This window comes from Salvelinus namaycush, chromosome 15 (assembly GCF_016432855.1).
Source record: "Salvelinus namaycush isolate Seneca chromosome 15, SaNama_1.0, whole genome shotgun sequence".
In the NCBI taxonomy this organism is placed as follows: domain Eukaryota; kingdom Metazoa; phylum Chordata; class Actinopteri; order Salmoniformes; family Salmonidae; genus Salvelinus; species Salvelinus namaycush.
This window is the reverse complement of record NC_052321.1, coordinates 41,448,132-41,520,220: the sequence shown is the minus strand read 5'-3', so window position 1 is coordinate 41,520,220 and position 72,089 is coordinate 41,448,132. Positions and strand designations below refer to the sequence as shown.

Sequence of the window (72,089 nt, the reverse complement as noted above, 5' to 3'; positions counted from 1 at the left end):
CGCATTAGCCTACGTTAGCTCAACCAAGCCTACGTTCCCCCCGAACCTGAAGAAGTTGACACGACACCGGCTCAGATCTGTTACTTTGTTTAGGTATTTTCTTAAAACTGCATTGTTGGTTAAGGGCTTGTAAGTAAGCATGTGCCAAATACAATTTGATTTGATTATTTAGCAGTGGTCATTCAACAGTGTTTTTATTTGGTTTGCGTTTGGAAAAAGCCCTCCCAGAAAAGCAAAGACGTAAAGGAGTCTGATAGAACCATGGAAACTAAAAATGCCTCTTTTTTAAAGCTCTTACCAGGTACAGGGACACACTTTTTGTGTCTGTTTGCTCTTCTGACGGTATGCTGTCTTTCTCTCTCAGTGGTTCTTCCTTTAAAAGTTTTGAGCTTATGTCACAACCATTAGTGGTAGATGGTGGCATTCTGTCATTGCACCACACTATCACAAGGGGGAGTTAGAACGCTGATCTATCGGTAGTCTAAACTGTGGCACAAATTGACTATCTTTTTATAAATTAATGGAGGCGTTTTCAGTCTGAGAGTCTCTCTTCTCTGCCACTAGAATCCTGCATCAGGCAACAAAAAAAAAAAAATATCAGTGGTCCTGGAGTTAAGAGAGAACTTGGGTAAATACAATGGGGAATTACACTTGACATGTGGACTGACAATTTTCGAAAAACAGCCACGGTGGGCTTTTGGTTTCTCTCCCTCTAAAAACAGAAATAAATCATTCTAAATAACAAACTGGTTTTATTTACCACAGTGTGAAAGAGTGATAGCCCCTATATAAAGTGAGTTTCTGAAACACAGAGTCCTTCTTTGCTGATGTGAAGAAGATATCATTATTTTTTTTAAACTAGCCATAGAAAGTTGGTTGCAAATTCAGCTTAATCCACCAGAAAAGACAGAACAAATAATACAACAAATATTGTGGTAAAACTCAAATATACTAATTGATTAAAAAAAACGTTATATATTGGAACCTTTATCAAGTGGAACAGGGAAAAAGTAAGGAACTTGTCCGTTGGCCCTGCAACCTCTCTGGGATATGTGGGACGCTAGCGTCCCACCCCGCCAACAGCCAGTGAAAGTGCAGGGCGCCAAATTCAAAACAACAAAAATCTCATAATTAAAATTCCTCAAGCATACAAGGATTTTACACCATTTTAAAGATACAATTCTCGTTAATCCAGCCACAGTGTCTGATTTCAAAAAGGCTTTACAGCGAAAGCACCACAAACGATTATGTTAGGTCACCACCAAGTCACAGAAAAACACAGCCATTTTTCCAGCCAAAGAGAGGAGTCACAAAAAGCAGAAATATATATAAAATTAATCACTAACCTTTGATGATCTTCATCAGATGACACTCATAGGACTTCATGTTACACAATACATGTATGTTTTGTTCGATAAAGTGCATATTTATATCCAAAAATCTCATTTTACATTGGCGTGTTATGTTCAGTAGTTCCAAAACATGCAGTGATTTTGCAGAAAGCCACATCAATTCACAGAAATACTCATAATAAACATTGATAAAATATACAACTATTATACATGGAACTTTAGATAAACTTCTCCTTAATGCAACGCTGTGTCAGATTTCCAAAAAACTTTACGGAAAAAGCACACCATGCAATAATCTGACTACGGCACTCAAAAACCAAAACAGCCAAAGAGATATCCGCCATGTTGTGTAGTCAACATTAGTCAGAAATAGCATTATAAATACTCACTTACCTATGATGATCTACATCAGAATGCACTCCCAGGAATCCCAGATCCACAATAAAAGTTTGATTTGTTCGATAAAGTTCATAATTTATGTCCAAATACCTTCCTTTGTTAGGGCGTTTGGTAAACAAATCCAAACGCGCGTGCAAGTCCAGCAGAAAGGTCGGACGAAAAGTCCAAAAAGTTCGGTTACAGTCCGTAGAAACATGTCAAACTAAGTATAGAATCAATCTTTAGGATGTTTTTAACATAAATCTTCAATAATGTTCCAACCGGGGAATTCCTTTGTCTGTAGAAAAGCAATGCAACGCGAGCTAACTCTCACATGACCGCGCGTGGTCAGCTCAAAGCATTCTGCCAGACCTCTGACTCATTCCCCTCTCATTCGCCCCCACTTCTCAGTAGAAGCCTCAATCAAAGTTCTAAAGACTGTTGACATCTAGTGGAAGCCTTAGGAAGTGCAACATGACCAATATCCAACTGTATCTTCAACAGGGGCTGAGTTGAAAATCGTCCAACCTCAGATTTTCCACTTCCTGGTTGGATTTTTTCTCATGTTTTCGCCTGCCATATGGGTTCTGTTATACTCACATACATCATTCAAAGTTTTAGAAACTTCAGAGTGTTTTCTATCCAAATCTACTAATAATATATATATATTAGCAACTGGGACTGAGTAGCAGGCAATTTACTCTGGGCACCTTATTCATCCAAGCTACTCAATACTGACCCCCTGTCACCAAGATTAAAGACCAAAATTGGTTAAAGAAAATTGTGATAAATATAAATATATACCAGTTTAATTTAAGAAACAAATAATGGACAGCTGTGCCATATAGATTGCAAAATAGTTGGGAAGAGATTTTCGATGTACCGAATCCATGGCACATGGTTTATGAATTGACACGCAATTTTTCGTTCCTCCTGAAAGCCCTAATCTGCTCGCCTTAAATGAATAGAGATCCCGGTCATGGTGCTACAGTATGTTGTTACAGCATAATCAAAGTGAGGACAATCGGCGATCTGCTGTATACTTATGGCCTATTGTAACCTGGAGTCACACCTTTCCAGTACTCCTCACCCCACCCCAAACTCCACCCTTAACACAGTTACAATGAAACAATGAGCTCTTTACCTAAAAAAATGACATTGCAACCTAAGAGAACAGACGAAATTGACATAGTTTTCATCAAGCCAGCTTCTTTCTATGGTGCTACCCTTTCCAGGGATAGGACTGTAACCACCAGAAGACTTGAAAATGAGATTATGAACTTTGAGAATGAGAACGGTAAATGGCTGTAAGTAATACATTCATTCAATACATTGGAATACAAAAGAAGCCATCCACCCATGATGGGCTATTAGCAGGACAATAGACTCTTGCTAAGGAGGGTAGGAAAGGAGGGTAAGGGGAGCATTGTAATTATATAAAAGCACCTTAGATATTCTCTGTAAGGTTTTACATTTCTAAATCAATATCACAGACAAGATTTGACCTAATGAAAAATGCCCCTTAGATATTAATTTACAAAAGAATAGTCTAATAGCTCGGCTGTGACAAAAAAATCCCCCCAATTTGCAATGTATTAGGTACTCTAAAGTTTTACATTTCTAACTCCAAATCAAATGCAACCGCAAAATGTCGGATCAAGCATATACTGTACAGTATTTGTTCATCAACATGTTTATGCTTTTGTCAATAAAATAGTGATAAAAATACTAAACAGCAAAAAAAGAAACAGTTCTTGCTGTGAGATGTTACCCCACTCTTCCACCAAGGCCCCTGCAAGTTCCCGGACATTTCTGGGGGGAATGGCCCTTCACCCTCCGATCCAACAGGTCCCAGACCTGCTCAATGGGATTGAGATCTGGGATCTTCGCTGGCCATGGCAGAACACTGACATTCCTGTCTTGCAGGAAATCACGCACTGAATGAGCAGTATGGCTGGTGCCATTGTCATGCTGGAGGGTCATGTCAGGATGAGCCTGCAGGAAGGGTACCACATGAGGGAGGAGGATTTCTTCCCTGTAACGCACAGCGTTGAGATTGCCTGCAATGACAACAAGCTCAGTCCGATGATGATGTGACACACCGCCCCAGACCATGTCGGACCCTCCACCTCCAAATCGATCCCGCTCCAGAGTACAGGCCTCGGTGTAACGCTCATTCCTTCAACGATAAACGCGCATCCGACCATCACCCCTGGTGAGACAAAACCGCGACTCGTCAGTGAAGAGCACGTTTTGCCAGTCCTGTCTGGTCCAGCAACGGTGAGTTTGTGCCCATAGGCAACTTTGTTGCCGGTGATGTCTGGTGAGGACCTGCCTTACAACAGGCCTACAAGCCCTCAGTCCAGCCTCTGTCAGCCTATTGCAGACAGTCTGAGCACTGATGGAGGGATTGTGCATTCCTGGTGTAACTCGGGCAGTTGTTGTTGCCATCCTGTACCTGTCCCGCAGGTGTGATGTTCGGATGTACCGATCCTGTGCAGGTGTTATTACACGCGGTCTGCCACTGTGAGGACGATCAGCTGTCCATCCTGTCTCCCTGTAGCGCTGTCTTAGGCGTCTCACAGTACGGACATTGCAATTTATTGCCCTGGCTACATCTGCAGTCCTCATGCCTCCTTGCAGCATGCCTAAGGCACGTTCACGCAGATGAGCAGGGTCCCTGGGCATCTTTCTTTTGGTGTTTTTATCAGTGTCAGCAGAAAGGCCTCTTTAGTGTCCTAAGTTTTCATAACTGTGACCTTAATGCCTACCGTCTGTAAGCTGTTAGTGTCTTAACGACCATTCCACAGGTGCATGTTAGTGAAATGACATGGAGCTGTAGGCCTAAGTCAAAGGGAGCCTTGAATAGAACAGACTATATGGAATAGATTTTTTAGAAATGAAGGTTAATTATTTTGCTGACTATTATGGTTTTTCTATTCCAAGAAAAAACTAAAATGCATTTCTTACTGTAGACAATGTACTGTAGGCCTAAGGGTTTCTGTTAGGAAAATATGTAACTGTACAACGTGTTTCTATTCCAAGAAAATTCAAATGCATTTGTTACTGAAGCTGTTTTACCGTAACTTACTTACTGGGATAAAGACCTCATTGAACAAGCATGGGAAACAGTGTTTAAACCCTTTACAATGAAGATCTGTGAAGTTATTTGGATTTTTACGAATTATCTTTGAAAGACAGGGTCCTGAAAAAGGGACGTTTCTTTTTTTGCTGAGTTTATTTCAAAATGCAGATGTTTATTTCAACTATCAGCAGAACAATAGGGAATACATATCACTGAATGACAGAGCATGGGGACTGGTCTTTATAAATCAATCACATTTTTATGTGGAAATGTAAGGATTATTTTGCTCTTCACTCTCAGTCACTTAGTGGCCTAGGTCTTCTCCCGACTGGTCACGTTGTACAGAGCCATATTTTTCGAACTGAAACCCTTAATTAAATCGCTTTAGCCGTGATTGTAAAATTAATCAAGGCTCATTTTGTTATTTAGTTTTATAACTAAAATACTTGACTGTATTTAAAGACATAGATGACTTGTATGCTGTGTGATGACATGCACAAATTAATGAGTGATTGATTGATGTAATGTATATTTAAGTAGGTCTTTGTGCCAATAAGTAAGTTACGGTAAACCAGCTTCAGTAACAAATGCATTTTCATTTTCTTGGAATAGAAACACGTTATACAGTGACATATATTCCTTACGGAAACCCTTAGGCCTACAGTACATTGTCTACAGTAAGAAATGCATTTTAGTTTTTCTTGGAATAGAAAAAACATAATAGTCATCAAAATAATAAAGCTACATTTCTAAAAAATCTATCCCATATAGTCTGTTCTATTCAAGGCTCCCTTTGACTTAGGCCTACAGCTCCATGTCATTTCACTAATTTAGCTTCTCAAAGAGGCCCTCTGGTGGGCAAACTAGCACTAACTACCGTTAATGGCAACAATGGCTGACACTTAAATAACGTGCCATAGAATTTTGCAGCAGCACCCAAGCTGTGCTGCAGTACAACACACATTTTAAAGGAAGAACCAATGTATGTGCACTTATGTCCACATTTCTGTTAATGTGTGCATGGTATTTCGTTCCTGGTCTGAAGGTGTTTCTGCTGCCATCTCTCTTTAGACCCTAAAGAAGGAGACGAGGGAGAGGCAGCGGCAAAGCACAGTTCTAAGAAGCTCTTAAAAAGAGGGACCCCAGCAGAGTAAGAGTTTAGAGCTCAGTGCCCCCCTCTCTCTCTCGCTCTCACTCACACTCAGACTATGCACAATGCACACTAGCCAATAACAAGCCAAAACTTGGAGAATATTCTAATTCTATGTTACTGTTACTCAAGTATGCTGGCTTTCTACACAATTCCCCCTAAATCCATTTCACTGTTAGATCAACATGAGGTATACAAAGAAACTGGGCTGATACTGCAATACACTTGGGCAGAATTAATTTACTAAGTAACAGTGTTGCAATATACAGACTAAGCTACTCTGTGATTTCTATTGTACCATGTTGACATTCACACTCTTAGTCTCTGTATTATATTCAGTATATATTCAAATTGCTACCTGAATTGTACCATGCGTAAAGAGTGCTACTTTGTAGTGTTGTTGCATTTTCTGACACTCGTTAGAGAAATGCTGTTTCATGTTGTGTCATGTGCTTTTGTCTTCCAGCCGCCCTATCAGAACAGTACCCTGAGGATGGCCCTGACTATTGTGTCTGGGTGCCACTAATCATCTTATTCATATTCACTTGTTTATTCTTCTGTTAATTCTTAGTTTATAGTTATTTCATCTTGTGAGTTCAATTACAGACCATCTGGCCCCTTGACTTAGTGCGGCCATGTCGTGAGGTGAACTCTACTGTAGGTAGGGGTCAAAGACAACTCAATTTGGCTCGGCTTTGTCTAATAAGCAAGGACCTTATCCTTCTCAACTGTAGTTCATCCATTTAACAGAAATGTAATTTCTGTCAAGTTTTTGATGTTGCTGAAGAACCTTCCCCAAGACATAAGACCTTTTTGTCTAAGCAATCTCACAGGTTTGTAAGTTGGCAGCTAGGTGACATTTACTGTAGAATTACAGCAAGAGTTTCTCTCACACAATACAAGGCTAAGGAAATGTACAGTACAAAGCAAGATTATTGTCAACCTAGTGTTGTTCACTGCACCGTGTTCCTCATCAGAGACTTTATTGTGTGCTCTGACGCTCCTAAATTAGAGAAATAAGACTGTCCCTGACCCCCTGGGATGACTGGGCGAGGGAGATAGAGAAAAGGGAAGTAAAACGGGCTTTATGGCCAATTTGTGAAAAGAGAGAGTTTAGACCGCATTTTCATTGGATGGCCAAGGAATGTAGATCAAAGCCACTCTGTTACCATAAGATAAGGTTTTAATGTTTTTTTTTTTTGGGGGGGGGGGGTTGTTTCTCTGCAAATGAGCTATAAACACTGGCATGATTCATTGCCAAAACTCATTGTATGTAGCAACTAGCAAGAAACCCACCATTTGTTTCTTGGACGATTAGAGGGATAAATTTGCATCCAAGTGCCTACAGAGAAACGTATGTCATTGGCAGACACTGTGACATGAGAAAGGTTGGCATGGTCAGATGGAATAATTTATTTTTCCCCATAGCTTTTACACACGTGATTACATAGGGTTTTGTTCATGGAGCAGATGGCCAGAAACTTCATATAGCAACATGCCAAAACAGGCCAACATACTAAATGTGTGATCTTGCGAGGCCACTAAGTATTCAAGCAGGAACTTCAGATTCTTTGGTCACCGCCCTGTCACTTCTTTCTTATTGTACATGTTCGTGTTCAGACTAATATGCCTAAAATGTTGTCCTTCAAGTGTACAGGTCAGTCTGGGGATGGCCATACCCACCTCAACGGCTTCTGAACACAAGGCATAAATGTTTGACCCTTCTGTCGACTCCACCCACCTGCAAACTTAGCAGCAACACACACACCGGTAACTGTCGCCTCAGTGTTTACCCCCTCTCCAGATTGCATACAACTTGTGTTTTACCATATCTTAATTAACTTTTTGGAGTAAATGGCAACATTATAGAGGCTGAAACAGACTGAAACTGGTAAAACATGCCATGTTTTCCTCATTGTGAAAATTATGAGATTTGGATGTTTATGTGGTAGCCGGTTTGCAGTTGACTCGTGGTAACCATTGCCTCCTTTTTTCACGATAATCATGAAATTGATACAACTTGGTGAATGTTTTGCATTACTTATCCTTGAACAGTGTGAATAAGGACAGGTCCCATTATGGTTTAGATATCAGTCCTCAGATTCTGGTAAGGCTCACCCTCTTGTACATAACAAAGATAGCCTGCACTTAAACCTAGTCTCTCACTGAAATTTGATTTGGCCCTATCGTATGTCTGATGACTGTACATAATACAGCGAAATATTTAGCTTTAGCGCAGATATTCACTCATCTGAGGTCAGCTTTGTTACTTTGGCTGCTCTCTTGCAGCTAAGCCCACCTGACGTCCGAACAGTATGGGTTCCCTGCTGGGTTTCACTCTGTCGATTGCTGGCGTAACCCTCTTTCAAAGGAGAGTGAGCGGGGCGGAGAGGGAGGGAGAGCATTGAAGCAGCTTTGCAGGCCATCTGGACACTTGTGTGGCATTACCAGATAAAACGCAAGCTGATAATGAGTCGTCAACAGTAGTTTGTGTGTGTGTGTGTGTGTGTGTGTGTGTGTGTGTGTGTCCTCCCCTCCAAAGTCTCTTTTTAACCAGATCTTCATTACGAGTGAGTGATTCAGCGTTTGGCAGGCTGGTTTGTGTGTGAAATAGGGTTTTGTGTGTGTGTGGCAAGCTGCCTAGAGTAGGATTATTCTGCCTCAGAAATACCACACGGCATTTCTTCCTGTGCTCTTCATTCTCTCCCTCTTTCTCCTCCTCACCTCACTACTATTCTATCCTATCCCCTCCTTCAACTCAGACTTAAACCTGGAAGGTTAAAAGTATTACCCTTTCCAAAAGTCACATATTTTGCTACTTTATATTTGTACAATAAAGTTGACCACACAGTACTTAGCCCACGGATTGTTAAGATTTCATCTTTGAAGGTTTGCAGTGAATATTAATTTCACCCCAGAAATAGCTACATGTTTGTAGCCATTCGTGCCGTCTCATCTCCAGCTCAACCACTCCATCCATATCTACCACTCAATTTTCACACTCCCTCTCTTCCAAAGCTTCCACCCTCCCCATCTGCCTCACTACAGGCCCTTTTCTCACAGCCAACCCAGTAGAGTGGTGCTGACGTCAGTGGCTCTCAAACACACACACACTGACGGTAAAAAGCTTGCAGGATTGGCTTGCACCATTTGGTGAGATGTTCTATTGTGACCCAGTGAGGAGGGTTGTAAACCTTGCAGTCTTGGCAGGCTTTGATGTGATACAACAGAAGTCCTGCCTCGGTCTACTATGCCACCACTCAACCTCTGCACATACAGAGACACATACTGCTGTTAAATAGTCATATACTGTATGTTAATCTTGATTCTTAATATTAATATATATCTGCAGATGCCTTAGCTGCATATAACCCACATACCAGGTGCACAAGCTGCACACACACTCTGCAAATACACACAGTTGCATAAACAAACACTGTATGCAAGCACATACTGTAATCACATACATTCAAATCCCACTTCCCCACCCACTCCTAAGGTGTATTGGGAAGTGTCCTGCTAGACCTCCAGACAGGTTTGGCCCTGGGCTCTAGCTCCAGGTGGGCAGATTGGAACCAAAAATTGCTCCTGGCATTTCTAACACACCACCCCATTTTATTCCTTGAGGCCCACATTATTAGTCAGAAAATTCAAATTTAGTGTAAAAAAACAAACAAAATTAAATAGGCCCACTAGGCTAAAAATGGACCAGTCTGCCCCTGGTTCCAGATCCACCTCTGTTTTATTTTAATTTGTGATACAGCCTGGAATCAAACCAGGGTCTGTAGTGACACCTCTAGCACTGAGATGCAGTGCCTTAGACCACCGCGCCACTCCGGAGCTCTAAGCTCCTGGCCCAGCACAGTTGAACCATGCTGCCTGACCTATATTAGGATTCCTCAACTGGCATTCCGTGGGCCGAATTTGGCCCCCGGGTGGTTTTATTTGGCCCCCCAAGTTTTCAGAACATTTTTTTTTATCTCCAAGTAATTTTAATTTTGGAAATCTGTTCTATTCCCACAAATAATAGAGATACGTGATCGTACACAAATGTAAGCAAGATTTGAAATGATTGTTTTAATCAAATATCTGTTTGGGCTACATGCAGTCCATTTGAGTGACCCAGGATTCAACTCCCAGAGCTCCACCAGTACTGGGGCTAGAGATGAAGTAGGCCAGGGGCTGAGTGGGCCAGGGCAACAAGGACGGCCACACAGAGTATAGAGACACGGAAGAGATAGCATGGGAGAATATCCTCATTGAAAATAAATAATTAAGTTGTTTTTGGATTCACCTCCTGCATTGAAATGGAATTGACACCAACCCTGGTACACAGCTACAGTAATACAAAATGGTTATCTGTGTCAATGCATGTAGAATTAGTCCCTGTAATGTGCTCTGCTCTAAAATGGAAATTGCGAGGACAATTATTTGATGACAGCACTGTACAGTGCATTTGGAAAGTATTCACACTAAGTTGTTAGAGATGTTTGCAAATGTATTAAAAATAAAAAACTGAAATATAGCATTTACATAAGTATTCAGACCCTTTACTCAGTACTTTTTTGAAGCACATTTGGCAGCGATTACAACCTCGAGTCTTCTTGGGTATGACGCTACAAGCTTGGCACACCTGTATTTGGGGAGTTTCTCCCATTCTTCTGCAGATCCTCTCAAGCTGTCAGGTTGGACGGGAGTGTCCCTGCACAGCTATTTTCAGGTCTCTCCAGAGTCTTGGCTGTGTGCTTAGAGTCATTGTCTCTTTTGGAAGGTGAACCTTTGCCCCAAGTCTGAGATCCTGAGCAGGTTTTCATCAAGAGTCTCTCTGTACATTGCTCCGTTCATCTTTCCCTCATTCCTGACTAGTCTCCCCACAGCATGATGCTGCCACCATGCTTCACCATAGGGATAAAAATGGACCAGTCCATAAAGGCCTGATTGGTGAGGTGTTGCAGAGATGGGAGAACCTTCCAGAAGGACAACCATCTACACAGAGGAGCACTGTCAGCGACCATCGGGTTATTTTTGCTTTGTCATTATGGTGTATTGTGTGTAGATGAGGGAACATGTTGAATGCATTTTAAAATACGGCTGTAACAATGTGGAACATGGGAGTCTAAATAATTTCCGAATGCACTGTATATTGACGCAAATGTAGAAATGTAAAAGTAAAAATCACTCCTAAGAATCAAGAGGCCACAGGGCGTTTATTTGTTCAGAAGTTATGCGAGGGACACAGAAACATCACAGCAATCACAGCAGTAGAAGAGCTTGGTTACGGTGACGACACTGTTTTGATCTCAACATGTCCATCAAGGTATACATTCATATGCATAAAATAGGTTGTCATGTCACTTGAGAAAAGGTTTTTCATATCTGTCCTCTGATTACCCTAGCATATCGACTCTACAGTTAAGACTACTTTCAGTTTTACATTCAATGCATCAGGAATGTCATTCAGAAGCATAATGTTGGTTGTCTCATACAAGAAAAGAAGGTACGGGTTCGAAATTTCATGTCATGTCAGTGGATTTCATATACTTCCCTTAAATGCTCACATACTGTTCTTTTCTACAACTCAGCACAGTGAAATGCATGCAGGAAAAGAGGACAATGGTTTGCCTCTACAGTGAAAATTAAACTCAGACAGGTTGAGGCAAAAAAAAAATTTTTTTAAGGTTATCGCGAACTATGATCATACATGCCGTAGTAGCTTATTACCTGGACAATTCAAATAACATCCACAAATTGTAAAGCAGACAGACAACATCTACTTTACTTTCAAATGACTGCATGTGTCAGGCGTGTCCTCTGTCACCACAACCTATTCATGTGTATTAGGACAGATTGTCAGGCAAGTTTCCCTCTAACTGGTTGATACATACAAAGAAATAGACTCTACATATATTGTGCAGTGTACAGCTTGCAATGTATCAAGAAACCCTCTGTTAATGAGTGGTCCTAATGAGCTTTTTCCAGTCGAGACAATGAACCTGTCTTGAGTTTGATTGACCCTTGATTGTCATCAAGATTCATTTCTCTTGTGAATCCTATTCTCGCTATACACCAAGTCACTTGGCTCTGTCATATCCTCACATGGTCTCTCCTATCATTGCTATGCAGACGACACACAATTAATCTTCTCCTTTCCCCCCTCTGATAACCAGGTGGTGAATCGCATCTCTGCATGTCTGGCAGACATATCAGTGTGGATGACGGATCACCACCTCAAGCTGAACCTCGGCAAGACGGAGCTGCTCTTCCTCCCGGGGAAGGACTGCCCGTTCCATGATCTCGCCATCACGGTTGACAACTCCATTGTGTCCTCCTCCCAGAGTGCTAAGAACCTTGGCGTGATCCTGGACAACACCCTGTCGTTCTCAACTAACATCAAGGCGGTGACCCGTTCCTGTAGGTTCATGCTCTACAACATTCGCAGAGTACGACCCTGCCTCACGCAGGAAGCGGCGCAGGTCCTAATCCAGGCACTTGTCATCTCCCGTCTGGATTACTGCAACTCGCTGTTGGCTGGGCTCCCTGCCTGTGCCATTAAACCCCTACAACTCATCCAGAACGCCGCAGCCCGTCTGGTGTTCAACTTTCCCAAGTTCTCTCACGTCACCCCGCTCCTCCGCTCTCTCCACTGGCTTTCAGTTGAAGCTCGCATCCGCTACAAGACCATGGTGCTTGCCTACGGAGCTGTGAGGGGAACGGCACCTCCGTACCTTCAGGCTCTGATCAGGCCCTACACCCAAACAAGGGCACTGCGTTCATCCACCTCTGGCCTGCTCGCCTCCCTACCTCTGAGGAAGTACAGTTCCCGCTCAGCCCAGTCAAAACTGTTCGCTGCTCTGGCACCCCAATGGTGGAACAAACTCCCTCACGACGCCAGGTCAGCGGAGTCAATCACCACCTTCCGGAGACACCTGAAACCCCACCTCTTTAAGGAATACCTAGGATAGGATAAAGTAATCCTTCTAACCCCCCCCCCCCCTTAAAAGAGTTAGATGCACTATTGTAAAGTGGTTGTTCCACTGGATATCATAAGGTGAATGCACCAATTTGTAAGTCGCTCTGGATAAGAGCGTCTGCTAAATGACTTAAATGTAAATGTAAATGTAAATATCAAATGCATCGGAGTAGTCTTTGAACGCTTTTCAATGCTTGTGTTGTCCTTTGAAAATATATTTGATAGTGAAGTCCATTTTCTGAACAGACATCCAAAAGACAGCTGTTAATGTATGAAATATCTGAAGTGTCCTTAGAACTAAGAGCTTAAGTGAAGCGGTGTATTTTCAAAGAGACTTCTATTGCAGCCTTGTCATTCCCCAGTACATACAATCTGCATGTCTCACATCATTCAATATCAGGGTTAAGATCACACCATTCTTGGTGTGTCTTAGATGCTTCTGTCCGTTGAGCAGTTGTCCGAGCAAGAGCATGACTTGACAGAGTGGGATTACCTGAGAGTACAATATTAACCTTTCAAACATTGGCTTTGTCAAATTGTCCTATCGGTCATTATTACTCATTATTTAGCACAGTCTCATCTTCAAAGCTGAGACAAGTTATAGTCTGGGGGTCTCCTATAGAGTCAATAAGTGTGTGGGGGGGGGGTCTGTTGGTGTTATCCCCTCACATACATGGGCGGTCTTCGGACGGAGTCAGTGGACTGCAAGGAGGGACCGTGCTGAGGGACCGGAAGGCAAAAATGGAGGGATCGTAGGCATACCTGGGTAGAGGGCGAGTGCCAGTCAAGTTCTGTGGACAGAAAAAGAGAGAGTATGGTTAACCAAAGGAAGGAATAGTTAGTGTTTTGGCTAATCTGTTTTTTTCTATCCTCTATGAATCTGGGTAGATGGAAAGAGCAGGGCTTACCTTGCTTCTCTAGGCATTAGTTAGTGGTAATATACTGGTCAGCCACCCAGCTAGGTCAGAGTTCGAGGCTAATGTGATACTAGCTGGTGCCCTCTTACAGAGCCAAGATTCACAGTAGGCAGAAGAGAACTATTTATGGGATGGAGCCCTTTCATTCAACTAGGCTGGATGGAGTAGAAACTAAGGCAACAATTTACACCGAGTTGTCCCTATGCCACGGAGTTACCCCAGAATGACTTTGGTAATCATTCCATTGCAACCAGAATAACTGCAGATAGGGTACATAAAGCAATAATTGAAACTCAATTTCTCACTAAATTCTGCTTCAACTGAGCTTAGAACAATTACTTTAGTGACTTTGAATAGTGACGCCAAGAACTGAAACATTCCTGTTAAGTATATCTGATATTTCTGCAAGTGAATGACAAATGTAACCAAAACCACAGACATGCAGGAAGAGAACTGAATGGAAGAGTATGATATTTCATTTCTACATTTTCAATGAGACTTTATATTCATAACAGGGCTAGTGAGATAACACTGTTCCACTGCATACTGTACAGAGCCCTGGGCAGGACTCTCACTCTTCTCTGTTGTGAAGGACTGCAGGGTATGTCTAAAATTAGCCCCAGTCGTTTTCCCCTCGACAGGAAATGGCTTTGTGTCATTTGGCAGTGAGGCAGCACTTTCTCCGGCCTACTCAGGGGGGTAGTGGAAGTTCTAGGGTGAAAGATTGACCTACAGTATCACAAGGCCCCACACACTGTAATCAGGAACTGGCCTCCGTGGATAGAGGGCAAACAGAGGAGAGTGAGAAAGTCTGGGGTTTGTGCGATTCATTCTATCATCCTCCTTCCTCTCTTTTAATCTCTCCCTCAACCTGAACCTGTTTCTCCACCCCACATCCCTTCAGTATCATATTTCTCTGCCTTCTCCATCACCTCAATATACTGTGCATGCTGTTACTGTAATGTGCTGACTTCCACATCAAGTGTAAAGTGCATTAAAAGTTAAATAAAGCTCTGCAATACCTTGGGGTAAGTTTTTCTGACCAGCAGCTCTAATAAGATGTCATTTATGTCTCCTCTTCACTCCCGTATCCTGACCTGAGGCTGGATCAAAGCACACTAATATTGCCAGCTAGCACGATAACGCTAACTTTTAATGGACACATTGAGGTGATGCCAGTCTCACGCCTCTTAACAGGAGTCTTTCATCCAGCTCTGCATCCCTCTGTCTCGAACTTGCTCTTCCACTCACAATCCCCCCCTCTCTCTTCCACCTCCTCTTCAGGGGTTGAAACCAGATACTGCTCTTGGCGGCTACATTGTCACCAAAGCCCCTTACACTACCCACCACTGCGACCTGTACACTCTCGTTGGCTGGCCCTCGCTTCATACTCGTCGCCAAACCCACTGGCTCCAGGTCATCTACAAGACCCTGCTAGGTAAAGTCCCCCCTTATCTCAGCTCGCTGGTCACCATAGCAGCACCTACCTGTAGCACGCGCTCCAGCAGGTATATCTCTCTGGTCACCCCCAAAACCAATTCTTCCTTTGGCCGCCTCTCCTTCCAGTTCTCTGCTGCCAATGACTGGAACGAACTACAAAAATCTCTGAAATTGGAAACACTTATCTCCCTCACTAGCTTTAACCTCTACTCAATAGGGGGAGCTGTTAGCACTTTTCTTTTTTTGACGTTGCCAAATTAAACTGCCTAGTACTCAATTCTTGCTCGTACAATATGCATATTATTGTTATTATTGGATAGAAAACACTCTCTAGTTTCTATAACCGTTGGAATTATGTCTCTGAGTGAAACAGAACTCATTCTACAGCACTTTTCCTGACAGGGAGTGAGATTTCAGAAATCTTGGCCCCTGTTCCCAGGTCAGTTTTAAGGTCCCTGTGAATGCTATGGGGATACAAACACTGCCTACGCCTTCCTCTAGATGTCAGTAAGTGGTGACAATTTGAATGGAGTCGATTGCGCAATCTGGGACTGTATAAAAGACCAAAGGGCGGAAGTACATTTATTTTCCTCCCTGCGCCTGACGCACGATGGACGTCGGACTGGCCTCCTTCCAAGCTTTGGTTTAGGCACTTCTATATCCCCGGTCATATTTTTATTCGTTATAGGTGTTAAAGACATCATAAGGTAGTTAATTTAAACCGTTTTATAGCAATTTATATAAAAATGTTAAACGCATATATCGCCATTTTTTTTTGTGTAGCTTCGCTTTGGCGCACCCTGTATTGCACAGTAAGGATAATTTTAGAAATGTAATTCAGCGATTGCATTAAGAACTAATTTGTCTTTCAATTGCTGTCCAACTTGTATTTTTTTAGTCAAGTTTATGAATAGTTTTCGATAAAAATAGGTGTCTTTCCAAGATGGCGCCGGGCAGATTGCTTGAGTAGTTGGACAGTATTTCCATTGTGTAAGCACGATTTGTGCCGCTAAATATGCACATTTTCGATCAAACTCTATAGGGATTGTGTAATATGATGTTACAGGAGTGTCATCGGAAGAATTCTGAGAAGGTTAGTGAAAAAATTAATATATTTTGGTGATGATAACGCTATCGCTCTTTTTGCCTTGAATCAATGCTCGGGTAACGTTTGCACATGTGGTATGCTAATATAACGATTTATTGTGTTTTCGCTGTAAAACACTTAGAACATCTGAAATATTGTCTGAATTCACAAGATCTGTGTCTTTCCATTGCTGTGCGCTGTGTATTTTTAAGAAATGTTTTATGATGAGTAAATTGGTAATACACGTTGCTCTCTGTAGTAATTCTAGTCGCTTTGGGGAGATTTGTGACGGTGGCTGCAATGGCAAACTATGATTTATACCTGAAATATGCACATTTTTCTAACAAAACCTATGCTATACAATAAATATGTTATCAGACTGTCATCTGATGAAGTTTTTTCTTGGTTAGTGGCTATTTATATCTTTATTTGGTCGAATTGGTGATAGCTGGTGATGGAGTGAAAAAATAGTGGAGTAAGAAAAATTGTGTCTTTTGCTAACATGGTTAGCTAATAGATTTACATAGTGTCTTCCCTGTAAAACATTTTAAAAATCAGAAATGATTGCTGGATTCACAAGAAGTGTATCTTTCATCTGGTGTCTTGGACTTGTGATTTAATGATATTTAGATGCTAGTATTTACTTGTGACGCTATGCTAGCTATGCTAGTCAGCTTCTTTACTGGTGGGGGTGGTGGGGGGTGCTCCCGGACCCGGGTTTCTGAGGCGGTAGAAGTTAAGCACCAGCTGTCAGAGCAGCTCATAGATTACTGCACCTGTACATAGCCCATCTATAATTTAGCCCAAACAACTACCTCTTTACCTACTGTATTCATTTATTTATTTTTGCTCCTTTGCACCCCATTATTTCTCTCTACTTTGCACTTTCTTCCACTGCAAACCAACCATTCCAGTGTTTTTTTTTTTTTTTTTTTTTACTTGCTATATTGTATTTACTTCGCCACCATGGCCTTTTTATATTTTTATTTATTTTTATATATATTTTGTTTGCCTTCACCTCCCTTATCTCACCTCACTTGCTCACATTGTATATAGACTTATTTTTTCACTGTATTATTGACTGTATGTTTGTTCTACTCCATGTGTAACTATGTGTTGTTGTATGTATCGAACTGCTTTGCTTTATCTTGGCCAGGTCGCAATTGTAAATGAGAACGTGTTCTCAATTTGCCTACCTGGTTAAATAAAGGTGAAATAAAATAAATAAATAAATCCCTGGGAAAGAGCTCTCTCCACCTCCCACCTCCTCCTACTCTCTCCCACCCCCAGAGTTGAAGTTTCAGGAGTAGGGGAGAGTGGGGTAAGTTGGGGTAACTTGTTACTAGGAAAGCATAAACAAAATGGAGTCTGTGAAGGAAGAAACCACATGGAAAAAGTGGTAAGCAAGTTGTCCAAAAAACAGACTTTCACAAAGTCAAAAGTCTAAACCAAAGTAGATCGTTGTAAGATTGTTTTGTTCATTAGTTGGTCTCTCGACAAGCTTCAAAATGTCCTAAACCTAGCATGAAAGTGCATCCTTGTAGTTGTGCTCTCCTTGAGGTTCTTGAGAGAGTCCATTTGAGCAGCAGCAAGGGATGAAAAAAAAAGACTGAATGATACTGATGAGGTACATTGACAAAAAAGAAAATGAACATGTACAGTGCATTCGGAAAGTATTCAGACCCCTTGACTTTTTCCACATTTTGTTATCTTGCAGCCTCATTCTAAAATGGATAAAAACAATCTACACACAATACCCCATAATGACAACGCAAAAACAGGTTTTTAGACCCTTTAATTCAGCACAGCCAGCAGCATACCACCCTGCATACCACTGCTGGCTTGCTTCTGAAGCTAAGCAGGGTTGGCCCTGGTCAGTCCCTGGATGGGAGACCAGATGCTGCTGGAAGTGGTGTTGGAGGGCCAGTAGGAGGCACTCTTTCCTCTGGTCTAAACATTTTTTTTATCCCGTCTTTCGGATGGGATGTTAAACGGGTGTCCTGACTCTGAGGTCCCAGAGCACTTATCATAAGAGTAGGGGTGTTAAACCCGGTGTCCTGGCTAAATTCCCAATCTGGCCCTCAAACCATCACGGTCACCTAATAATCCCCAGTTTACAATTTGCTTATTCATCCCCCTCCTCTCCCCTGTAACTATTCCCCAGGTCGTTGCTGTAAATGAGAACGTTTTCTCAGTCAACTTACCTGGTAAAATAACGGATAAAAACTGTGCCTTTGGCAGCGACTACAGCCTTGAGTCTTGGGTATGACGCTAGCTTGGCACACCTGTATTTTGGGGAGTTTCTCCCATTCTTCTCTGCAGATCCTCTCAAGCTCTCAGGTTGGATGAGCAATGTTGCTGCACAGCTATTTTCAGGTTTCTCCAGAGAAGGTGAACCATCGCCCCAGTCTGAGGTCCTGAGCAGATTTTCATCAAGGATCTCTCATTCATCTTTCCCTCGATCCTGACTAGTCTCCCAGTCCCTGCAGCTGAAAAACATCCCACAGCATGATGCTGCCAACACCATGCTTCACCGTAGGGATGGTGCCAGGTTTCCTCCAGACGTGACGTTTGGCATTTAGGCCAAAGAGATCAATCTTGGTTTCATCAGACCAGATAATCTTGTTTCTCATGGACTGAGTCCTTTAGTTGCCTTTTGGCAAACTCCAAGCGGGCTGTCATGTGCCTTTTACTGAGGAGTGGCTTCCGTCTGGCCACTACCATAAAGGCTTGATTGGTGGAGTGCTGCAGAGATGGTTGTCCTTCTGGAAGGTTCTCCCATCTCCACCGAGGAACTCTGGCTCGGTCAGAGTGACCATCAGGTTCTTGGTCACCTCACTAGCCAAGGGCCTTCCTCCCCCGATTGCTCAGTTTGGCCAGGCTGCCAGCTCTAGGAAGAGTCTTGGTGGTTCTAAACTTCTTTGGAGGCCACTATGTTCTTGGGGACCTTCAATGCTGCAGAATGTTTTTGGTACCCTTCCCCAGATCTGTGAATGGACACAATCCTGTCACTGAGTTCTACAGACAATTCCTTCGACCTCATGTCTTGGTTTTTGCTCTGACTTGAACGGTCAACTGTGGGACCTTATATAGACAGGTGTGCCTTTCAAATCATGGCAATCAATTGAATTTACCACAGGTGGACTCCAATCAAGTTGCAGAAACATCAAGAACAATCAATCGAAACAGGATGCACCGGAGCTTAATTTCGAATCTCATAGCAAAGGGTCTGAATACCTTTTTTTAATTTATTTTTTATAGTAAATAAGGTATGTTTATTTTTGATACATTTGCAAAAAAAATCTAAACCCATTTTCACTTTATGGGGTATTGTGTGTAGATTGGATGAAATAGTTTTTTCCTCATTTTAGAATAAGGCTGTAACGTAACAAAATGTGGAAAAAGTCAAGGGGTCTGAATACTTTCCGAATGCACTGTACCTGTGTGAAAGAGAGGCTCTGATGACATGGAGTCTGAGCTTGCTAAACATATTAAGAATCACGCAAACCAGTTTCATGGACTTAGGCAACTTCTCTGCATTTGAGGCTGCTATGAATTGGCATATCATCCCTGTCCCAGACAACTGGTCAAGAAATGAAGGGTACGTGATTTTCAACAGAGATCTACATCTGCATGAAGGAATACATTTAAGATATACAATATACCACACCCCTGTCATGACGTTGCCTGTTTAGGTACATAAAGCCCATCCCCCTCTCCCTGCCTCCCCCTTCAACCCATGCTGTGGTCACAGAGAGACGTCGTAAATTCCTGAGAATCTCCTCATGGCCAAACAGTATTAGAGAGAGGGTAAACTTTCAGGACAAAGGAAGTTTCTTCCACCTCACAGAACTTGAGGTACGAACAGATTTCATGTTCCGGAAAAAGTATAAAAGATCGGTGAAGAGTCCAGCTATTAACATGTCCGTTTGTCCCAATGTGGGAAACTCATGGGAGACGGTGTGGCTACATTACCATACCGCTGTTTATATAATAACCTCAGATATGAGGTTTACATCTGTTTGTTGTATAAAATGAATGAGTGAGTATGATACTGTTTGTATAATTGTGTAATATGATTTTGGACTGTTTAATGAAGAAAAATACAAATCCCTTTGATTTGAACTAAATCCAAGGACCGCCCCTGAGCCCAGTTAGGGTCAGACATCCTGGGACAACCCCTTTCTGCTATCCGAATAAAAGCCCAACTCTGAGAAATTATCAACAGACCATGTTTTTCTCCATAGGAGAACGAAGGTTAAGTACCATTGCTGAATCTTTAACCATACCACGTGGTTAAACTCTTAGACGAATAAGAACAAGTCTTTGATATTGACTACTAGTCTGCAGCTAGGAATTCGGTATCATTGAACGCGAAGAAAGACAACCGCCGAAACATCCATTCTATAACGAATGTCACTCTGAACTATCCACAATAACCAGGACAGAGACAGAAGGAACTCCAACAGAAACTAACTTTTCTCCAGCAGTGAAGACGACACACCGAGCGTAAATATATATATATTGATTGCAATTGTTCCCGAATGAGTGAGCGTTCATGTGTAAGGATTAGCATGTCAATTGTTATAATTATGGACTCTGTAGTGACTTCTTAGTCGAACGCAATTTTCCCTTTGTCTAACAAGCCGCCATGCCGGTTCAGCCCACTAAGGCATATTTCTCCCATCATTTCGTGTAACCATTTTAAGTTTGTTTGTTTGTTTGTGCATTTCTGTGAATTACTTAGTTAGTAATAAATAAATGATTTAAGACAATTGATGTATGGATGACTCATAGTGAAGACTGGGTTCGTGCAGATAACTAACAATTTACGACGTTTGGAATGAGACTAACGTGAGGTAAAAATAAATAAATCATTAATCAGAAGACTATTGATCAGATATGAAAATATCTGAAAGGTTATATTGGGAAATTATAACTTTGTAATCTGACTACTTTCCCTGGTGCCCTCGAATTCATAGTTAATTAGTTACGTTATTAATCAGTTGATTGCGTAATAACTAATTACAGGAATCTTTGATGTAAACTATAAGTCTTCAATTTAATGATAGCAAAGACACGACACCCCCATTCCATGAATCAGAGGAGGCTGGTGGGAGGAGCTATAGGACGGGCTCATTGTAATGTCTCCTCCCACCAGCCTCCTCTGCCACAAACAAAAACTTTTACCTACCATCACCCATGGTCACAATCACCCAGTTATCTCAAGGCTGCTCAACTTACCCCGTCCCTATACTGACCCCATACCCGGGGTAAGTTGCCAAGAGACCACTTTTTTGGGACAAGCTATGTTTTCAAAACTGTTATGTTTACATGAATTCTTATTATTTCCAGGGATACACAGCATCCTGAAATCTAGTGTCTCTCCTAGTCACATGCCAGGAAAAAGAGAGAGAATTAGGTTAATGGAGAAAAAGGGAGAGGGCGAAAGAGCAAGAGAGAAAGGGAAAAGAGACGTGTAGGGGGAGTTAAAGGGGAGAGTAACAAGGAGAGCAAGCATGGGGAGGAGGGAGGGTGAGAGGGAGTGGTGAAGAGGAAGAACAGAAGTAACAAGAGATGGAGAGAGAAAGAAAGCATCGTGCATCCCCAAAATCGCTCCAAAGAGCTACTGTACTAGAAAATGCTGTGTCTGCAAAATAACCATTACCAAGAGTCATCATTAACAACAAAAACAACAATGAGGAGGAGGAGATCATGAACATCATCTCTGTAGCAGAGGAACACAACACAGAGCAGCCGTCGGGCTAAAGATGGAAAGTGACTTCATCCCTGGTGATACACCACAGGGCAACCACAGACACTCCTCCATCTCTCCTCTTCTTCTACCACTTTGAAACATGAGCCTCAATTATTTATTTCAGTCAGCGCTTAGACACAGCGAAAGTAGCGTTCAACCACATAGAAAGGGTTAGCCTATGAGTGCAAAATTGTAACCCGAGTGTGTCTGTGCTGACACCAATGGTGTGTCATAAACGTGTGTTTGCAACCCACACAGAGAATCCGGTCACTTTCCCGCCACACTCTATGCATCCTTCTGGACTGTGCTGGTTTGTGCCAAAATGCCCAGGTGCCATTGACTCAACTCGAGCTGCCTAGCCTGCCTCCCCCCACAACTTACACAACCCATGGCCCACACACACTTACCCTGCTGGTGACACATGGCGCTCCAAAAACACCCTAGAGTGGTCTCAGCACCGAGAATTTTTAGAGCTAGTGTATATAGCTTGCATCTTCGCTGAGCCATTGCAATAAAATATCCTTTAACTAGTGTCACTTGCCTTAAATAAACCCTTGGTTCAGAAATAAACTGAATGCCCAGCGATGACAGTATATAGTAATTTTGGACCTAAAGGAAAGTAAATTGTAAGTTCTAAGCTGTGATGAAAGGATAATTGCTTGCTGTTTAATATAGAGTTTCTGCTTTCTTGTTAGAGTAGACATAGTGGCTGTAGCAGAGGGTCATAGAAACCAGTGCCGGTTAACATGTAAAAAAGCTCACAGCGTGAAATAGCTCACAATCAATGATTATGATTGACTGTGATCTTTTTCACACTTATAACAAAATTACCCGACAAGCTAGTGTCGGGTAACTTTAGCAACTGGGTGGAATGGCGAGATTTAGCCATTTGTGTGTTAGCATTGCGATTGCTGCAAGCCTGTTAGCTAGTTGTGAACACTCCTGTGTAGATGGCAGCGCTCGTTTGGATGTCTCGTCTCACCCGCCCTCACCCACCCTTGAATTAGCTAGCTAGCATAATAAGCTGTCAGCTGGTCGAGGTGGCTTGTTCTCAGGTGTGCAGTTGTATCTTGCTTGTATAGCTAAATGAACAAATGTAAAGCTTGTTTTCAGACAAAGTATAAACAACTTTCACCTAGCTTGCTAGCTGGTAATGCTTATTTCATTAATGCAATGTGATTAATGCAATAATGATCCTAGCTAGCCATAGTTGTCAGTGGGAGATTTCCTAATATGGAGACCCTTTTTAGGCTTATAGTCAGCTAATAGCTATACACCTCCAGAAACCCTACACAAGGCAGGATTGCTGGTCAGCTAAATATCATCTTTGCATCTACCAACTGGCAGCTAGGTACTGTGTCAATTTAAAGCCAGTCCTAAATCACTCTCTCCCCCTTGGTCCTATCCCCTCGATGTTTGCAGATCTGTAGGGTCTTGGCAGGTAGGCTATAAGCAGTGCAATTATGGATCTCACACCTAACAGAAACAAATGGTTAGGGCCAAGGGGAGTGGTAGGGAGCGATTTGGGACCGGACGCAAGTGTTGAGACTTTACCAATCACACTAAGTTACACTGAGTTACCCTTATTGTCTCTCTCCGTCCTCTCCCTCCAGACGAAAAGACACCCAACTTTGCATGTCTAGCAGATTGGATGTTAGCCTACCACGTCAAGCTCAACATTGACAAGAGAAGCTGCTCTTCCTGCCTGGAAAGGCCTGCCTGCTCCAAGACTCTGTCACAGATAACAACAACCCCTACCAAACTGTGTAAAACTCCCTTCACTGGCTCCCATCAGCAGTGTGCATGAAATTCAAATCCCTGTTCCTTGCTTACAGGGTAGCAAGGGGAATCGCTTCGCCCCAATCTTTGTCAGCACTGCCAAACTTATTGTTCTTCATATTGCCATTATACATGTAGCATGTCTCATGAAAAAGTTGCATGTCTTAAACTCTACCCATTTTTTTGTCTATCGTGTAGCTGACATAAGAGCACTGTTGGAGGTGCGACAGGCAGAGATACCCAGAAGGTAAACACCCATCTTTAGAACTTGTCAAGAATATTTTGATCAATGTTTCTTAACCCTGTTCCTGGGGATCCAAATGGGTGCACATTTGTTTTTAATTTAGCGCTGCACACCTATTCGAAATCAAAGCTTGATAATGGGAAAGGGGGATACCTAGTCAGCTCTGGGATTCGATCCAGCAACCTTTCGGTTACTGGCCCAACGTTCTAACCATAATAAGTTGATAATTTGTGTCAGCTTTGTAGTGCCAGGCCAAAAACTAAAATGTCCCCAGGGCCAGTTTTTTATTAGTTTTTGACATACACCAGATACAGTGAAATGTGATGTTTTACAGGGTCAGTCATAGTAGTATGGCACCCCTGGAGCAAATTAAGGTTAAGTGCCTTGCTCAAGGGCACAGACAGATATTTATTTTACCTTGTCGTGTATTCGAACCAGCGACCTTTCAGTTACTGGCCCAACGCTCTAACCGCTAGGCTACATAAGAAACACTGGTTTAGATAAGTGTCAAATATATGCCTCACATTCTTCCTCCAAAGGACCTTTCTATGGAAAGACCAAGGTAGCCATTAGCACTTGCCTTCAAACCTCATTCTTACCTTCAAAAGGACCCAGTTTGGAACCCACAGAGAATCCGGTCACTTTCCCGCCACACTCTATGCATCTATACATATACTCAGTACCTGCACTGTTCTGTACGTTTCATCTGAGATGTCACTGAATATACCTCAGTTGTACTTCTGGTGGAATTGTACAAAAATCGAAAATGACTGGGGTCCCAAGGAACGTATTAAATTCTATACTGTTCCCCTGTTCACTCCTAGTAAACAGTAAATCAGCTTGGTCCATAATGGGACTCATTACCATGGGTTTTTAAATCACTGGGTATTCATGCATTCTTTTCCATACCCATTTCTAGGTTTGTCTCTTGTGGATCCCCTCATCACCATGACTTCAAGGAGGAAGTCATGGAAGTCAATTGGAAGTCAATTGTATTATTCATGTCTTTTGGCTTTGTCGTTATTGTTTTGTCTTAAATTGGGGAATGTATTCTCTTCCTCCCCCACCACCCTTGAAATAAAAACCGGTCACATCTTTCGGTGTTGTTGTTTGCTGTCATTAACCTAACATTAAGTTGGTCCAGTGGGTAAGTGTAACAGTAAGAGCATGACACATTGTATTGGGTTGGGCTGTTGTTGTAGCTAGACAGTTTTTTGCCTAGGCAGCAAGAATAAACTTCATCTTTGACTTATCTAGTGTCATCAATAACAGCAGATCAATATGAGACATGGGAATTGTTCATGTACATTTTTGCTTTTGGTCTGATACCTGCCAGGATGAATAGTTTTCTTCCAGATAGCCTGTAATGTGTACCTCATAACCTGAAATAAAATCAACCTACTAATTAAGCATATGGCCATGGACTAACAAAGGACACCAAGGAAGGTCTTGTTTTCTCCATGGCATTATCGAGACAAACCTGGAAGAAACAACAAAGTTGAGTCTTCAGTTCCACATTACGCCAGTAGAGGTCATTCGTAACAGAAAGGAGAGGAATTTAACTTCTCTGGGATAGGTGGCAGTATTTTCACGTCCAGATGAAAAGCGTGTCCAAAGTAAGTGCCTGCTACTCCGGCCCAGAAGCTAAGATATGCATATTATTAGTAGATTTGGATAGAAAACACTCTGAAGTTTCTAAAACTGTTTGAATCATGTCTGCGAGTATAACAGAACTTATTTGGCAGGCAAAACCCAGAGGACAAACCATTCATAATTTTTTGTTTGTTTTTGAGGTCACTCTTTTCAATGGGAATCCAGATTTCTAAGGGACCTTCTTGCAGTTCCTATCGCTTCCACTGGATGTCAACAGTCTTTAGAAATTGGTTGAGGTTTTTCCTTTGAGAAATGAAGGCAGGCTGTTCAGAATGAGGGTAGAGGGAAGTGTACTCTTTGTTAGAGGCGCGTGACCTGAAAGCTAGCTACACTTAGTTTTCCTCCGGTATTGAACACAGATCATCCCGTCTTAAATTGTATTGATTATTTCCATAAAAAAATACCTAAAGTTGTATAACAAAAGTAGTTTGAAATGTTTTGGCAAAGCTTACAGGTAACTTATGAGATATTTTGGAGTCACATTGCGCAAGTTGGAACCAGTGTTTTTCTGGATCAAACGCGACAAATAAATGGACATTTTGGATACATGGAATTAATCGAACAAAAGGACCATTTGTGATGTTTATGGAACATATTGGAGTGCCAACAGAAGAAGCTCGTCAAAGGTAAGGCATGAATTATATCTTTACTTCTGCGTTTTGTGTCACGCCTGGAGGGTTGAAATAGGATAGTTGAAATTGTTTGCTTTTGTCGAAAAGCCTTTTTGAAATCTGACACATTGGCTGGATTCACAACAAGTGTAGCTTTAATTTGGTATCTTGCATGTGTGATTTCATGAAAGTTACATTTTTATAGTAATTTATTTGAATAAGGCGCTCTGCATTGCCACTGGATTTTGGCCAGGTGGAACGCTAGCGTCCCACATATCCCAGAGAGGTTTTAACAGATGATTTTGGTGAAATTGTACTACCATGGCAATCATAGTAGTGTTGATCGATAGCAAGCTATATACCTCAGTGGTTGATAGATGATTACATGGCTTTACCACAAATGTATTTATTTGTGTTTACTTTCCATTCAAGGATTGCTCCAGCAGAGGCAACCACGGTAGCCTACTGTTAAGTCTGAAAGACAGTGGGTTGTGGTCACATACTCTTGACTGCATAAGGAACGTCAGGACTAGTTGTGGTCATGCAAATAGCGAGCTGGTATATAATATTATGGACAGAATGGCAGCTAGCTAGATCAATAAATTTGGTTATCAAAATAACATATTTGAACAATGTCAAATCAAAGTGACTGTAGTGGAGATGTGGGTGAGAGGAGACGAATCCGCACAAGCGCAGTGGCACAGCCACGAGCTCAGCCATTTATACAGTTTTCACAACTAGCTAACAGGTTTGTGGCTAAATCGCTATGCTAATGCATAAACTCTCACCATTCCAACCAGTTGCTAAAGTTACCTGACGCTAGCTAGCCAGCCCCGACAGAAGCGCAAAATAATCAATAATATATTTAAAAAGTGATCATTACTTATTTATTCAAGTGTCAATTTCAATCAGGCACTGATGTTATCCACCTAAGCAACAAAATAAACCAGAAGCAAAATTGAAGCAGAAGCAATTGACCAGTGAGAATTCTCAAGCCATGAGCTTTTTCACACTTTCATGTCACAATCACAGGCAATCATAAGTGTAAAAATACTCACAATAATAAGCTATTTCACACTGAGTATTTTTTACATGACACTGGTGTCAGATTCTATCCCAGCATGCATTTGGAGAGGCATTTAGGTGTAGCGAGACAGACTGTTCATGGGGCTGCATGATCTCTCAGTTTTATTGCGACTTTAATGGACACGGCCATCTTGACTGGGTATTGTCGCTCGGTTTGAAAGGATAAGGACTGTGTGTTTGTGTTTGAATTTATATCCTTTATTTTACTAAAAATAAGAAGAAATTCGTATTTACAATTGTGCACCGCCCCAATCATGGCCGATTGTTATACAACCTGGAATTGAACCAGGGTCTGTAGTGGCGCCTCTAGCACGGAGATGCAGTGCCTTAGACCACTGCGCCACTTGGGAGTCCAAATTTTACTATCCTTGTGGGAACCAGAAGATTAATCTAAACTCACCCGAATCTTTATGGTCCGTGTTTTCCCACCACAGTTCTTTTTAAGGAGCATTTTCTGAGGGGAAGAAATGAGAAAAAATTATCAGCAAACATCCCTCTTTAAACTAACTTTATCCCTCAGCATACTGTCCCATGTCTTACTGAAACATTTCAAAACACACCTGAATAATAATAACTATAATAAATAATGAATTGATTTGTATACCCCATTTCATACAAAGAATGCAGCTTAAACTGCATACTTAGAGGGCAGTTTACAGTGCCTTGCAAAAGTATTCACCCCCACAGGCGTTTTTCCAAATAGGAAAAATGACAAGGGGGGTGAATACTTTCGCAAGCCACTGTATTCCTCCGAGAGCAGCCAATGGGTTTCATTGACAATTAGAAGTAAATTCATATTCGATGATGTCACAGCAACTGTCCACTGTGAGTCAAATAAGAATTATAAATCAAGAAAGTGACGAAAGTGCAGCTGCTGCTAAACCAAACAAGGCAGTCAACAAAGCGTATAATATCCTGTCAAAGACTACTTCCCAGTCCAAGTTAGAATGTAAACGCCAGACTCCTGCTGTTGTGGAGGGAGGTAGATTTGGTACAGTGGCTTGCGAAAGTATTCACCCCCTTGGCATTTTTCCTATTTTGTTGCCTTACAACTGGAATTAAAATCAATTTTTGGGGGGTTTGTGTCATTTGATTTAAACATGCCTACCACTGCAAAATATTTTATTGTGAAACAAACAACAAATAAGACAAAAAAACTGAACTTGAGCGTGCATAACTATTCAACCCCTCAAAGTCAATACTTTGTAGAACCACCATTTGCAGTAATTACAGCTGCAAGTCTCTTGGGGTATGTCTCTATAAGCTTGGCACATCTAGCCACAGGGATTTTTGCCCATTCTTCAAGGCAAAACTGCTCCAGCTCCTTCAAGTCGGATGGGTTCCGCTGGTGTACAGCAATCTTTAAGTCATACCGCAGGTTCTCAATTGGATTGAGGTCTGGGCTCTGACTAGGCCATTCCAAGACATTTAAGTGTTTCCCCTTAAACCACTCGAGTGTTGCTTTAGCAGTATGCTTAGGGTCATTGTCCTGCTGGAAGATAAACCTCCGTCCCAGTCTCAAATCTCTGGAAGACAAACAGGTTTCCCTCAAGAATTTCCCTGTATTTAGCGACATCCATCATTTCTTAAATTCTGACCAGTTTCCCAGTCCCTGCTGATGAAAAACATCCCCACAGCATGATGGCGCCACCACCATGCTTCACTGTGGAGATGGTGTTCTCGGGGTGATGAGAGGTGTTGGGTTTGTGCCAGACATTTTCCTTGATGGCCAAAACCTCAATTTTTGTCTCATCTGACCAGAGTACCTTCTTCCATATGTTTGGGGAGTCTCCCACATGCCTTTTGACGAACACCAAATGTGCTTTCTTATATATTTTTTTAAGCAATGGCTTTTTTTCTGGCCACTCTTCTGTAAAGCCCAGCTGTGGACACTCCAATCTCCGCTGTGGAGCTTTGCAGCTCCTTCAGGGTTATCTTTGATCTCTTTGTTGCCTCTAAGATTAATACCCTCCTTGCCTGGTCTGTGAGTTTTGGTGGGCAGCCCTCTCTTGGCAGGTTTGTTGTGGTGCCATATTCTTTCAATTTTTTAATAATGGATTTAAAATGGTACTCCTTGGGATGGTCAAAGTTTTAGATATTTTTTTTTAGAACCCAACCCTGATCTGTACTTCTCCACAACTTTGTCCCTGACCTGTTTGGAGAGCTCCTTGGTCTTCATGGTGCCGCTTTCTTGGTGGTGCCCTTTGCTCAGTGGTGTTGCAGACTCTGGGGCATTTCGGAACAGGTGTATATATACACTGAGATCATGTGACACTTCAATAAAGTCCACCTGTGCGCAATCTAATTATGTGACTTCTGAAGGTAATTGGTTGCACCAGATCGTATTTAGTGGCTTCATTGCAAAGTGGGTGAATACATGTGCACGCACCACTTTTCTGTTTTTAAACAAGTAATTTTTTTCATTTCACTTCAGCAATTTGGACTTTTTTGTGTATGTCCATTACATGAAATCCAAATGAAAATCCATTTAAATAACAGGTTGTAATGCAAAAAAATAGGAAAAACGCCAAGGGGGATGAATAGTTTTGCAAGGTACAGTATGGACCTCACATGCCCAACAACCTAACCTTCCCAACAATGTTTGTACAGTCCGTTTAGTAGTTGAAAGTTCGGTGATCATTTAATAGCTCTTAAAATGTGCTCTGTATCATCCCTGAAACCATATATACATCTGTCATTTGAGGACCATAAAGGATATTCCGATTTTTTTCGAGGCGCACAGTTATGAACTTAATGCATATCTGACAGACCAATCATTTGTGGCCAGCCAGGCAAAAAAGACATCTGCCACATAAACTGTTTGCTTTGACAATCGTTTCCTACACACAATGGGTCGTGCCACATCTGAGCAATTGGGTTCGGATTACCGTGAGCACGGTGGATTAGTAGTAGAGACAAAACAACCGTGTGACCCTTTTGACCCGTTTAAGAATATTACAAGATTTTTTTTATTAAACCTTTAACTAGGCAAGCCAGTTAAGAACAAATTCTTATTTACAATGACGGCCTAGGAACAGTGGGTTAACTGCCTTGTTCAGGGGCAGAACGACAGATTTTTACCTTGTCAGGTAAATGACTGTACATTGTCACACTTATGTTGTATGCTGATTTTAGACTATCACGTTTGCTTCTCGCTCAACTACTTAACTGTATCCTTGACAATAGCAAACCCTCTAAATTGCTTCTCCTTTTATTTTAGCAGCCTATTGCAAAGGTGCTACTACTATTAGTCGTTGAGGTGTTTGGATTCATGGTATGTCCTAGCACCGTGCACTGGCATTACCATTACTTTCCTTTAAAGAGTTGTGTTAAGTGTTTAAATCTTACGTTGCAGTTCAGCCATCTTTCCAGCTGTCGGCAAGTGACTACAATGTCCTTGATTTGGTGCAGAATTGTAGCATAGTGGGAGTGGGGGGCTCTAGTTCCAAATTTCGGGAAACATAGTTGCAAAATGTACTCTAGGTTCTTCTAATGGAGAAAGTGCTGTCCACTAAAATAGTTTGTGAGAAAGAACAGAGAAAGGTTGAGATGCAGGAAATTACTTTTTAGACAGTTCAGACATGAAAGGCAAAACAGAGGTAGAGAACATTTGATATGAAGGATGGAGAAGTCGAGACATTTGTTTAGATTGATAATTTGGAGTCTCCAAGAACGCATCCCAAATGGCACCCCGTTCCCTATACAGTACGTTACTTCTGACCAGGTTTCATAGGGACGCACACTTGGAGTTGCCCAGAAAAGGGTTAATGGGAGAGTATTGTCTGGCAGCTACCTCTGAAGACCCCCCTATTGTTTTCCCTCCAGCACCTCCCGTTCCACTTGACTGAGCTCACATACACACATAAAGATGTAGAAACACACACGGACACACACTCAGATGCCGATCAGACAGAAACACACACAACCTCATCCTTTCCTTTTATTTCCCCTAGCCCCTGTCACTGCTGCTCGCTGTCTCTCATCTGTTCCCTTTTCCAAAAACACCCATGGACATATGGACCCCTCAAATCTTCCCCTACACACAGACGCATACACACACTTCCAATATCATAGTCTGTGCCAATGTGGCTATTGGATTTTAACGATCACTGGACCAGCTTCTCTGTGACTCATTAGTCATTGTCGTTTTCTGTTGTTTATTTAATCCTCTCCTTCTGCCTTGCTGGCTTTTGTGAGAAACGAGGGCAGACATCTGCCGTCCGTGCCTCCCTCATCTCTCCGGACCACCGAGGTGGCAAGCGCCCGGCCATGGATTGTGTGGGTGTGTGTGTGCACGAGAGCAACGCTATTGTGTCCCTTTACCTAATCCCAAACTCAATGTAATGAAGCACAGTCTGGCTGGTGGTACAAGGCTACCCTAAAGTAAAGCCTAGTTCTTCAGTGTACTTAATACAGTTTGAGTTATATAACATACTCACAACTTTGTTGGTCAATTGTCCTTTGTGAAAACCTTCATCAGTTAAATTTAGGTAATGCTTTACTTGAACCCATAACAGATGTGGTTGAGAAAAATATAAAAAAATACACTTGAGTCATCTTGGAAGATCTGAGGTGTGGTCCACTGACTCCATACCCAAACAAGAGTTGTAACATGGCATCATCGGCAAACAAAGAAAAATAATGCCCCTTCGATGAACCTTAAATGGTTAGTCCATCCAAATATGATACTTTCCTGTTTGTTTTATAAGATTGGATGTAGTCTACAGGGAACAGATGGCATTCCACAATAGGTTTTAAACCTAACTTTTTGGGAGGGAGCTGTAGTTAGCATGGCTAATTGCGCGAGGCCTCAGTTCGCATTGAAAACTAGCATACCAAAATAATAAATGTATAAAAATCCCAAAGGGAAATGGGTTGTTCCGCGAGTGCCTTTTATGTCCCTCAAACATTGTGTGTAAGTTTTGATAAAGCACTTAATTTAACAGTTGGATAACCTACATCTACACTCTGACTCAAACTAAAGTAAAACATGTTAAAAATTCAAATAGCAGTGTGTTTACATGTCAATAACTGTATTTCTTTCTCAAATCACCCCTTTTTGGAATATTCCATCTCGTTCGTCCAACTTCTGGGAAGATTTAACCCCAAGATTTGCACCATTTTAAAGCCCTAGTTATTTTGTTACTTTGGGAAAGATATTCTCAATTGTACTTATTTAAATGTGATTAATTTACATTTAGTCCTTCAGGTTTAAGGTCAACGCTGTAATATGAACTGAACTTTCGTTTCAACATGGTAAAATTATTTATTTCTATTTAAAAAGAAACATTGAACATCTAATAGTCAAGCAGGTGAGCTGGTTCGACTTTTTATATACAGAATATACAGTTTAAGTCGGAAGTTTACATACACCTTAGCCAAATACATTTAAACTCAGTTTTTCACAATTCCTGACATTTAATCCTAGTAAAAATTCCCTGTCTTAGGTCAGTTAGGATCACCACTTTATTTTAAGAATGTTAAATGTCAGAATAATAGTAGAATTATAATTATTTAATTATATATAATAGTAGAGAGAATTATTAGCTTTTATTTCTTTCATCACAATCCCAGTGGGTCAGAAGTTTACATACACTCAATTAGTATTTGGTAGCATTTCCTTTAAAATGTTTAACTTGGGTCAAACGTTTCAGGTAGCCTTCCACAAGCTTCCCACAATAAGTTGGGTGAATTTTGGCCTATTCCTCCTGACAGAGCTGGTGTAACAGTCAGGTTTGCAGGCCTCCTTGCTCGCACACGCTTTTTCAGTTCTGCCCACAAATTTTCTATAGGATTGAGGTCAAGGCTTTGTGCTGGCCACTCCAATACCTTGACTTTGTTGTCCTAAAGCCATTTTGCCGCAACTTTGGAAGTATGCTTGGGGTCATTGTCCATTTGGAAGACCCATTTGCGACCAAGCTTTAGCTTCCTGACTGATGTCTTGAGATGTTGCTTCAATATATCCACATAATTCACTTCAGGTGTTTGGAAATTGCTCCCAAGGATGAACATGGAGGTCTACAATTTCTCTTGAGGTCTTGGCTGATTTCTTTTGATTTTCCCATGATGTCAAGCAAAGAGGCACTGAGTTTGAAGGTAGGCCTTGAAATACATCCACAGGTACACCTCCAATTGACTCAAATTATGTCAATTAGCCTAACAGAAGCTTCTAAAGCCATGACATCATTTTCTGGAATTTTCCAAGCTATTTAAAGGCACAGTCAACTTAGTGTATGTAAACTTCCGACTTCAACTGTGTACGTACATACATACATTTTACCCCTTTTCTCCCCAATTGGTAGTTACAGTCTTGCCCCATCACTGCAACTCCCGTACAAGAGCCATGCGTCCTCTGGAAAACGACCCGCCAAGCCGCACTGCTTCTTGACACACTGCTCACTTAACGCGGAAGCCAGCCGGCGGAAACACTGTACACATGGCGACTGTCAGTATGGATGCGCCCGGCCAGCCACAGGAGTCACTAGAGCGCGATGGGATAAGGACATCCCGGCAGGCCAAACCCTCCCCTAACCCGGACGACGCTGAGCCAATTGTGCGCTGCCTCTTTTTTTATTTTATTTAACCTTTATTTAACTAGGCAAGTCAGTTAACTTCTTTGGGCTAGTGGGGCAGTATTGAGTAGCTTGGATAAAAAGGTGCCCAGAGTAAACAGGCAGTCCTGACTCATTCCTCTCTCCTTCGGCCCCACTAAACAGTAGAGGCATCAGACAAGGTCCTAACGACTGTTGACATCTCGTGGAAGCCTTAGGAAGTGCAACATTACCAATATCCCACTGTATCTTCAATAGGAGCCAAGTTGAAAATCGACCAACCTCAGATTTCTCACTTCCTGGTTGGATTTTTTCTCAGGTTTTTGCCTGCCTGATGAGTTCTGTTATACTCACAGACATCATTCAAACAGTTTTAGAAACTTCAGAGTGTTTTCTATCCAAATCTACTAATAATATGCGTATTCTAGCTTTTATGGCTTTGTAGCAGGCCGTTTACTCTGGGCATGCTTTTCATCCGGACGTGAAAATACTGCCCCCTACCCCAAAAAGTTAAGAACAAACTCTTATTTACAATGATGGCCTAAGAACAGTGAATTAACTGCCTTGTTCAGGGGCAGAATGACAGAATTGTACCTTGTCAGCTCGGGGATTCGATCTAGCAACTTTCGGTTACTGGCCCAACGCTCTAATCACCGCCCCTCATTGGGTCTCCCAGTCGCGGGGCAGCTGCGATACAGCCCGGTATTGAACTTAGATCTGTAGTGACGGCGCAAGCACTGCAATGCAGACTGCTGCGCCACCCGGGAGGCCCTGGTTATACTCTGTTTAGTAATTGTCTGGTGTTTTGTGGTGGAAAACTGAACATAACACATGAACCCTGTTACCCATAAATATATAGGCTACAAATGTTCTTAAAAGTTCAAACATTGTTGTGAAGACTGCATTCAATTCCCTGATTTCCACACAACAAGCCAATTTAAGATGAAATCATCAACCCTTTCACTTTTATATAAAAATTTAACTACCCAAAAGGCACTCTATGCATAGCATGACCCAGCTATGTGATTCTATGATTGCCAAATACTTATGTGAGATTCTATCCAAACCACAGAATACTAGGCTGATTGGAGAATGAACAACGCTATACTAACGGTTGCTATTTAAGAATTTTGGACACTGCGTAGAAACACTAACCTGTTGCATTTTCTCCAGGTCCAGACTCGGCCTCCCAACTTCTCCCCCGTAGCTGTGCCTGTGCTTCGTATAGGGAACCGCTGACTGGTCAAAGTGGGTCAAGATAATGGGCCTGGCAGCAGGCTGCACCACCTGGAACTGGAGCCGAATGGGGGGTGGGGGCTTGAGGCTGCGAGGCGGGCTGGAGCTACAGAGCACTGGGCTGGGGGAGGCCTCCAGGCAAGTCCCAGGCTCCAAGGCCGCCACCACCGGACCACAGCCGAACAGGTCCCGTACCTCCTCGTCGCTGGAGGCACTGCTGTGGTGCTCGACGTGGTGATGGTGCAGCATCCACTTCTTGCCATCTCCAACGCTGCGGCTGATTCGCTCCAGCTCTTCTTCGGACGAGTGGTGGTCCAGAGTTGGGTCTAAAAGGAGGCGTAGGCGACAGAGGCATGCCGGGGAGAGGGGACCCTGGTTGTGCTGTTGGCTGGTGGCCAGAGGGGTGAGGCCGCAGTTCCGCCACCTCTCTGAGGGGGGCGACCAAGAGTATAGGTCAAAGTTGAAGAGGCAGAGATAGCGATAAGCTTATTGTCTTCTTCTATACTGTGCTACCTAGAAGTAGCTTTATCTGTTAAATGACCATCTTGTACACATCCATGTAACAATGAAGACCATAGACGACTTGGGTTGGTTTGAGCGAGCGGGCCACATACCTCTGTCAATCTGTGCAAGCTCCTGGTTCTCCCCCTCGGAATCGTCGCTCTCCGCTCCCTCCCCACTGCAATGGTAGGAAATCTAGAAGGAAATGGTTAAAGGTTAACTATGACATCAGCTAACATATGGCTTTCAACAAGTTAAATGAGTTAGCATCAGTACAAGCCACTCTTTGGGGCTTTAAGCAGCATGGTGGCCCACTAAACAAAAGATGAGTTCAAGTTACTCACTTGAACAAAACAAAAAAAACAACATGTTCATTTATAGATTTGCAACAGTTGTCATTAAAGAATGTATTTTCAAGCTCCCATCTAAATTAAAAATTACTCCAGGCCCACTAACCCAAAGCTCAATCAACATGATTTATCTAAAGAAATTGTGCAATGTAAAAAAGGTCAAAATTAGCACAACTCTGTTTCACATGTAGCGTGCATATCATGCTAACACCTAAACTTGGTCAAATGGCCTATTCTTCCTGAAAAATGCCTTACACTGAAGTTGGAATTTGGAAGATGGATGAAGTTACAAAAAGCTTAAATCTAGGCCAAAACAAGACAGCCTCTTCAGTTCAATGTAAACCCTTGGCAGCTCTTGATGATGCCATTTCCATGTCCCAGACTGTCCCTTTAAAGAAAAAATTTGATTTCAGTCTTGTGGTTCGATGTGGCAGTTAGTGATGTTAGTCCCCCATGAGAACAAAAACAGTATCTCTTCCTCAAACAGATTGCAGTCAGATTTAATCTAAGATAACTAAAGAAATCTGTAATTAATTGACGTTTTTGCAGAGGTTTTAGTAGAGCAATTTTACATCTAGCTAAGGTATGTATTTTTTTTAACTTGAGAAATACTGCACCAATGTGTCATCTTATGTTAAAGTCAGATCTGATGGGCAGGTCTGTCACTGTCTGTGTTCTGCGGTAAGATTGGATAGAGTGCAATCCCAGCAGCTGTGTATCCCATGTTAGTGGGCAAGTGAGCATTGTCAAAATCAAAACAACCCTCAAGTAAGTCATGAACTCACAAAACTCAGTTTTGGACGAGACTGACTTTATGAACAAAATTATCCTATTTACATTTTGTCGTAAATTTTGACACTATGTATAAATGTTTGACTAATATCGATGCCACATATTTTTTATCAGATAGGTATTTTATTGCCTTCAGTTGTGCTTTAAGAGCATTCTCCTTTTGGAGGAGTCTACGACAACAAAAGGAGAGAAACCCAGCAGACGGCAGCGCTAAGAGTTAAGTAACGCACCACACTGAGTGAGGCCAGGCCGAGCAGCTGCCATCTGTGCTCACATGCACACACAGACTCAACACCTCCCCTTCCTACTGAAGCACTTCAAACAGTGAAAAGGAGAGAAAGAGAAAGGAACCAGTCCTCCTCGAGCAAGCCGCATACACTACTTGTGATAAACCCGCACCCTCCAAGTACCTTTACGAATCAACGGTAAAGACCTGCAAGTCTGTGAGTCAGTCAAACTTCTTAGTCATTGTACAAAAGAATTTGCAGTGGTACGAATAAGTAACATTCATGATTAGAAAGAGAAACAAGAAATTGTTCGTCCTACGCAAACTAAAAAAGGTTCAACGTGCCAAAGGCTGACCTGGTAGCTATATACACAGGCTACATTCACCCCTGCCTGGAATACGCAACACCAGCTTCGCATTACTCCTTAACTCAAGCCCTCTCTGATCAACTGGAGCGTATCCAGAAGTATGCTTGCAGAATCATCCTCAGCACAGCATATCCTGAATAGACGGATGCTCTGACTTCATTATCACTACCCTCACTTCATGAGAGAAGAGAGAAACTGTGCCTGGACTTTGCTATATCCCTGTTTTAGTCCCCTTTCAGAGACTGGTTACCCACTGCCTGTCAAGGACACGTGTCAGGAAGATCCACCCCAAGTGCCCTCTTCTCTATCCAACAGGCCAAGACAGATATAAAAAAAAGTTTTCCATAACCTACACAAACTAAAACAACAACTCAGAGTCTCCTAAATGTATTCTGAACAAAAATAAAACGGAACATGTAAAGTTGGTCTCATGTTTCATGAGCTGAAATAAAAGATCACAGAAATCTCACCTCTCATATTTTGCGCACAAATTTGTTTACATCCCTGTCAGTGAGCATTTCTCCTTCGCCAAGATAATCCGTCCACTTGACAGGTGTGCATAGCAAGAGGCTGATTAACTTCTTATGGATAGGGGTCAGCATTTTCACGTTTGGATGAAAAGCGTGCCCCGAGTAAACGGTCTGCTACTCAGTCCCAGTTGCTAATATATATATATTATTAGTAGTATTGGATAGAAAACACTCTGACGTTTCTAACTGTTTGAATGATGTTTGTGAGTATAACAGAACTCATATGGCAGGCAAAAACCTGAGAAAAAATCCAACCAGGAAGTGGGAAATCTGAGGTTGGTCGTTTTTCAACTCATTCCCTATTGAAGATACAGTGGGATATGGGTCATGTTGCACTTCCTAAGGCTTCCACGAGATGTCAACAGTCTTTAGAACCTTGTCTGATGCTTCTACTGTGAAGTGGGGCCGAATGAGAGGGGAATGAGTCAGAGGTCTGGCAGAATGCTTTGAGCTCGTGATGCTTGTTCAGGTGAGAGAGAGCTCTGTTCCATTTGCTTTTCTGAAGACAAAGGAATTCTCCGGTTGAAACATTATTGAAGATTTATGTTAAAAACATCCTAAAGATTGATTCTATACTTAGTTTGACATGTTTCTACGACCTGCAATATAAATTCTGGGACTTTTCGTCCGTACTTTCCACTGGACTTGCACGCGCGTCGTGAGTTTGGATTTGTTTACCAAACGCGCTAACAAAAGGAGGTATTTGGACATAAATCATGAACTTTATGGAGCAAATCAAATATTTATTGTGGAACTGGGATTCCTGGGAGTGCATTCTGACGAAAATCAAAGGTAAGTGAATATTTATAATGCTATTTCTGACTTATGTTGACTCCAACATGGCGGATATCTTCTTGGGTTCTGTTGGTCTCTGAGCGCCGTACTCAGATTATTGCATGGTTTGCTTTTTCCGTAAAGATTTTTGGAAATCTGACACAGCGGTTGCATTAAGGAGAAGCATATCTTTGAATCTGTGAATAACACTTGTATCTTATATCAATGTTTATTATGAGTATTTCTGTGATTTGATGTGGCTCTGTGCAAATTCACAGGATGTTTTGGAGGCAAAGCCAAATGTAAACTGAGGTTTTTGGATATAAATATGAACTTGATAAAAAAAAAACATACATGTATTGTGTAACATGTTGTCTCGGGAGTGTCATCTGATGAAGAATATCAAGGGTTAGTGATTCATTTTATCAATATTTCAGCTTTTTGTGACTCCTCTCTTTGGTTGGAAAAATCGCTGTATGCTTTCTGTGACTAGTTGCTGACCTAACATAATGATATGTTCTGCTTTCGCCGAAAAGCTTTTTGGAAATCGGACACTGTGGTTGGATTAACGAGAATTTTATCGTTAAAATGGTGTCTAATACTTGTATGTTTGAGAAAATGTAATTATGACATGTCTGTTGATTGAATTTGGCGCCCTGCAATTTCATTGATGTTGGCAGGTTAAACAGCATGATCATTACACAGGTGAACCTTCTGCTGTGGACAATAAAAGGCCACTCTAAAATGTGCAGTTTTGGCACACAACCCAATTCCACAGATGTCTCAAGTTTAAAGGCAGCGTGCAATTAGCATGCTGACTACAGGAATGTCCACCAGAGGTGTTGCCAGATAATTTTATGTTAATTTCTCTACAATAAGCCAATGTCGTTTTAGAGAATTTGGCAGTACGTCCTACCGGCCTCACAACCGCAGACCATGTGTAACCACACCAGCCCAGGACCTCTAAAGCTGGTTTCTTCACCTGAGTGATCGTCTGAGATCAGCCACCCGGACAGCTGACGAAACTGAGTACTTCAGTGTGTAATGAATCCCTTTTGTGGGGAAAAATGAATTGACTGGGCATGGCTTCCAAATTGGTGGGCCTATGCCTGTCCCCCTGTCCAGTCATGTGAAATCCACAGATTAGGTCCTAATGAATTCATTTCAATTGACTGAGTTCCTTATATGAACTGTAACACGGAACCCAAACCGTGTGCGCTATCGTGCATACATTTATTTTGCCCCCCCCCCCCACACCAAACGCGATCACGACACGCAGGTTAAAATATCAAAACAAACTCTGAACCAATGACATTAATTTGGGTACAGGTCGAAAAGCATTAAACATGTATGGCAATTTAGCTAGCTAGCTTGCACTTGCTAGCTAACGTTATTTTGTCCTATTTAGCTAGCTTGCTGTTGCTAGCTAATTTGTCCTGGGATATAAACATTAGGTTGTTATTTTACCTGAAATGCACAAGGACCTCTACTCCGACAATTAATCCACACTTAAAACAGCCAACCGAATCTATTCATCTCTCCTCCTTCCAGGCTTTTTCCATCTTTGAATTTATATGGTGATCGCATCTAAACTTTCATTGTATTACCATGACAACCGGCAACAAAGTTCGTCTTTCAATCACCCACGTGGGTATAACCAATGAGGAAATTGCACGTGGGTACCTGCTTCTATAAACCAATGAGGAGATGACTTTCAGCGCGATCTGTGTCAGAAATAGGAACGACTTCTACTTTAGCCCTTGGCAACGTAAAGATGCTCGTTGGCGCGCGCGAGCAGTGTGTGTGCAATATTTGAATAACATGGATTTCTAAATTTATTTTGCAACGCTCGCGCACGAGACGTGTCCGGTCTGTTCAGCATGTAACTCAGTAAAGTTGTTGAAATTGTTGCATTTTGCATTTATATTTTTGTTCAGTATACATAGTCATGAATAGTTTTTTGTATGTAGTGTAATATCCATGCATTTCAGTGACTGCCATGTGTATATCTGTAAAACTTGAACATTACTTCTTCTACATACAACAGGTGTGCATTCAGAGTTTTACTGCCATCACACGGTTACACCTGCCATCTCCATGACATCACCCACTAGCACCGCATGGGACTGGGGTGTGTGTGTGTGTCGCCGTTGGGCCCAACATCACATTCACAACCCCCAACGCATCACGAGAGATGAGATATTCAGCTCAGACTGAATTCCAAATCGGGGATGCTTACCATAGTTCTCATCCTGCTCGTCTTTATAAGGGCTTTCTGTAACCTCTTTGGGTCAGGATACTGGTCTGCGCTAGGGCTAGAGGGAGCTTGCATTTCCTGACAGTGATATGAACCTTTCAGAAAATTCAGAATAGGTAAAAAAAAAAATATGGTTTCCACCTTACCACTGATACAGGATCAGGTAATCTGATCCAAGATCAGTTTAAGGGCAACTTCTACCTCAAGAAAGGGGTTAAGGGCTCAAGTCCAGGTTAAATGTCAAGGGTGTGCCCCATCTTGGAGCAAGTCAGACACTATTGTCTGTGGCAACAGGATGAGCCAACATAACAGTGACGTTGCATGTTGACTTAACTATTTGACGGTATTTCAGGGAACCTGGTATTAACTGTTTATATAGGACACCAGGTGACTAAGAGGGAACACAAAACACACATTCATACACAAAAAGGTTACATTTAAAAAATAAAACATTCATACACACAATAGTCCACTATAAACACACATACACACATTAACGTTGCACTTAAAGGACATACATGCACGCACAGTAAAGGTAAAGTTATTCAGTGTGTGTACGACTTGGGTACGGGTACAAGAACTAGGCTATTTATCACACCAAATATCCTTACATTTTCTGCTACATTGCTTCTTCGCAGTCCCAGTTAGTCTCCTTATCTCTGTTACATACATCCACCCCACATTGGAAAAACAGGGGACATTTGTTTTATCTGAGGAACTCAAACAGGGTTCAAATAATTGGACCATGAAAAATGCAAATGTCTATGGGGTTTTCATGACTAATGTACTTGGGAGCCATGATACTTGTGTTGAGCCTGTAGCCTAGTATCAGAGGGTACTCTTGTAAAGGACATCAATGTTATGCACCGTGAAGTGTGTATGTGTGTGAAAATAGATTATTTTTTGCAAATGCATGGTAAACATAAAATATGATGTAGTCCATGCATGTATGTATTCAACAGTTGAGGGAACTGTGTGTCTGTGTGTTTCTGATGAGATTCTGCACAAGAGAGAAACTGCACAAGAGAGAAACACAAGAGATGTGCATATGCTGTGCAATGGAGCGGAACTGACTTGCTTACTGTTTGAGCAGGTGACCATTAGGCTAGTAGATACAGCAACACCTTGCCTTATGTGGCACACAGCACACTTTGCCTTCAAATCTAGGGCTGCACAATTTGGGGAATATTCAGAGGTGGAAACTTTCTGTGGGAATTAATGGAAATATGCAAATTAATGTTAATACCATTTAAATGTAGATGTTTTTTGCATTGGATATATTTACCATATCATGTGGAGACAGAAACATATACCTTATCATAAGTAGACATAATTGCAAATGATTAAATCCATCCAATAGAATTTTTTTTAAACAACTTAGTTACGAATTCAACTTTAATTAAATGAGTTGACTCTCCACATGGGATGATTTCACTGAACAACAAAAGGGAATATTGAATGATCCCCAAATGTTCCATCGCATCTCCCAAAAACTTTTTCAACATACATCTGAAAAATGATAGTTCCTATACTACAGCTTTGGTTGTCTTCCTCTCAGGCTTTCACGTCTTCTCCCTGGACCTCAATGTCCATCTCATGAACATCAGACTCTGAGGCCTCTAGTTCACTGTCACTTTCCAACCTTGTTGAGGATTACTCGATGGCCACCAAATTTTCAACCCCTGTATTGGTCAGCCTGTTGCGTGCTTTGGTGTGTGTGTTCCCAAATAAGGACCAGTTGCACTCTGACAGATGATGTTGTTGGGATTTGGAGGATGGAGGCAACAGGGGAAAGAGCCTCAGATCCATAAAGTTCTTTCCACCAGGTGGCTGATGAGATATGTTAGCACAACTGCCATATTGCATCTCCATCCCAAAGCCCTTGCTTGGAAGTGTACTTCGCCAGACTGCCAAGAACCTTGCCCTCATCCAGGCCAAGGTGGCGAGACACGGTAGTGATGACACCATAGGCCTTGTTGATCTCTGCACCAGACAGGATGCTCTTGCCAGCATACTTGGGGTCCAACATGTACACTGTGGCATGTATGGGTGTCACGCTTTCTGATGCATTTCAGAACTGCAGTTTCCTCTGCTTGGAGCAACAGTGAAGTGGGCATGGCAGTACAGATTTCCCCTCTTACATCTGCAAGCAGAGTCAGAACATTAGACAGGATGGCATTGTCTCCCTCAATCCATGTAATGGCTACTGGTATACAGTGGTTCCTCCGTTAAGTTGCAGCATACTGCTGCGCAGCTTGCATGGTGCCGCAGAATTCTATGGAGCGTTATTTAAGTGTGAACCACTGGTACAATTAATACTAGTTTGACCACCAGAGGGCATCTTTGAGAAGCATTTGATAGCCTGTACTAGAGAATGCGGGAACGTGGGAGACCGGGGTTCAATTCCCCAACGGGGAGGAAGGAGTAGGCTGTCCTTGTAAATAAGAATTTGTTCTTAACTGATTCCATATGTGTTATTTCATAGTTGTGATGTCTTCACTATTATTCTACAATGTAGAAAATAGTAAAAGTATAGAAAAACCCTGGAATGAGTAGGTGTGTCCAAACTTTTGACTGGTACTTGCTTAATTAGATTAATATTATGGCGTTTCTATTCCAAGAAAAACAAAAAACCTTCTGGGTTTCTGTTAGGATGGAATATAAAATATGGCGCTGTACAACGTGACGGTCGGGAGTATAGTACTGGGCTATTTAGTTAAAGAATCCCTGTGTCGTGCGGGCACGCGGGAGACCGGGGTTCAATTCCCCGATGGGGAGGAAAGAGTAGGCTGTCCTTGTAAATAAGAATTTGTTCTTAACTGACTTGCCTAGTTAAATAAAAGTTACACTAAGAGCATAACATTTCTACACCCCAATTCCCTCATTCTAATCTAACCAATACCCAAACGGAGATTCGGTGAAAATAAAAATCTCACTGATTTATCAAGACCAGTCCCCATGCTTGTCTCAGAGCAGCGTGAAACGGTGCTAAAAGTTGTAGGCTATTGCTTCTAACTTCAATATGCTCTTTAAATAAAAGACCTAAACCACTTTTAACAGCACATTATGTCGCCCTACAGTATATCGAAAAATATGACGTGACGTGAGGAATTTCCAACAGGCTTTTATATAATTCTAAATTAATAACAGCTTTGTTTAAATAAATAAAAAACTATATTTAGGAGATGATTTTGTTTCCAAATAATGTAAAATGTGCGAGAGAAAAAAGGCCATTCTTGAACATGGGGTGAGACATTGTTACTAATTTGTAAATAAAGCCAATTTGTTATTTAGAATGATTGAATATCTGTTTTTAGAGGGAGAGAAACCAAAAACCTACAATCATCTCATGGTCTCCCAGTTGTGGACGACACGGGTATTGAACCAGCATCTGTAGCAATACAGCTTGCACTGCTATGCAGTGTCTTAGACCGTTGCGCCTCTCAGGCGCTGTATTATGTGAGCGATCGGGAGTTGCCTACAGTAAGACCAAAATAATCCTAACAAAATAAAATAATAAAAACAGTGTAAAAGTTTTAGTAAGTAATACTGAAGTTGTCCACAATTACCAGTTTCTATTTAGTTTTATGTCACCCTGTATTGTCAGTTAGGACACACAGTAGAACCCAAAAGCACTGACTTATGCTAACTCCCCCTTGCGCTGGTCTGGTGCAATGAAGTGGTGATACAGGGTACCATACTAAACCACAAATGACCTCAAAGTCCCACAGGGTAAGCTCTCAATTTTTAAAGGAGGAACCACTAGGTTTCAGGAGTTTCAGGCTGCTTACCACTCTCTCCCAAAATACATCCAGGAGGATCCTCTTGATGGGGCTGTCCATATCGGCAGACTGTGATATCGCCATTTCTTGGAGACACTCCTTCCCCTCCAGGAGACAAACATTGATGACAACACCAACCCAACGGGTGTTGCTGCGTAGCGTCAATGTGGTGCTCTTATTCTTCTCACTTTGCTTGGTGAGGTAGATTGTTGCTATTACTTGATGAACCTTCACATACAGAACCATTTCCTTGGCTCTCTTGTACAGTGTAACCATTGCTTTCAGTGCCATGATGTCCTTGAGGAACAGATTCATGCATGAGCAGCACAGCCAATGGGTGTAGTGTGAGGGTAGGACTCCTCCACTTTAGACCAAGCAGCCTTCATGTTCGCAGCATTGTCTGTCACCAATGCAAATATCTTCTGTGGTCCAAGATCATTGATGACTGCCTTCAGCTAATCTGCAATGTAAAGACTGGTGTGTCTGTTGTTCCTTGTGTCTGTGCTCCTGTAGAATACTGGTTGAGGGGTGGAGATGATGTAGTTAATTATTTCTTGCCCACGAATATTTGACCACTCATCAGGGATGATTGCAATACAGTCTGCTTTCTCTATGATTTGCTTGACCTTTACTTGAACTTTGTTGAACTCTGCATCCAGCAAATGAGTAGATAAAGCATGTCTGGTTGAAGGGGTGTAAGCTGGACGAATAACATTCAGAAATCTCTTCCAATACACATTGGCTGTGAGCATCAGAGGTGAACCAGTTGCATACACAACTCAAGCAAGACATTCATCAGCATTTCTCTGACAAAACATCTGATTCCAGGAGGACCATGAGCTGTTGCTATCGTTAAGGTGTCAGATTTATCATTTTCACCTCAAATAGAAGTAGAGGGACTTTGTCAGAGGTTGCTTGTTGTGAGCGCTGAGGGAACCTTTTGCACTTGGCCAGATGATTCTGCATCGTTGTGTAGTAGTGTGGGCTCAATAGCATCTCATTAGTGTGCAAAATCTTGAGAAATCAGCTGTACGTGTGATGGACTGTGCATGCAGATGGTCGCAAATCCATTGAATTGGGGATAGTTTAACCAAAATATGCCACAAGACCAAGATTTGCCTTGTGTATCCCACAAATAGGTTCACTGTTATAAGCTAACTTTGATGAATTTAAGCAAATTCCAGGGCTTAATTTCCCATGGAAAGATTCCGACCCTTTGCAACCCTAGTAGTGAACAATAATCCTTAACCTTTACTGCTCCAGCGTTCCGCCAGCGGAACTCCTCCCACATTCCACTGAAAAGGCAGAGCGCGAAATTCAAAATATATTTTTTAGAAATATTTAACTTTCACACATTAACAAGTCCAATACAGCATATGAAAAGGTACACATCTTGTGAATCCAGCCAACATGTCCGATTTTTTAAATGTTTTACAGCGAAAACAGCACGTATATTTATGTTAGCTCACCACCAAATACAAAAAAGGACAGACATTTTTCACAGCACAGGTAGCATGCACAAAGCCAACCTAACTAACCAAGAACCAACCAAACTAACCAACAAACAACTTCATCAGATGACAGTCTTATAACATGTTACACAATAAATCTATGTTTTGTTCGAAAAATGTGCATATTTGAGGTATAAATCAGTTTTACATTGCAGCTACCATCACAGCTACCGTCAAAAATAGCACCGAAGCAGCCAGAGTAATTATAGAGACCAACGTGGAATACCTAAATACTCATCATAAAACATTTCTGAAAAATGCATCGTGTACAGCAAATGAAAGACAAGCATCTTGTGAATCCAGCCAATATTTCAGATTTTTTAAGTGTTTTACAGCGAAAACACAATATAGCATTATATTAGCTTACTACAATAGCCTACCACACTACCGCATTCATTCATCAAGGCACGTTAGCGATAGCAATAGGCACGTTAGCGTTAGCGAATAAACCAGCAAAAGATATTAATTTTCACTAACCTTCATAAACCTTCCTCAGATGACAGTCCTATAACATCAGGTTATACATACACTTATGTTTTGTTCGAAAATGTGCATATTTAGAGCTGAAATCAGTGGTTATCCATTATGCTAATGTAGCTTCTTTTTCCCAGAATGTGCGGATATTTCTATTAGACTCTCACCTATTCTGACCAAATAGCTATTCATAAACATTACAAAAAAATACATGTTGTATAGGAAATGATAGATACACTAGTTCTTAATGCAATCGCAGTGTTAGAATTCTAAAAATATCTTCATTACGACATAAGGCTTATGTTATAGCGAGAGAGTGACCAAAACCTGGGCGCAAAACTACTAGTACACAGTTCGACAGATATATGAAATAGCATCACAAAACGGGTCCTACTTTTGGTGATCTTCCATCAGAATGTTGGACAAGGGGTCCTTTGTCCAGAACAGTCGTTGTTTGGATTTAGAACATCGTTTTTCCCTCTTGAATTAGCAAGCACACTGGCCAAGTGGCGCGAAGCTCTCCATTCTGAACAAAGGGCACACAACGCAACACGCCTAACGTCCCGAATAAATTTCAAAAATCTAATAAAACTATATTGAAAAAACATACTTTACGATGATATTGTCACATGTATCAAATAAAATCAAAGCCGGAGATAGTAGTCGCCTATAACGACAGCTTTTCAAAAGGCAATCCCACTGTCCTCCTCGCGCCTTCCTGAAAACATGAAATCGGTGACACGTCATTCCAAGAGGACGTATTCCATCTCAGACCAAGATAAACACCTCATTTCTTCTCTCACTGCATCTTGACATCCAGGGGAAGGTGTATGACGTGCATGTATACTAATAGGTATCATGCCCATTTATAGGCAGGACCCAGAAGAGAACATCGATTTCAGATTTTCCACTTCCTGGTCAGGAAGTTTGTGCCAAATGAGTTGTTTCACTCACAGATATAATTCAAACGGTTTTAGAAACTAGAGAGTGTTTTCTATCCAATAGTAATAATAATATGCATATTGTACGAGCAAGAATTGAGTACGAGGCCGTTTAAATTGGGCACGTTTTTCCCCCAAAGTGACAACAGCGCCCTCTGTCCTCATCAGGTTAAATGCCTATAAACTAGTAATGCCTTTATGTCATTCGAAATGTCTCCTGCTTGCTTGTTGAGCATTAGAAATGCATGCACCAACAATCCTGATTTCTGAGGACCACCCTTACTAGTGATGCACCAATTTCCTTTCACGTGCAAATTCAGAACACACAACATTCTATAATAGAACTGTGTTATTTGACGTGTATATTTTTTGACACGCAAAGACACAAAACGGCGTTCCATAGTATGTCGTGAAGCTAATAGCAGTGACGCTATTACTGTGTAACTCTGGTAGGGCAACATCTGAACAATAGCGCACTTGGTAACAGTGTGTACCGTTGCTTGACCAGTTGCGAAATCCAACATCATCCGACAGAGAACGGTTGATTGTCAAGGGCAATGAATTCCATTATCTTGGCATTAATGGATTTTGCCTTTGAGTTGTCTCACTGAAATATTCTTCCTCTTTCAAAATGACTTGTTGACTAATCAATCCATTAACTAATCAATCCACACAGCATACATTGTTGGCTAGGTTAGGAATGCTGTGTTTCACAACATTTTATGTAGCGTCATTACGTCATGTACCTACGTTACATAGGTATGCACGTCAGCTTTGACATCGGTTTTTTACATCAGCGTTAAACTAGACATCGGGCCGATACCGATGTTGGCATTTTCAGCTAATATCGGCCGATTCCGATATGTTCACCGATATATCGTATATCAATCACATTATTGCGTGTGTGTGTAACAAACTTACTACCACTAACGCCCAGTCCCAAATCGAGTCAATACCCTATGCACTTGGTGGAGATTAGATAGATCCAAGCAATATTGCGATAAATGCCATCCAGCCTATCATTGGGGGAAAAAATGGCTGCTAAATTATATGTACAGTGCCATCAGAAAGTATTCACACCCCTTGACCTTTTCCACATTTTGTTGTGTTACAGCTTGAATTTAAAATGGTTTACATTCTGATTTTGAGTCACTGTCCTACACATAATAACCTATAATGTGAAAGTAGAACTATATTTTTTGGCAAGCATAAAGAAGTTCAGGATTCAAAATTATCTTAACAAGTGACATAAGTAGTATGGACTCACTGTGTGTGCAATATTGTTTAACATGATTTTTTAAATGACTACCTCATAGCTGTACCCCACACATACAATCATTTGTAAGGTCCCTCAGTCGAGCAGTACATTTCAAACACAGATTCAAAAACAAAGACCATGGAAAGGCACCCATTGGTAGATGGGTAAAAAAAAACATAAGCTAACATTGAATATCCCTTTGAGCATGGTGACTGGATTACACTGGATGGTGTATCAATACACTCAGTAACTACAAAGATACAGGTGTCCTTCCTAACTCAGTTGCCAGAGAGGAAGGAAACCCCTCAGAAAATTAACCACGAGGCCAATGGGAGTTTAATGGCAGTGATAGTTTTTTCCCTGAGGATGGATCAACAATATTGTTGATACTAACTTAAATGACAGAGTGAAAAGAAGGAAGCCTGTACAGAATAAGGCACTTACGTAAAACTGCAACAAATGTGGCGCAGTGGTCTAGGGCACTGCATCGCAGCGCTAGCTGCGCCACCAGAGACTCTGGGTTCGCGCCCAGGCTCTGTCGCAGCCGGCCGCGACCGGGAGGTCCGTGGGCCGACGCACAATTGGCCTAGCGTCGTCCAGGTTAGGGAGGGTTTGGCCGGTAGGGATATCCTTGTCTCATCGCGCACCAGCGACTCCTGTGGCAGGCCGGGCGCAGTGCGCGCTAACCAAGGGAGCCGGGTGCACGGTGTTTCCTCCGACACATTGGTGCGACGGGCTTCCGGGTTGGAGGCGCGCTGTGTTAAGAAGCAGTGCTGCTTGGTTGGGTTGTGTTTCGGAGGAGGCATGGCTTTCGACCTTCGTCTCTCCCGAGCCCGTACGGGAGTTGTAGCGATGAGACAAGATAGTAATTCCTAGTAATTGGATACCACGAAAATTGGGGAGAAAAGGGGGTAAAATTTAAAAAAAAAAAAAAAAAAAAAAAAACTGCAACAAATGAGGCAAAATTAACTTCTATGTCCTGAATATAAAGTGCTATGTTGGGGGAAATCCAAAACACCACATCACTAAGTGCCACTCTTGATATTTGCAAGCATTTTGGTGCCTGCATCACGTTATGGGTATGCTTGTCATTGGCAAGGACTAGGACATTTTTTTATGATGAAAATAAATGGAATAGAGCTAAGCACAGGCAAATTCTAGAGGAGAACCTGGTTCAGTCTGTTTTCCAACAGACACTGGGAGACTTACCCAGAAAGACTCACAGATAGAATTGTTATAAATCACTATAAATCGCTGCCAAAGGTGATTCTAAAGCCTCGCTTCGCATTCTTAGGAAACTATGAAGTATTTTGTTTTTTTATGTATTATTTCTTACACTGTTACCCCAGGAAATCTTAAGTCTTATTACATACAGCCGGGAGGAACTATTTTTTAAAATTTGATATGTACAGTGCATTCAGAAAGTATTCAGACCCCTTGACTTTTTCCACATTGTTACGTTACAGCCTTATTCTAAAACGGATTAAATACATGTTCATCAATCTAGGCACTGAACTCACAAGGACAGTGTTCTTGATGCTCTAGGATTAGATGAACATGAAATGTATCAACTGTCGCTTCACTACTGAAAACTCGCTAACCAAACAGTGTTTCTCTTATCCTCTAACACTTCCTTCAACCACGAGTGAGTACACAATTGTTTAAAAATATACACTGCTCAAAAAAATAAAGGGAACACTTAAACAACACAATGTAACTCCAAGTCAATCACACTTCTGTGAAATCAAACTGTCCACTTAGGAAGCAACACTGATTGACAATACATTTCACATGATGTTGTGCAAAGGGAATAGACAACAGGTGGAAATTATAGGCAATTAGCAAGACACCCCCAATAAAGGAGTGGTTCTGCAGGTGGTGACCACGGACCACTTCTCAGTTCCTATGCTTCCTGGCTGATGTTTTGGTCACTTTTGAATGCTGGCGGTGCTTTCACTCTAGTGGTAGCATGAGACGGAGTCTACAACCCACACAAGTGGCTCAGGTAGTGCAGCTCATCCAGGATGGCACATCAATGCGAGCTGTGGCAAGAAGGTTTGCTGTGTCTGTCAGCGTAGTGTCCAGAGCATGGAGGCGCTACCAGGAGACAGGCCAGTACATCAGGAGACGTGGAGGAGGCCGTAGGAGGGCAACAACCCAGCAGTAGGACCGCTACCTCCGCCTTTGTGCAAGGAGGAGCAGGAGGAGCACTGCCAGAGCCCTGCAAAATGACCTCCAGCAGGCCACAAATGTGCATGTGTCTGCTCAAACGGTCAGAAACAGACTCCATGAGGGTGGTATGAGGGCCCGACGTCCACAGGTGGGGGTTGTGCTTACAGCCCAACACCGTGCAGGACGTTTGGCATTTGCCAGAGAACACCAAGATTGGCAAATCGCCACTGGCGCCCTGTGCTCTTCACAGATGAAAGCAGGTTCACACTGAGCACATGTGACAGACGTGACAGAGTCTGGAGACGCCGTGGAGAACGTTCTGCTGCCTGCAACATCCTCCAGCATGACCGGTTTGGCGGTGGGTCAGTCATGGTGTGGGGTGTCATTTCTTTGGGGGCCGCACAGCCCTCCATGTGCTCACCAGAGGTAGCCTGACTGCCATTAGGTACCGAGATGAGATCCTCAGACCCCTTGTGAGACCATATGCTGGTGCGGTTGGCCCTGGGTTCCTCCTAATGCAAGACAATGCTAGACCTCATGTGGCTGGAGTGTGTCAGCAGTTCCTGCAAGAGGAAGGCATTGATGCTTTGGACCGCCCGTTCCCCAGACCTGAATCCAATTGAGCACATCTGGGACATCATGTCTCGCTCCATCCACCAACGCCACGTCGCACCACAGACTGTCCAGGAGTTGGCGGATGCTTTAGTCCAGGTCTGGGAGGAGATCCCTCAGGAGACCATCCGCCACCTCATCAGGAGCATGCCCAGGCGTTGTAGGGAGGTCATACAGGCACGTGGAGGCCACACACACTACTGAGCCTCATTTTGACTTGTTTTAAGGACATTACATCAAAGTTGGATCAGCCTGTAGTGTGGTTTTCCACTTTAATTTTGAGTGTGACTCCAAATCCTGACCTCCATGGGTTGATAAATTTGATTCCCATTGATAATTTTTGTGTGATTTTGTTGTCAGCACATTCAACTATGTAAAGATTTTTTTTTTTAATAGGAATATTTCATTCATTCAGATCTAGGATGTGTTATTTTAGTGTTCCCTTTATTTTTTTGAGCAGTGTATATTGCATGTATCTGACGGCCAGTACAGGTCCGGAAAGATACATCTGTTGTTTTGTTATGTGTTTTACTCTGCTTGCAAACACGCTGGATGATTCAGAATCCATTGAAGAGCTTGAACGATTCATTGACAAGAGATACTTACGAGCTCAAAGAAATGTCACTGGTTTCGTAGGATTCAAGTACTGTTAAGGACAATAAACCCAATCAACTAAACAAACCAAAGCCAAGTTGGCCAAGCAGTATCAAAGATGTCACTAAACCATCCCCAAGCAAGAAGGCGCGCATGTAGAGTTGGCGAGAGGTTTACTGATATGGATGTTGACTTGTTAAAACCCATCAATGAAAGGCTTGCCAAACTTGAGAGGGCATCAATGCATTATGTGCCGGTCTAGAATTCAGCCAATGTCAGATTGATCTAAGAAAAGAGAACACGGAACTGAAAGGTACTGTAGACTCTATTCATGCAAGATGGAGGTGGTGCAAAGGGAGAACAAACAACTAAAAGAAACCTTGCTTGATGTACAGTGTCGATCAATGCGGGACAATCTAATCTTTTCAGGGATACCGGAGAATGACAACAGCAGAAGCTGTGAGGACACCGTCTGAGACTTTGTCAACTCAACTGAAACTGCCCACATATATTGTGTGTAATGTCACTTTCTCCAGAGTCCATAGAATGGGTAAGGCCTCTGGGAATAGGCCACGGGCTATTATTGCATGTTTTGACATTTTTAAGCAAAAGGAAAATAGTGAAAAGCAGTGGCAGAGAACTCAGAAACACAAATTATGGAATTAATGATCACTTCCCCACGGAGATCAATGAAAGGAGAAAAAAAAATATCCCATCATGATGGAAAAGCATTGCCTGAATCAACGAGTCTCCATGGTGATGGATAAACTTTACATCAACGGGCAACTGTATCAGGACTCCAGACTAACTCCCTGGCTATTTTAATTCAATGTTCAAATCTGTGTGTGTGTGTGTGTGTGTGTGTGTGTGTGTGTGTGTGTGTGTGTGTGTGTGTATCATGACAACTTCAACTATAATGAATACATGCACTATTGATCTCCACTTGACAAGGAAAGGGCTGCATATAGCTCAGGTTAATGTATGTAGTAGCCTTCCTAACAAAATACATGAGGTTTTTAAACTTGGTCAACTTAAATAATATTCATATTTTAGCTTTGACCGAAACGCATTTAGATGCATCTGTAAATGATTGGCAAAAGAAGATTCATGATAGTCTACTTAGAAGGGACATGAATAGTGGGGGTGCAGCACTGTACATTCAGAATCAGAAACCTTTTAAGAGGAGGGATGACCTTAATGTCAAATAGAGGCACTATGGGCTCAAGCACATCTGCATCACTAGGCACCCATATTGGTGGGATGTGTGTATAGACCTCCTAGCTCTAAAAAGTGTCCTATCTGGATGACTTATGCACTGGGTTTGACCAGGCCACATATTGTAAAATAGATGTATTTATCTTGGATGATTTTAAAATAAATTGGAATGATCATAATTAAAATAACTAAATTGATGAGATTTGTTTCAAACCACAGTTCTCGGCATATGGTTAATGACACTACTAGATCATCCACTAAGTTAGGTCACCGTTCAGACACATGCATTGATCTGATGTTCTCTAATATACCATTGTAATGCTTAAAAAGACAGATCAAAGCCAGGGGCTGGACAGACCATAATATTGTGACCATTACCATGAACACCAAGGTTCCAAAGAAACCCCCAAGGATTGTGGTCAAGAGAAAATTCAGAACATTTAATCATGAGCTATTTCAAAATGATTTGATGCTGTACCCTGGGAGCTGATTTATCTAGAGGATGATTTAAATCACGCTACAGAATGTTTTATTGATTTTCTCACTGAGGTAATGGACCATCATGCCCCAGTAAGAAAGAGTACAGTTGGGACTCGTCCGTCTCCATGGATTGATGATGAACTGGGTGAGGAAATATGGCAAAAGTCTTAGCAGCCAAATCTAAAACAGAAATTGATTAATAGAATTAAATAACACTACGTAATTATGCAGTTAAATTAAATCGTAAGAAATATACATTTTACAAAAATGCTTATATTGATTATAAAATGTATTTTTATTTTTTTATTTTTTTATAATATGGAATACTGTGAAGGGCTTACTTAGTACATATATTACATCATGCCCATCAAGTGTAGAGGTTGGTGGGAGAACAATAACAAAACCAGCTGACATTGCTAATCATTTTGCTGATTTTTTTTTACAAAGAAAATGTATTTACTGAGCGATACTGTAAACACCCATTCTTCTAAACAAGCCATTGTCCAATGGATTGATGATCATATGAGCAAAAAAAAACGGTTATTTTAGTCTATAAATAATGTCAGTAGAGGAGGTGTTAAACCTATTGAAGTAATTACCCTATGGTAAATCTACAGGTTATGATCTTATGGACAATTGTTTACTTTCTATGCTGCTCCCCAGATTGAAGCTCCACTGAAATACATATTTAATTGGTCAGTGGAAAAGGGGACGTTTGCAAATATATGGAAGCGTGCTAAACTGTGTCCTATCCCAAAAGACAGCAAAGAACCCATTACTCCTGCCAATAGTCAACCTTCACTCATTAAGATATTGGAGGCTATTGTGAGTAGACAAATATGGGAGTACATGGAAAAGAATGATCTGATTACAGCCAATCAGCATGCTTATCCCAAAAAACATTCCACTACCACTGCATTGGTTGACATGACTGACCAGTGGCTCAATGCTAAGGATAATGGCAGGTTTGTGGGTGTACTGTTTTTAGATTTTAGTGCAGCATTTGATTTAGTGGATCATAAAATAATTTTGACAAAAGTATTGTATTATGGTTTTAAGGAGGTAGCATTGAATTGGGTACAGTCATATCTAACTGACAGGAAACAGTCCACCTATTTTTGGAACTCCAGCTACTATATATGCAGAGGATACTACAATTTATAGAGCAAGACAATCAGTTCAACAGGTACAGCAAGCGCTTCAAGTACATTTGGAAAATATCTGGAAGTGTGTTTGCAGGAACAAACTTTTTTTTAAACACCAAGAAAACCAAAGTTATGTTGGTCTGTTCCACCAGGAAAAGGCCAACACAGCATGGGATACAATTATGTATTGGGGGGGGTACAAATTGGCAGAAACCAAACTACTAGGAGTGCAGCTAGACAACATCCTTGAGATGTTTCTGCAACTTGATTGGAGTCTACCTGGGTGAATTAAATGTATTGGACATGATTTGGAAAGGCACACACACCTGTCTACATCAAGTCCCACAGTTGACAGTGCATGTCAGAGGAAAAACCAAGCTATGAGGTAGAAGGAATTGTCCCTAGAGCTCCGTGGCAGGATTGTGTCGAGGCACATATCTGGGGAAAGGTATCAAAACATTTCTGCAGCATTGAAGGTCCCCAAGAACACAGTGGCCTCCATCGTTCTTAAATGGAATAGGTTTGGAACCACCAAGACTCTCCCTAGAGCTGGCCAACCTGGCCAAACTGAGCAATGGCGGGATTATGGCCTTGGTCAGGGAGGTGACCAGAACATGATGGTCACTGACAGAGCTCCTCTGTAAAGAAGGGAGAACCTTCCAGAAGGACAACCATCTCTGTAGTACTCCACCAACCAGGCCTTTATGGTAGTGGCCAGTAGTGCCTTTTACTGAGAAGTGGCTTACATTGCCAAAAGGAAACTAAAGGACTCTGACCATGAGAAACAAGATTCTCTGGTCTGATGAAACCAAGATTGAACTCTTTGGCCTGAATGCCAACCGTCATGTCTGGAGGAAACCTTGCACCATCCCTACGGTGAAGCATGGTGGTGGCAGCATCATGCTGTGTGGATGTGTTTCAGCAGCAGACACACAGAGACTAGTCAGGATCGAGGGAAATATGAACTGAGCAAAGTACAGAGAGCCTTGATGATAACCTGCTCCAGAGCGCTCAAGACCTCAGACTGGGGCAAAGGTTCACCTTCCAACAGGACAACAACCCTAAGCACACAGCCAAAACAACATAGGAGTGGCTTCGGGACAAGTATCTGAATGTCCTTGAGTGGCCCAGCCAGAGCCCGGACTTGAATCTGGGCTCTGGAGAGACCTGAAAATAGCTGTGCAGCGACGCTCCCCATCCAACCTGACAGAGCTTGAGAGGATCTGCAGAGAAGAATTGTATCGCCATACCCAAGAAGACTCGAGGTTGTAGTCGCTGTGAAAAGGTGATTCAACAAAGTACTGAGTAAAGGGTCTGAATACTTATGTAATGTGATATTTCGGGGGGGGGGGGGGGGGGGGCTCCTCCAGACCATTCAAAATGTGCAATGGTGGCACAGAATGGCTGCCATTCAACCATGAAGTAGGAGCTGGTTGCTACCAGGTTTTGGGCTCAATTCAGAATGAGTTTAAATTCAATTGGCCACACCCCAAAGGATGTAGAATTAAAATTTGAGTGACAAGAAGTAGAGTTTCATCCAATGCAATTAAAATAAATCCCACTCAGTAATAGAACATGAGATTTACTGAATCTGACTGGTCACACTTCCAGATATCAAATAATATATCACTTCTCTGGAAACAATGTTCATATCCTCTTTAACCTCAGTGTTTGGAAATTACATTTCCTGCAACTATTTCATTTGTTTGGCGTATTTTTGAAGGACTCAAATAAAATCACATTTTATTGGTCACATACACTCGCATTAACATCTGCTAACCATGTGTATCGAAATGCTTGTGCTTTTAGTTCCGACCGTGCAGTAATATCTAACAAGTAATCTAACAATTTCACAACAACTACCTTATACACACAAGTGTAAAGGAATGAATAGAATATGTACATATAAATATATGGATGAGCAATGGCCGAACAGCATAGGCAAGATGCAGTAGATGGTATAGAGTACAGCATATACATAAGATGAGTAATGTAGGGTATGTAAACATTATATAAAGTGGCATTGTTTAAAGTGACTAGTGATACATTTATTACATCAAATTTTTAATAATTAAGTGGCTAGAGATTTGAGTCAGTATGTTGGCAGCAGCCACTCAATGTTAGTGATGGCTGTTTAACAGTCTGATGGCCTTGAGATAGCTGTTTTTCAGTCTCTCGGTCCCAGCTTTGATGCACCTGTACTGATCACCTTCTGGATGATAGCGGGGTGAACAAGCAGTGGCTCGGGTGGTTGTTGTCCTTAATGATCTTTTTGGACTTCCTGTGACATCGGGTGGTGTAGGTGTCCTGGAGGGCAGGTAGTTTGCCCCCGGTGATGCGTTGTGCAGAACTCACTACCCTCTGGTGAGCCTTACAGTTGTGGGCGGAGCAGTTGTCGTACCAGGTGGTGATACAGCCCGAAAGGATGCTCTTGATTATGCATCTGTAAACGTTTGTGAGTGTTTTTGGAGACAAGCCAAATTTCTTCAGCCTCCTGAGGTTGAAGAGGCGCTGTTGTGCCTTCTTCACCACACTGTGTGGGTGGACCATTTCAGATTGTCAGTGATGTGTACGCCGAGGAACTTGACACTTCCCACCTTCTCCACTACTGTCCCATCGATGTGGATAGGGGTGTGCTCCCTCTGCTGTTTCCTGAAGTCCACGATCATCTCCTTTGTTTTGTTGACGTTGAGTGTGAGGTTATTTTCCTGACACCACACTCTGAGGGCCCTCACCTCCTCCCTGTAGGGCGTCTCGTCGTTGTTGGTAATCAAGCCTACCACTGTAGTGTCGTCTGCAAACTCGATGATTGAGTTGGAGGCGTGCATGGACACACAGTCATGGGTGAACAGGGAGTACAGGAGAGGGCTGAGAACGCACCTTTGTGGGGCCCCAGTGTTGAGGATCAGCGGGGTGGAGATGTTGTTTCCTACCTTCACCACCTGGGGGCGGCCCGTCAGAAAGTCCAGGATCCAGCTGCACAGGGCGGGGTGGAGACCCAGGGTCTCGAGCTTAATGACGAGTTTGGAGGGTACTATGGTGTTAAATGCTGAGCTGTAATCGATGAACAGCATTCTTACATAGGTATTCCTCTTGCCCAGATGGGTTAGGGCAGTGTGCAGTGTGATTGCGTCGTCTGTGGACCTATTGGGGCGGTAAGCAAATTGGAGTGGGTCTAGGGTGTCAGGTAGGGTGGAGGTGATATGATCCTTGACTAGACTCTCAAAGCACTTCATGATGACAGAAGTGAGTGCTACGGGGTGATAGTTGTTTACCTCAGTTACCTTGGCTTTCTTGGGAACAGGAACAATGGTGGCCCTCTTGAAGCATGTGGGAACAGCAGACTGGGATAGGGATTGATTGAATATGTCTGTAAACCAGCCAGCTGGTCTGCGCATGCTCTGAGGACGCGGCTAGGGATGCCGTCTGGGCCGGCAGCCTTGCGAGGGTTAACACGTTTAAACGTTTTACTCACGTTGGCTGCGGTGATGGAGAGCCCGCAGGTTTTTGTAGCGGGCCATGTCAGTGGCACTGTATTGTCCTCAAAGCGAGCAAAGAAGTTGTTTAGTTTGTCTGGGAGCAAGACATCGGTGTCCGCGACGGGGTTGGTTTTCTTTTTGTAATCTGTGATTGACTGTAGACCCTGCCACATACCTCTCGTGTCTGAGCCGTTGAGTTGCGACTCTACTTTGTCTCTATACTGACGCATAGCTTGTTTGATTGCCTTGCGGAGGGAATAGCTACACTGTTTGCATTCAGTCATGTTTCCGGTCGCCTTGCCATGATTAAAAGCAGTGGTTCGCGCTTTTAGTTTTGCGCGAATGCTGCCATCAATCCACGGTTTTTGGTTGGGGAAGGTTTTAATAGTCAGGGTCAACTTGAGAGTTAAATTAATACATTCTGAAAATGTTAGTGTTTTCCCATATTGAACAAAATGTAAGTGATTGATTAAATGTAATAACTTAGAATATTTGCATACATGTTTTGTTTTCCTTGATAATTTAAGTGTTTGTCCTGAAAATCCATTGTTTTAACAACCATATCAACCATCCGTTTATGACAGACAGAACAATGAACAGGAATCTCATTTACCAACAAAAATCACAGCTAAAGACCGTGCAAAACTATTTCCAAATATTTTACAGGAAAGTGGGGGCAAATTGTAATGCACTCCATGCAACGTTGTGCTGGAACACAAGGTCACTTCGAACCAGCAAAGCGTGTGAAAAGAATGTCCGAACAGCCACCACAGCAACGGCAGATCACCATGACCAAAGCAACAGCAGGGAAATCTGTGGTAGTGATGTGCAGTTCACGAACGATTCGTTATTTTTGAAAGACTTTTTAGTGACTCGAGAATCATCATTATTTTTTGTTTTTACTGCTGGCCGCAATGAATCAATGAATCGCAAATAATGATTGATTCACGAGCCTCTGGCTCAGCGTACGCAGACCAACAACTGTGCCCGCTATAAAATAGATAATTCTGCAGGTAGCATAGAGACGTATTCGACTTAAAATCCTTATGGGACTGAGCACATATGAAATGAACATGGTCCAAAAAAATGGCTGCCGTGTAACCTTGAATTGGTTGCCACTGAAGGTTGAAGAAAAGCAAGTGTAAAGGAGGGTGACTTCAATCATCAATCACCATCATTATTTTACATTTATTAAAAGTGATAATGCAGCCCCCTGCCAACAAACGGTTAGTGTTTTTATTGAAGACTGGTGACACCAGCTTTGTATATTGCTGCAAAGTCCTTAGCGCTCCAACTAAGATAACCTCTAGGCTAGGGAAACACTGCTAGAGCTCTTGGACTCTGAGGAGACTGTCTGCAGAGTTGAACAGCTGTTGGATGGGCAAATCATACGTGTAGTTTAAGCAGGCCAGGTGCATGTGTGTGTGTTAAAGCATTCTGGGCAGTTTAGGGTGGAAACACTGCTGGGCATACACACACGTTACTAAGACAGATTCCCCTTTCAGAGGAGAACCAGATGTGCAATACATTGAAGTAGGGCAATGGTGTGTGTAACACAGATGTTATACTGAAATGTCAAATGTGTGTTAATGTTTATACATATGTAAGCTATTTTGTGTGCGCAACAGTTATGGGTGGTCAAACCAGCCTGAATGAGTATGGATTTCTGCATGCAAGTGTGCAACTATTGAGGTAGTGTATATACATTCGAAGTCGGAGGTTTACATACACCTTAGCCAAATACATTTAAACTCAGTTTTTCACAATTCCTGACATTTAATCCTAGTAAAGATTACCTATCTTAGGTCAGTTAGGATCACCACTTTATTTTAAGAACGTGAAATGTCAGAATAATAGGAGAGAGAACGATTTATTTCAGCTTTTATTTCTTTCATCACATTCCCAGTGGGTCAGAAGTTTACATACACTCAATTAGTATTTGGTAGCGTTGCCTTTAAATTGTTTAACTTGGGTCAAACGTTTTGGGTAGCCTTCCACAAGCAGTTGGGTGAATTTTGGCCTATTCCTCCTGACAGAGCTGGTGCAACTGAGTCAGGTTTGTAGGCCTCCTTGCTCGCACACGCTTTTTCAGTTCTGTCCACAAACTTTCTATGCGATTGAGGTCAGGGCTTTGTGATGGCCACTCCAATACCAATACTTGTTGTCCTTAAGCCATTTTGCCACAACTTGGGACGTATGCTTGGGGTCATTGTCCATTTGGAAGACCCATTTGCAACCAAGCTTTAACTTCCTGACTGATGTCTTGAGATGTTGCTCCAATATATCCACATAATTTTACTTCCTCATGAAGCCATCTATTGTGCACCAGTCCCTCCTGCAGCAAAGCACCCCCACAACATGATGCTGCCACCCCCGTGCTTTACGGTTGGGATGGTGTTCTGCGGCTTGCAAGCCTCCCCCTTTTTCCTCCAAACATAACGATGGTCATTATGGCCAAACAGTTCTATTTTTGTTTCATCAGACTAGAGGACATTTCTCCAAAAAGTATGATCTTTGTCCCCATGTACAGTTGCAAACCGTAGTCTGACTTTTGTTTATGGACATTTTGGAGCAGTGGCTTCTTGCTTGCTGAGCGGCCTTTCAGGTTATGTCGATATAGGACTCATTTTATTGTGGATATATATATTTTTGTAGCCGTTTCCTCCAGCATCTCCACAAGGATCCTTTGCTGTTGATCTAGGATTGATTTGCACTTTTCACACCAATGTACGTTCATCTCTAGGAGACAGAACGTGTCTCCTTCCTGAGCGGTATGACGGCTGCATGGTCCCATGGTGTTTATTGTTGCGTACTATTATTTGTACAGACGAACGTGCTACCTTCAGGCGTTTGGAAATTGCTCCCAAGGATGAACCAGACTTGTGAAGGTCTGCAATTTTTTTTCTGAGGTCTTGGCTGATTTATTTAGATTTTCCCATGATGTCAAGCAGAGGCACTGAGTTTGAAGATAGGCTTTGAAATACATCCACAGGTACACCTCCAATTGACTCAAATAATGTAAATTAGCCTATCAGAAGATTCTAAAGCAATGACATAATTTTCTGGAATTTTCAAAGCTCTTTAAAGGCACAGTCAACTTAGTGTATGTAAACTTCTGACCCACTGGAATTGTGATACAGTGAATTATAAGTGAAATAATCTGTTTGTAAACAATTGTTGGAAAAAAAACTTGTGTCATGCACAAAGTAGATGTCCTAACCGACTTGCCAAAACTATAGTTTGTTAACAAGACATTTGTGGAGTGGTTGAAAAATGAGTTTTAATGACTCCAAACAAAGTGTATGTAAACTTCCGACTTCAACTGTATATATATATATACACACACACACCTGTGTGTGCAATTGTTTGCATAGTATGTGTCTAGCAAATTTCGTTGAACGTTAAATGCCTGATTTGAAGTAGGAGCAAAAATACTGTACAGCCCACATAATTGATATGCTGTTTCAGGTGTGTGTGGTTGCAGTCTTTCGAAGTAACCAGGTCATTCACCTAAAACCACAGGCCCTAGCAAAAACACTCTGCATAATGCAATACTAATTAATATAGAAGGGTCAAAATGTTGCTGCAATCAAAAATATAACAACATTTTGCTGCAATCAATTGGCTATCAACCCACAACCGGTGGTTGTTGTATTCTTTATTTTAGTTAAATGATACTATTATAATAGCACTTAACACTGTTACAATGTATATTTTTGGATGTTGGGAGGGATGTTACTGTGGGGGGAGGGGGGGAGTAAATTCGACAGGGGGACGATGTTACTGTAGGGGGAGGGAGGGGAAAATTCGACAATACTGTGAACCTATTATGCTTACCTTGAACTGAAAGGGATGTATCTCGTTGAGTGAGTGTCTTCTTAGCTTCTTGGTTAGAGTCTTCAACATCCTGAAATTTTACGAATATGGTTTCACCAAACTAAACTTGTTGCTAAATGTACACTGGCGTGAAGCCATGCGACAACTACAGTGCATTCATTGCGAATGTACAGCAGTTCGCACATCAGTCGCACACATTTACACATGAACGCACACACCACACACAAAGGTGGCACTCTCAACTTCTGTTGAAGAGAAGAATCAGCCCCGATATCAGGTTGAAGATTTACTGTGCAGGTCAAAATCTTGACATGATAGCGACCAAATCCGTTATTTGTGACAGGCTGGATTAGAACGAATTTGAACTAAAACCGACTTCTTGTGCGTTCATTTAGCTTGGTAGCGACGTAGCCAGTCCTGGTAGCTGGTTTCCCATGTCCCAAATTAATACATTATAGTAGTTTCGACTTTCTCCTCCTCTGCTTTGCAAAAAAATAATTGTAGGAACAGCGCGCAAACTATGTAGGTTACTTTTACTGAACTTGCTCACATTTAGACACGCACACAGCACTCACTCTCACACACATACACACACAGCCGAATGTAGGCTACATGGCACACTAGTTTACAAGAACAGACATACTACTTCTCTCCGTTATGGATCCAGCTTTTTCATTGGCTTCTCCACGGAATTATGTCGGGTTTTTTCTGTAGAGGGAGGGGTGACTGCCTATTTCTTAAAGCCATATCTTGTTTTCATGGAACGATAAGCCTTGTGTTTATATACGGCCTAAATCTGTAATGTATTTCAGCCAATTTTCATCTATTGGAGGAACAATAGGGTTACTTAGATTTGGGAACTGTCATTAGAATGATGTGTGTCAAGTTTCGAATTTGAACTATAAAATAGCCTACTTAGTTTTAAATATAAAATAATATAATGTATTAGAATAGAATAAAAAAGAATACAATTAAAATAGAATATCACTTTATTTATTCATTTAACCGTGACAATGGAAAAATAGACCACAAAATATGAACAATGCATCATTACAAACGTATATTGTGAGTTATGATAGGGTAATACAGTTTTAGTAAGCCCATGTGGCATTTATAAGTTAGTTTCTTCAGGAATCAATGGGTATATCATAAATTGAATGACCATTGTATAGCACAAAATATTCCATATTGTGCATTTACTGTAAGTGAGTGAGTGCATCGAAGGGAGGGAAAGAAGAAAGATGGGGGAGAGTTAAGTATATGTCACTTATAATAGTCTTCATATTATTACTTTAACTTTGAGTTGCTTCTGGTCGGTTCTGTGACGTGTTAGCTTTGACAGCATTGGATTTGTTTCTTGTCATGCGAATAAAGACAATTGAACTTAAATTAGAGAGAGTGAGATGTGGGTAGGAAAGAGAAGTGACAGGGAGAGAGAGGGGGAGAAAGAGTAGGATAGAGAGAGAGTCCGGTATAATTGGCGAGAGTATTTCAATGACATCATCCTCTCCCTTACAAAAAAACATGCCATTTTCACATGTTGAGCTTAAATTTCACATGTATTAAAGCTGCAATATGTAACTTTTTGGGCGACCTGACCATATTCACAAAGAAATGTGTGTTATAGATATGTCATTCTTATTGAAAGCAAGTCTAAGAAGCAGTGGATCTGTTCTATTTAAGCTATTCCTGTGCGTTTTTTAGTTTTGCGTCTTTTACTTTAGTTTTGTACAACAGTTTCAAACAGCTGAAAATACAATATTTTTGGTTTCGGAAAATATATTTCACAGCGGTTTAGATGGTACAATGATTCTTTACACTATACTTGCTTGTTTTGTCACTTAAAGTGATATTAGGCGAACTATTAGAATATTAGCAACCAGGAAAGGGTGTAGCAATTTCCGCCTAGTGCATTTTTACATTTAGAAAAACATGTTTTCACCTCATATCTGAAATGCAGTTACATGTGAAATTTGTGGTTTGACATGTTAAAAACGTTCACATGTGAAAATCTCACTTTCACATGTGGAATTGAAAGTTCCCATGTGAAAAACATTCATATGTGAACACCTTTTTTGCAGATTCACATGTAAGAAAACTCCACATGTGAAAATATCACTTTCACGTTAGCCTACATGAATATAGGGATTCAAGAGTGTTAGAAATAATTATTTCTAGTGGCCTCCCGAGTGGCTCAGCGGTCTAAGGCACTGACTCGCAGTGCGAGAGGCGTCACTACAGATCCGGGTTTGATGTGTTGCAGCCGGCCGTGACCAGGAGACCCATGAGGCAGCGCACATTTGGCCCAGCGTCGTCCGGTTTAGGGGAGGGTTTGGCCGGCTGGGATGTCCTTGTCCCATCAAGCTCTTGCAACTCCTTATGGTGGCCGGGTGCATGCACGCTGACTTCGGTTGCCAGCTGTACGGTGTTTCCTATTCCAATTGGATATCATGAAATTGGGGAGAAAAAGTGGTAAAACGTAACCAAATAATAATATTTCTGAGCTATTTCTTTTCATACGTTGGTCAGTGACAGATGGAAGAAGCCTAGTGTAAAGCCTAGTGTAAAGAACGGATCCTTTTTAACATGTAACTCAAACATGTAACTCAAGTTAACTTTTTGTTATTTTTGTGCAATTATTTTTCTTGGGTGTTCAAAATACACTGAAAACATTCAAAATAGACACAACTAAAAACAACATTGCGATGTCCCTAACCCTAACCCAAACAGCAAGCAATGCAGGTGTAGAAGCACGGTGGCTAGGAAAATCTCCCTAGAAAGGCCAGAACCTAGGAAGAAAGCTAGAGAGGAACCAGGCTATGAGGGGTGGCCAGTCCTCTTCTGGCTGTGATGGGTGGAGATTATAACAGATCATGGCCAAGATGTTCAAATTTTCAAAGATGACCAGCAGGGTCAAATAATAATAATCACAGTGGTTGTCGAGGGTGCAACAGGTAAGCACCTCAGGAGTAAATGTCAGCTGGCTTTTCATAACCGATCATTCAGAGTATCTCTACCGTTCCTGCTGTCTCTAGAGAATTGAAAACAGCAGGTCTGGGACAGGTAGCACGTCCGGTGAACAGGTCAGGGTTCCATAGCCGCAGGCAGAACAGCTGAAACTGGAGCAGCAGCACGGCCAGGTGGACTGGGGACAGCAAGGAGTCATCGGGCCAGGTAGTCCTGAGGCATGGTCCTAGGGCTCAGGTTATCTGAGAGAGAGAAAGAAAGAGAAAAAGAGAGAAAGAGAGAGAATTAGAGAGAGCATAGTTAAATTCACATAGGACACTGGATAAGACAAGAGAAATACTCCAGATATAACAGACTGACCCTAGCCCCCCGACACATAAACTACTGCAGCATAAATACTGGAGGCTGAGACAGCAGGGGTCGGGAGACACTGGCCCCATCCGACGATCCCCCGGACATGGCAAAACAGGCAGGATAACACCCCACCCACTTTGCCAAAGCACAGCCCCCACACCACTAGTGGGATATCTTCAACCACCAACTTACCATCCTGAGACAAGGCCGGGTATAGCCCACAAAGACCTCCGCCACGGCACAACCCAAGGGGGGGGGCGCCAACCCGGACAGGAAGATCACGTCAGTGACTCAACCAACTCTAGTGAGGCACCCCTCCTAGGGACGGCATGGTAGAGCACCAGTAAGCCAGTGACTCGGCCCTCTAATAGGGTTAGAGAATAGGGCAGAGAATCCCAGTGGAGAGAGGGGAACCGGCCAGGCAGAGACAGCAAGGGCGGTTTGTTGCTCTCGTGCCTTTCCGTTCACCTTCACACTACTGGGCCAGACTACACTCAATCATAGGACCTACTGAAGAGATGAGTCTTCAATAAAGACTTAAAGGTTGAAACCAAGTCTGCGTCTCTCACATGGGTAGGTAGACCATTCCAAAAAATGGAACTCTATAGGAAAAAGCCCTGCCTCCAGCTGTTTGCTTAGAAATTCGAGGGACAGTAAGGAGGCCTACATCTTGTGACCGTAGCGTACGTGTAGGTATGTACGGCAGGACCAAATCGGAAAGATAGGTAGAAGCAAGCCCATGTAATGCTTTGTAGGTTAGCAGTAAAACCTTGAAATCAGCCCTTGCCTTAACAGGAAGCCAGTGTGGAGAGACTAGCACTGGAGTAACATGATCACATTTTTTGGTTCTAGTCAAGATTCTAGCAGCCGTGTTTAGCACTAACTGAAGTTTATTTAGTGCATTATCTGGGTAGCCGGAAAGTAGAGTATTGCAGTAGTATAACCTAGAAGTGACAAAAGCATGGATACATTTGCCTGCATCATTTTTGGACAGAAAGTTTCTGATTTTTGCAATGTTACGTAGATGGAAAAAAGCTGTCCTTGAAACAGTCTTGATATGTTCATCAAAAGAGAGATCAGGGTCCAGCATAACGCCGAGGTCCTTCACAGTTTTATTTGAGACGACTGTACAACCATCAAGATTAATTGTCAGATTCAACAGAAGATCTCTTTGTTTCTTGGGACCTAGAACAAGCATCTCTGTTTTGTCCGAGTTTAAAAATAGAACATTTGCAGCCATCCACTTCCTTATGTCTGAAACACAGGCTTTCAGGGAGGGCAATTTTGGGGCTTCACCATGTTTCATCGAAATGTACAGCTGTGTGTCATCCGCATAGCAGTGAAAGTTAACATTATGTTTCCGGATGACATCACCAAGAGGTAAAATATATAGTGAAAACAATAGTGGTCCTAAAATGGAACCTTGAGGAAGACCGAAATGTATAGTTGATTTGTCAAAGGACAAACCATCCACAGAGACAAACTGATATCTTTCCGACAGATAAGATCTAAACCAGGCCAGCACTTGTCCATGTAGTCCAATTTGGGTTTCCTATCTCTCCAAAAGAATGTGGTGATCGATGGTATCAAAAGCAGCACTAAGGTCTAGGAGCATGAGGACAGATGCAGAGCCTCGGTCTGACGCCATTAAAAGGTCATTTACCACCTTCACAAGTGCAGTCTCAGTGCTATGATGGGGTCTAAAACCAGACTGGAGCGTTTCGTATACGTTGTTTGTCTTGAGGAAGGCAGTGAGTTGCTGTGCAACAGCTTTTTCAAAAAAAATAGAGGGGAATGGGATATTCGATATAGGCCGATAGTTTTTTATATTTTCTGGGTCAAGGTTTGTGTTTTTCAAGAGAGGCTTTTATTACTGCCACTGTTTGTGAGTTTGGTACACATCCGGTGGATAGAGAGCAGTTTATTATGTTCAACATAGGAGGGCCAAGCACAGGAAGCAGCTCTTTCAGTAGTTTAGTTGGAATAGGGTCCAGTATGCAGCTTGAAGGTTTTGAGGCCATGATTATTTTCATAATTGTGTCAAGAGATATAGTACTAAAGAACTTGAATGTCTCCCTTGATCCTAGGTCCTGACAGAGTTGTGCAGACTCAAGACAACTGAGCTTTGGAGGAATACGCAGATTTAAAGAGGAGTCCGTAATTTGCTTTCTAATGTCACGAACCGGCTCAAAGCCCGTAACAAAAGGGAGACAACGTGGAGATAAGGAGTAACAATATATATATTTATTAAATAAAGTAACTAGGTATAATATACAATGGTGTGTGTAATCAGTAGTGTAAGTGAGTGTTTTGCATGCATGAATGTGATAATGCAGGGTGTTGAAAGATGCTAAAGTAAACAACCAAAAAACCACCAAGAAACACAACAAAATCTATAAAGGTGTCTGCATGGAGAGAGTCTCCTCCATGAATGGGTAAGTGGTGCATTTATCCTATGACAGTGGGCCCAGGTGTTTCCCATGTAGCTGACGACCCTCCCAACTCCGCCCACCAGCATCCTAATAAGGAAACAAGAACAAAGAGAGAATACGGCAGACAGAGTGGGAGGGTCGTCACATTCCCCCCCATAAAACCGGGGACCAACAAGGACCCCGGAACATACCAGCCTCTGCGTCCCATATTGATGAGGGGTTACGTGCACACTTCCAATTTGCCCCAGCCAACCTCCTCCTCCCCAGACCTCAGCAACCTTAGTGCATAGGAAGCAACATTTAAGAGGAAAGACTCCCCAGACCTCAGCAACCTTAGTGCATAGGAAGCAACTTTTAAGAGGAAAGAAGAATACAAGACCAGGAGGGAACAGACAGGAAAGACAGAACCAGACAATACAACCATTCAAGAACAGGGCGCACGAGACCACATCAGCTACAAACTCCAACGAAAAGAACAAGGTCCTTAATTTTTTAACAACTCCCAACGATTCATAGCCACTTCCCAACGTAACAGACTACTCATTTCAATCTACCCTGCAATATACAATCGTCAGGACCAGGCACATCTTCCTCCTCATGCACAGATCTAGCATGATAAGAACCCAAGGAAACAACGGTATCAGCCAAAATAACAGGTTTACCGTCCTCTGTAGACTCCCACTGTTCAATCTCAGAGGAACGTGCATAATAGGGTTTTAACAAATTTACATGGCACAGCTGGTGTGCTTTCCTCCGTTCTGGAGTGGCAACCAGGTAATGTTGCTCAGTGTACTGACGCACCACTGTATATGGACCTTGAAACTTGGCTTGAAAAGGAGAACCAACAATTGGCAGCAGAGCAAGAACCTGATCACCCGGAGTAAACTGACGAGGCTCAGTTCGGCGATCAAATATGCCCTTCAACCTCTCCTGTGAAGATGATCACTTCTCTTTAGCCATTTCTCCCTTTTTAGAACGAGGCAAAGGACCCACACAGTCAATGATCAGATACTCAAAAGGTTGGCTGAGTACAGGAATAGGAAACAGTGGTACCGGCTTAATAGCTTGATTAGGTTTACCAGTTAATTGACAGGTATGACAAGTTTTGATGAAATCAGAGACATCCCTCTTTAATCTAGGCCAAAAGAAATGTCTTAATATGCGATGGTATGTTTTCCTCACACCCATATGTCCAGCAACATCATTGTGAGAAGTTGTCAACACCAACTCACAAAGCTTTACTGGTACCACAACCCGACTAATCGCCTCCCCCAGAAAACAACTACCATGAGACACCCACTTTCTCATCAGGACATCCTCTTGGAGAAAATAGCCATGGGCGACATCTCCCAACTGTTCCACAGGCACAATTTGGTCACGCAACTCTTCTAATGTGGGGTCAGTCTGTTGCGCATTGATTAGATCTGAGTGGGTAACAGATAACGGAATAACAGGGAAAGCAGTGGCATACTTCTTTGTGGTATTCTCATTATTCGGCACAGTGACCAGTTCGCCGCGGCTCATAGAACGCGTCACTGCACACGCACTGAACATCTCTGGGGAGCTTTGTACACTCTCATCAGGAATCTCAACAACTGACGGCTTTATGGAAACAACTAGAGATGGAACCTCGACAGGCCATACACGATCACCAGCCAAGTTATTCCCAAGGATAACGTCGATACCCTCAATAGGCGACGAAGGACGCACCCCCACAACAACTTCACCCTTCACCAGCCCACAATCCAACATCAGTTTATGCAATGGAACTGACAGAGTGTTCAAACCTATTCCCCTAATTAGAACACTATTTCCTGAATCAGTCTCAGCAGAAAAGGGTAACACAGACTCCAACGCAAATGATTCAGAGGCACCTGTGTCTCTCAGGATCTTCACTGGCACTAGGTCCTTTCTTCCTAACCTAGACACAAAACCTTCCGTAATGAAAGGTAAATAGTTTGGATCAATATGGACTTTCACATGCTCCTGGGTCAGAGGCAATGAGTCATGAGTGAACTGATGTGGAACAGGCGCAGCTAACGCGGTAGACTTAGATTTAGCGTAAGCACCCTTTGACCTGAGATGTGGACATTCGTTTTTCCAATGACCTGAATCGTGACAGTAGTGACACTCTTGCCCAAAGTTAGCTTTACCACGGGAGTCAGGCTCAACCCTAGTTGAATAGGACTCTGCCCGTGAACCATAGTATCTCGGTGAGCGAAGCCCAAATCTATCCGAAGGCCCCCACTCATTCCGAATACAGGGCTCTGCAAAGACACTTTTGTGAGTCAACACATACTCATCCGCCAAAACCGCAGCTTCAGCGACATTCTTTACTTTTCGTTCGTTAATATATGTGGCAATACGATCAGGGATTGTGTCCTTAAATTGCTCTAACATAATCAGATCACACAGCCCTTGGAAAGTCACAACTGCAGAGGCAGAACACCAGCGATTAAACTGTAAAGATAATTGTCGCGCAAACTCAACATGAGTCTGTTTATCATCCCTTTTTAAAGTTCTAAATCGTTGGCGGTAAGCCTCAGGGACCAATTCATAAATCTGTAACACAGCCGTTTTAACCTTATCATAACTGGCACTGTCGTGTACACTAAGAGCTGAATATGCTTCCTGCGCTTTACCAGTCAGTACACACTGCAACATTAAGGTGCGGTCAGAATCAGGCCAACTCCTAGCGTCAGCAACCCGCTCAAACAACGAAAAGAATGTCTCAGGGTCCTTTTCATTAAACTGAGGCAATAACCGTAAGTTCCCAACAATATCAAATGTGTCCGGGGCATGACCAAAAGAGGAACGACCCCTAGGTAAATCTGGGTCACCTTCCCAGAACAAACTCTCCCCTGAGATTTTTCCTTCCCTAATCAACTCTATCCGTTCTTGTTGCAACTTGATTTTAGCATGCTCCATATCTAATTCCTTTTCATACTTTACACGATCATGCTCTAGCTTCTCACGATCATACTGCCGATCATGCTCTAGCTTCTCACGATCATGCTCCAGCTGTAACAGAAGCAGTTCTTTCTGCTGTTCAAAAAGAAGACTACCATGACTAACCAATGGAATGGCCATTGTAACGTTACGGGGAGACGAAGAGTCCTCAGCAGAGGCTGGCCCAGTGGTAACTTCAAGAATACCACTCTCCATCAGATTGGCCTTCAATATCAACCTAATAGAATTCTTTAGACATTTATCACTAATTTCAACCTTGTAGTGTTCAGCGATCTTCAACAGCTGTTCTTTAGTACCTAATTCTAACAATTCCTCTGATGGAAAGCGAATGAACTCATCTACATAAGACGCCATAGTTACAACAAAAAAATTCTCACTCTTCCCCTCTGCTGAGCACACCAGACCACAACCCAAGAAATGACAATCACCCTGAGCACCACAGAAGAGAGATGAGATACGGAGCTTCCCCAAAACCTACTATAACTCAACCCTAGTCTTCGTGCGGATTTGCGGTGGGTATTTACGCACTGTAGCCCGCTGGCAAGGAAATAAACCCCCCAGCACGCTGGCAGATTCCACCAAGCCACGGATGTGCCCCCGAGACATCTGCTCAGTCCACAGACACCACACAAAAATAATAAACATTAACCATGCCCAACATATTCCAAAAATGAAACACGTCGCTAAGCCTATCAGGGGTAAAAGGCTATAGCTCCGGGTAGCAAGTTCCACTACCCTACCCAAATCTCCCACTGAGGTACACAGCCGATT

At 42.2% G+C, this 72,089-nt stretch overlaps 1 protein-coding gene across 1 annotated transcript; it reads right to left on the bottom strand.

Annotated features, from left to right (window-relative positions):
* Positions 1–13,022: 13,022 nt before the first annotated feature.
* On the bottom strand, positions 13,023–63,206 carry LOC120059964. Its single transcript, XM_039009042.1, has 5 exons — positions 62,596–63,206; positions 35,912–35,993; positions 35,217–35,725; positions 27,911–27,964; positions 13,023–13,726 (listed from the first exon to the last, which is right to left on the bottom strand). Exons 1-5 carry the CDS (start codon positions 62,662–62,664, stop codon positions 13,601–13,603), a joined length of 840 nt encoding a protein of 279 aa, XP_038864970.1. The 5' UTR covers positions 62,665–63,206; the 3' UTR covers positions 13,023–13,600.
* Positions 63,207–72,089: the final 8,883 nt, after the last annotated feature.

What these genes read in the sequence shown, in the direction of transcription:
- LOC120059964 (XM_039009042.1), bottom strand. Translation starts at nt 62,664, where the DNA reads ATGTTGAAGACTCTAACCAAGAAGCTAAGAAGACACTCACTCAACGAG. An exon ending in TACATCCCTTTCAGTTCAAG is followed by an intron (nt 35,994 to 62,595) that starts GTAAGCATAATA and finishes ATTTCCTTCTAG; the next exon opens with ATTTCCTACCATTGCAGTGG. An exon ending in GCTTGCACAGATTGACAGAG is followed by an intron (nt 35,726 to 35,911) that starts GTATGTGGCCCG and finishes CGCCCCCCTCAG; the next exon opens with AGAGGTGGCGGAACTGCGGC.